The sequence below is a fragment of the Bos taurus genome, chromosome 15 (assembly GCF_002263795.3).
Source record: "Bos taurus isolate L1 Dominette 01449 registration number 42190680 breed Hereford chromosome 15, ARS-UCD2.0, whole genome shotgun sequence".
In the NCBI taxonomy this organism is placed as follows: Eukaryota; Metazoa; Chordata; class Mammalia; order Artiodactyla; family Bovidae; genus Bos; species Bos taurus.
The window spans coordinates 48998537-49070625 of NC_037342.1; the positions used below are offsets into that span (position 1 = coordinate 48998537).

General features: G+C 37.0%; 4 protein-coding genes and 1 pseudogene across 4 annotated transcripts in view; 2 read left to right on the forward strand and 3 right to left on the reverse strand.

The window, feature by feature from the left end:
* Positions 1-873, reverse strand: part of OR52S1C (olfactory receptor family 52 subfamily S member 1C) — a 977-nt gene extending 104 nt beyond the window's left edge. Inside the window, 2 exon segments of the mRNA XM_024975651.1 lie at positions 1-87; positions 90-873. The exon segment at positions 1-87 is cut by the window's left edge and continues 104 nt beyond it. Coding sequence (XP_024831419.1) covers positions 1-87; positions 90-873 — 871 coding nt within the window.
* A 10966-nt stretch (positions 874-11839) lies between these two features.
* Positions 11840-12778, forward strand: OR52E3 (olfactory receptor family 52 subfamily E member 3). Its single transcript, NM_001389892.1, has one exon. It carries the CDS (start codon positions 11840-11842, stop codon positions 12776-12778), a length of 939 nt encoding a protein of 312 aa, NP_001376821.1.
* A 16227-nt stretch (positions 12779-29005) lies between these two features.
* On the forward strand, positions 29006-30028 carry OR52E19 (olfactory receptor family 52 subfamily E member 19). The gene has a single exon (XM_002693324.2). The coding sequence runs from the start codon at positions 29069-29071 to the stop codon at positions 30026-30028; it is 960 nt and encodes a 319-aa protein (XP_002693370.1). The 5' UTR covers positions 29006-29068.
* A 14716-nt stretch (positions 30029-44744) lies between these two features.
* On the reverse strand, positions 44745-45731 carry OR52S2 (olfactory receptor family 52 subfamily S member 2). Its single transcript, XM_002693325.5, has one exon. It carries the CDS (start codon positions 45729-45731, stop codon positions 44745-44747), a length of 987 nt encoding a protein of 328 aa, XP_002693371.1.
* On the reverse strand, positions 55843-56789 carry OR52X4P (olfactory receptor family 52 subfamily X member 4, pseudogene; annotated as a pseudogene).

Sequence of the window (72089 nt, forward strand, 5' to 3'; positions counted from 1 at the left end):
GATAAATGTTGGCCACAAATATGTGGACATGGGGCGCCACATGGTGCCCAAACCTGTGAGTAAGGAAAGAGAAGAAGGCTGGAGTCTAGACACTAAGATCACACAGGCATGAGAGCCACAAGTTCCCAAGGTCTTGAGTCGGGCGTCCTTGGATGGGACATGGAAGACAGTGTAGAGTATGAGGACATAAGAACAAATGATCAATATGAAGTCCACTCCTCCTGTAAGAAAGGCAACAATGAGGCTATAGGCTCTGCGGATTCTGGTCTCAGCACAGGCAATCTTGATGAGGGCCATGAACTCACAATAGGTATGGGAAATGATATTTCTGCAGTAGGGAAGCCACCGTAGCAAGAAAGGGTGAGGAAAGAGAAGTACTGTGCCCCGGAATACAATTGCTAGACCGATGCACCCAATTGTAGAATGTGTCAGAATAGATGCATGTCTCAGTGGATTACAAATGGCTATATAACCGTCAAAAGCCATTGCCAGGAAGAAGCCAGACTCCATGGTGGAGCAAGAGTGAATCAGGAACACTTGGGTGAGGCAGGCTCCAAAGCGAATCTCTCCATCATGGAACCAGAAGAGGCTGAGAAGTTTGGGCACAGCTGTAGTGCACACAGTAAGGTCAGCCAGAGCTAGCATGCAAAGGAAGAGGTACATTGGCTCATGGAGGCTAGAATCTGTCTTGATAATGAAGAGAAGAGAGCAGTTTCCCAGTAGGGCCAAAAGATAGACCACACAAAAGGGGATGGAGATCCAGATGTGAGCAGTCTCTAATCCAGGAATGCCGATGAGAATGAAGGTTGATGGATAGATATCAGTCTTATTATCTGCTGATGTAATCATCAGATGTTTCAGTTTTCCCTTCATGGATTTTCATCTAATGCAAACAAATCAGAACATAAATTTTGAGGCCTCTGAGAAGTTAAGTTAGCCAAAATGCAGAGAATTATAGTCTATGGAATAAATACAATGTCTGTAAATATTTTGATAGAAATTATTTCATTATCTGTCTGAGTGTGAAATATTATTTCAGAGTTATAAATTTCAATGTGGCTGCTCTGTAAATGCTAAATGAGAAAAGATATCTAGATATCAAAAAACTGGAGTTACATATATGAAAGCAAAATCTTCCATCAAGAAGAAAGGGATATCAGTTGAAAGCTGAAGACTATGTAAGAGTCATGGGTTTGGATGATTTAGTAACAAACATGCAATTGTAAGATACACACCAGAATGAAACAGGATGGGTGATAGAGTATTTTGAATGGAAAATAAACTTTATTTTAGATTTTAGTTATAATAGTTTGGGCACATGCCAAATTATAGGAGGTGGGTAGCTTTGAGATTTAAATATTGCAGTCCTGGGGGACTGTTGTAGAATAAACAGAAGGGGGTTAATTCAAACTAACATGGGATTCATGCAGGATGATGGCAAGAGTGAGCCTGATGACGATGTGTCAGAAAATGATCAGTTCATTGCATTGCTCATGACCCACATCTGGCCCCAGAATTTGTGTTTGCTCTAGTAGATAAAAATTACAATATTGTTATAACCTGTATTCTGAGCTTCCTTTACTTTTTTGGGATTGTTGTTTAGTCATTAAGTTGTGCCCAACTCTTTTGTGACCCCAAGGACTGTAGCCACCAGGCTCCTCTGTCCATGGGATTTCCCAGCAAGAAACTAGAGTGGATTGCCATTTCCTTCTCCAGGGGATCTTCCCAACCCAGGGATGAATTCATGTCTCCTGCTTTGGCAGGTGGGTTCTTTATCACTGAGCCACCAGGGAAGCCCTACCCTTGCTTACCTTTAGGTTTATGTCTACATTCATTGAGCTAAAACGAGTTTTTACAAACTTTCCCTTTTTGATCCTCAAATGAAATTTTGTATCCTTTTATCTATAGTTGTGTTTCCATCAACATTCTCCTATTACTCATGTACTTTAAGTTTCATTCTTTCTATTTGTTCTACCTCTTTACACAAGTTAAATCTATTTCCCAGTAGAAAATAAGTGGATTAATTATGCAGAGAAAAATTCATACAGAAGTGAATGCAATTTTCCAATTATTTAAAACAGGTTTTATCCTTACTTGCAATCATGAAATTAAAAATGAAAATGAATATGATAGAAATCACAGTTTATATTTTTAACCAACAGAATATCATGATTTTTGATATCAAGCATTAGAGAGGTTTGAGCAAACGAGCAACTAGTATGCATAATTGGTAGAAGACAATTGACCTGTTAGAGAAAAAACTGCATAGTAACTATTCTTATGAAACAAAAGGTTTGGCTTATCAATTTAACTATTTGCCATCCTAGGGAATAATGCTCATATATACATATGGAGGGAAGATCCTCTGGAGGAGGGCATGACAACCCACTCCAGTATTCTTGCCTGGAGAATCCCATGGACAGAAAAGCCTGGCGGGCTACAGTCCATAGGGTCACCGAAAGTTGGACATGAGTGAGTTACTAAGCACATAGACATAGAAGTATATACAGCGATTCTCATTGTAAAAATGCCTATAATAGAAGAAAAAATCAAGCATCCAAAATGTCCATCAAAGTAATATCAAGTTAAAAAATCTGTAGCATATTATAGAGTACTCAGAAGCAATTAGAATGAAGTAATTTTTATATATTTACATATAAAATATCCAAATGAAAAATGAAACAGAAATTCGATTTTTCTGTTAACACAAAAGCACAAGCAAAAATGAAACATGTATGCTTGTGTGTGTGTGTGTATATATATATATATATATATATACACACAAAACACATTTATACTAAAGCTTTTACAAACACAGAAAACAATCAGAAAGGGTATACTTAGGAAGCATAGACTTAGAAAGAGCCTATATTTGGGACTGTGATAAGAATATAATTTAGCTGTATCACTGTGGTTACCTTTTTTTATCAGCACCAGTGTAGTCGATAAATTCATGTGCTATATATAGTTTACGGTAAGTAAATAAATAACGCAGAGTTGCAATGGTATTCATTATAAAAATATAAACCATGAAATTACAGAGGAGATGAGGCTTTCCTTCTCTTATAAAATATTGAAACATTTCTCTTTAAATATCTTTCCCACATCTCTCATAGAGAACTTGTCAGTTTGTGAAAGTGGTGACCCAGTGTCTTTGTTCTTCATGGTGGTATTTTTCCACATAAAATCCCTCAATAACTCAAGAATTTACTCACATATCACTCCTCTGAGATTACTTTTCTAGTTATTTTCAACCATTATTTGATACCCCTCTTCAGCGTCCCTATGATGTATACACTTACATGTCTCTATTTTGCCATACTGCATTTTTATTTCTGTACATCTTTCACATTTATTATGGTACAAATTCTTACTTGATAGAGTTCATCTCTTTTCATGTATTTGTTTGATGTTCCAATGAATGAATGAACAAAAGAAAAAAATAAGAACCTAAGGGAGTGTTATTTTTTCTGGTAAATAATTTTATTTAAACTTAAGACAAACAATGGAATCACTATAAACTGACTCTGGTTCATACTAATCCCCAAACACTATAGTACATTAACAGTTTATACTATTTTCATATTATTTATACTATTCATACTATTAAAACTTTTAATACTACTTTAATACTGTTTATACAATTTATTTTATCATATTAAATATTTAAGACATATCCAAGAAATTAAAAATACAACAAAAATAAATTATAAAAAAGAAATTCAACAAAATTAAATTATATCAATATTTTTTTCTTTGTCTGATTATAGGGGAAAAAAAGAGGGAATGGAGGAGAAGAAATATCTGATTTTAAGGAGGAATAAAATAAATGACCTATAACACCTTCTGGCAAAATTCTGCATCTCAGACTTTCTCCATGCTGTTAAATATTCTATATAATTTTTTATTCTTGTTGTTTTTTTAAACTTTTTATTTTGTATTGGAATATAGCCAATTAACAATGCTGTGATAGTTTCAAGTGTGATGCATTGATACATGAAAAAATGTCAAGTTACAAAATAAGAGCATAGTAGATCCTGATATTATAAATCAAAACCCAAAAGACCTTGTATGCATACTTAGAAGAGTCAAGAACATGGATGTACATATGAGTGAAAGATAGTGTATAAAATAAACACACCAAAAAGTAAAAAAGAAAAAAATAAGTTCTACATCTCTATCAAGCTTATAACAAAAATAAAATAAATCAACATGAACTGAGCTTCTATTAGATATTATATTTCTTTATACTGAGGGCATTGTCTTACTGAATCCTTAAAGGGACTTTCTAGATAGGTACTCAAACATATAACACAGATATGAATAAAGTAAATGATGTTCACATAGGTTCCTCAAACTCTTCTACAATGAATTCAAGGAGCTAGAATTGGAACCCAAGTGTAATTACAAGGTTTGCAATTTTGTAAAATGTTATATTAACCATTAAGAGGCAAGTGCTCCACAGGATTCAGTAAATATAAAATAACATAAGGCATGTTAGACAGTTTGGGGCAACATGAAGAGTTATTCAAATACCAGAGATCTCTAAGGTTTGTTCAGAATGTAGGGCTGATACATCTGCACTCCCATCCTTTCTTCATGGCCTTTTTCTGAAGGCCTGATCTAAGTAGAGAAGCCCATGCACAAATTTATTCTCAAGGAAAGCTGCACCCTGATTCAACTCACATCAGAGTAAAACAGAGGCCATCTGTTCAGGGGTCATAAATCCAAAGGGGCTCAGTTGCTCCAAGAAATCTTACACAAGCCTGTTTTTCACAGCCTATTTACCCTGATGAGAGTCCTGAAACCTTCCATCTGGCTATTTTCAACCTAGCCTGTGACACAAATGAGAGCAAACTGCATTGCCTTACCTCACCAGGGGTGCTCCTGGGATGAGGATGAGTACCCACCTCAACTGAAGAAAACTTCATAACTTACAGCTTTTCATAATGAGCTCAGTTATAGACATGCTTCCCATTTTCTGAGGGTCCCATGGGCATTGAGTGGGAATGGTCTCCCTAGAGTGTCAGGGAAAGATGACACTGGGAGTTAAAGATTTGAGTTCAGAAATCAGGTTGTAAGTCTTTAGAGCTGACATCTTCATAACAGGAAAATCCAAGAAAGGGGACGGGGAAAGATGAGTCTTCCTCAATTGCCTGGAATCTGCCTTTCAGCAGGATTGCTTGCATTTCAGAATTGCTTGTTTTTAAAAATAAATGCACAAATCTAAAAAGTAAAGATAATGTCTAGTCCCTTTGTTTTAAATAATGCCTTTTTTATTTTTAATATAAGAAAAGATAAAGAAAAACTAATATCAATCCTAAAGTCACCTTGATATTTAAATTATATATCATAATTTTCATATTTACATGATTTTAAATATTTAAATCATATTAGACTAAATTTTATAGCATAACCTATCTCAAGACATGATATATACTTTCTTACTTTCATATTAGTCAGAATAAATTCCACTGATTTTTTTTAAATGCACATCATGGTGATTTGATATATAAATATATTTTGGAAGGATTTCCCCTCCTCCCACATCTAGTTAATTAACATATCTGTAACCGCACATATTTATTTGTATGTGAGAACATTTGTGTGTGTGTGTGTGTGTATGTATAAGGGAGAGAGCACTTAAGTTCTACTCCCCAGCAAATGTTGATTATATAATACAGTATTATCAACTATAGTCCTTAAGGTAGGTGCTAAATCCTCAGACCTTATACATCTTATAGCTGAAAGTTTGTACCCATTTACCAATGTCTTCCCATTTTTTCCCCTAACATAGCCCTTGGCAACTACTTTTGTTTTGTATGTCTGTTTCTATCACAGAAAATTTATTACATGAAACAAATGAAAATGTGACTTTGTTGAAAACTGAATAGCATTTAAACATTATTGTGGAAACTTTGACATCTTTAAACAATCAAGCCACTGAGGTTTATTGCTTGATTTTACATGTATGTATTCCAGGCTAGCTTTTGACCTTTAACTAATGTTTGAATCTTTATTGTGTGTGACAATCTCACTAATTTCATTCATTGTACAACTTAGAATTTTATCATTTAACTTTAAATTTAGTTATATTCTTTATGTTATTATTAGTGTGTCTTATATACATTACATATACACAGTGAGAGGGGAACAGGCAGGAAGGCCAGGCGTCTCCAAACGGAGGAAATAGGCTATAAGTGCAGATATTTTTATCTCTCTCTTAAGCAGCAGGAGGAAACAAACTAATGTTATATTTTTTTTTCCCCTTCTCTATACAAATTTAAGAGACTTTCCTGGTGGCTAAGATGGTAAAGCATCTGCCTTCAATGTGGGAGGCCTGGGTTTGATCCCTGGGTTGGGAAGATCCTCTGGAGAAGAAAATGGCAACCCACTCCAGTACTCTTGCCTGGAAAATCCCATGGACAGAGAAGTGTGGTAGGCTACAGTCCATGGGGCTGTAAAGAGTCAGACATGATTGAGCGACTTCACTTTTACTTTATACAAATTTAAAAACAGGTTTCTCTTAAAATTCTGTGTTGCCATAATGACACCTGGTTGCACCTGAACTTTTCTCAAACCTTGAGCTAACCAATGCATTTTTGTTATGGAAATGTTTGCCTTAAGCTATGTTAATGTCCAGAAAAACATCTATTTCTGCTTTATTGACTATGTCAAAACCTTTGACTGTGTGGATCACAATAAACTGTGGAAAATTCTTCAAGAGATGGGAATACCAGACCACCTGATCTGCCTCTTGAGAAATTTGTATGCAGCTCAGGAAGCAACAGTTAGAGCTGGACATGGAACAATAGACTGGTTCTAAATAGGAAAAGGAGTACATCAAGGCTGTATATTGTCACCCTGTTTATTTAACTTATATGCAGAATACATCATGAGAAATGCTAGACTGGAAGAAACACAAGCTGGAATCCAGATTGCCGGAAGAAATATCAGTCACCTCAGATATGCAGATGACACCACCCTTATAGCAGAAAGTGAAGAGGAACTAAAAAGCCTCTTGATGAAAGTGAAAGTGGAGAGTGAAAAAGTTGGCTTAAAGCTCAACATTCAGAAAATGAAGATCATGGCATCCGGTCCCATCACTTCATGGGAAATAGATGAGGAAACAGTGGAAACAGTGTCAGACTTTATTTTTCTGGGCTCCAAAATCACTGCAGATGGTGACTGCAGCCATGAAATTAAAAGACACGTACTCCTTGGAAGGAAAGTTATGACCAACCTAGATAGCATATACAAAAGCAGAGACATTACTTTGCCAACAAGGGTTCGTCTAGTCAAGGCTATGGCTTTTCCTGTGGTCATGTATGGATGTGAGAGTTGGACTGTGAAGAAGGCTGAGCGCTGAAGAATTGATGCTTTTGAACTGTGGTGTTGGAGAAGACTCTTGAGAGTCCCTTGGACTACAAGGAGATCCAACCAGTCCATTCTGAAGGAGATCAGCTCTGGGATTTCTTTGGAAGGAATGATGCTAAAGCTGAAACTCCAATACTTTGGCCACCTCATGCGAAGAGTTGACTCATTGGAAAAGACTCTGATGCTGGGAGGGATTGGGGGCAGGAGGAGAAGGGGACAACAGAGGATGAGATGGCTGGATGGCATCACTGACTCGATGGACGTGAGTCTCAGTGAACTCCGGGAGTTGGTGATGGACAGGGAGGCCTGGCGTGCTGTGATTCATGGGGTCGCAAAGAGTTGGACACGACTGAGCGACTGATCTGATCTGATGTTAATGTACTATACACTTACCCTAAACTCTGTCTTCAAGTCAGTTCCACCTAAAGGCTCAGATCCTGTATGTTTTACTTGTACATTGTTCTCCTAATCTATGTTAATAAAACTATATATTTGCTTGGAAATCTGCCTTTCTTTAAGATTCATGTCAATCATTTTATGGCCCAGGATGACTCACCTAATGCCAATGTTATCTCAATGCATGTTGTGGGTGAGGGGCCTGGTGCCATTCTCTGAATTTTGAGACATTTACTTTCTCTAATTAGCAGACTGCTAGTAGCTATATAATATCTGGTTAAAGACTAGCAGGGGACACTCTTTTTGCCCTCTTCTGATGTCTATGTCAGAAACTTTCTCTATCTCTTTTATACTTTAATAAAACTTTATTACACAAAAGGTCTGAATGATCAAGCCTCATCACTAGCCCCAGATTGAATTCTTCTCCTCTGGAGGCCAAGAATCCCAGTGTCTTATGTGGTTCAGCAAAAACCTTTCAACAGTGCAACCCCATTACTTGGAAATTCTAAAGTTGCAAATTTGCCTACTCTCAAGAATTTATTTGTAACCTCAAATAAATATTTATGACATTTTCACAGTCATCTGTAGACATGTAAAGATCTGGGACAAATTAAATTGCCTGACATGTACATTCTCAGCTGAGGTGGACTTTTCATTTCCTCTTTCACGTTGTAAACAAGTATTATTTTTGCATTCTATTCAGTGCCACATTTTTCTTATTTCCATGTTTCTTGTTGATAATCTTGCTGTGTGTAATAGCTGTCAAGTGTAGTAAAATGCACTAAAATAAATAAATATTTAAAAAATTTACTTTTGAAGTGTACCAGAATAAAATAATATTTATCTGCATTGTCCTTCTGAGTGAGTTTGTTTCCTGGAACACATGGCTACAACAGTGACAAGAAGCTTGTAGGAACCTAGATCTGCATTTCCTGTAGGAATGATATTTTCCTACATTTTAATTCAGTGTCCATGGTGACTTTATGGAAAAGAACTAATGAGAATAATGAGAAAGGACTATGCCTGTGCATGAATACATATCATACTCCCACCGCACCCCCACCCCCCACCACCACCACACACACACATTTATCCAGAGCTGGGCTTACTCTCTCATTCCCCCATAAGAGAACTCAGGCTGAGGGAATTTCTTGGTGCAGAGCAGTGCCAGTCTGAGGAAAGGTGAGTGATGAGGGCAAAGTGAAACATTTCTTCTTACTCTTACTAATCTGTTTTGTCTTGTTCTTTGCTCCACCAGAGGCCTATAACCTCCCATCTAGATTTTGGAACTCTTATTTTCATCCATTACTGGTTGCTGAGCAGGTGTTTCTGTGAGGGAAGAGTACAAAGACCTCCTATTCAGTCACCTTCCTATACCTGTGGCGGATTCATGTTGATATATGGCAAAACCAATACAATATTGTAAAGTTAAAAAATAAAATTAAATTAAAAAAAAAAATAATGTAAACCTGACATCTTTGGTTTCTTTTCCTTAGAAACCAGGACTCCCTAATGGCTCTCTTTTTTTGGTTCAAAACCAGATTAGAATCTTGAATACTCAGAGGTCCTTTTTGTGCTTTATAAAACTGGCTGTGGGGAATTTCTACTGAAAGCTCCTCCAGGCAAAGAGCAGTGCTCTCCTAAAGACTAAGTGGTTTAAGACAAAACAGAGACAGGATTCCATCCTGGTGCTCTGTCTGGTAAGTCTTCTCTGTCTCCTAACTCACAGTGTATCCCGAGGCCACAGTGATGGACAAAAGGAAAGACGAGAGAAAGAAAGGAAGAGAAGAGACACAAGATAAGTTTGAGGGAAAGAAGACTGAGACAGAAGTTTAGAGAAATGGACAAGATCATAGTTAGGAAGGAGCATGTAATCATAATATACCCATTTGGATTTCAGCCTGAATCTATCCTGTGCATTTTAAAAAGTCACTCTCCTGACATCTAAAGAATGATGGATAGCATGGTATCTTTGAAGTAGGCTCAAGTGTTCAATATCTACCTAAAACTAAAAATATATTATATTTAAGGCTTTAAATTTATTCCTTCTTTTATAGATGAAAAATGCTTGTAACTTACTTTCTTTTGATTACACTGTAAATAAATCAAGAATCTGGGTTTAAAAAAAGTTAGTCTGACTGTAGACCTCATACTTTCAAGTACTGTAAACTACTGTGCTGTAATAAATCCAAGAAATGATAATGATTTAAACTAATTTCATTATGAATGAGTTAGATGCACTGATTTTTAAAATACTGAAGAGGTAAAATTAATTGTACTTTTTTATAATGTGTGAGAGAAGAGGATGCTACTCAGATATTTGTCTTTCTTTTTTAAACTTAGGTATAATTGACATATAATGTTATATTTGTTTCAAATGTACAACATAACCTACAACTTATGAAACAATCACACAATAATCTGATTAACATCCATCACCAAAGATAGTTACAACTTGATTTCTGGTCTAGGAATACAAAAAAAAAAAAAAAATTAAGACTGTCTTTAACTTATGTTAATGAATCACAGAAAATATTGCTTTCATAATTGAATTCTACTTTCAATTATCTATATCACACATTTTTAGAGTATTCACTCTTGCATTTCAAGGCCACAATATTATGGAACAAAGAGCTTATTCTTAAAGACATTTCACAGAATGCCTCCTACAAATAACACCTATTGGCTTTCAGCTTCCCTTGTTTTCATGTTTGCCATTTCCTCCTAGGAGTTCCCTGCTTTCTCACACATATCATCAGGTCTAGATGATACCTGATTGTCTTAGTGAAACTGTGATCATAATTTCCATTGCTCTTCTGGCATTTTCCAATAATACAAAATGATGAAAAGACACTTCTTACTACAAAACCACTATCAGTAATGAATGATCAAATTTTTAAAAATACTCATCTAACAATTGCCATAAATAAAGTACATGAAAATATGTAAGAACAGCTTTGGTAACTTTGAAAATGGTAGATCCAGTATGCTCAGAACAGGTGTCTATTTAGTTTTTTCTTCAACATATTTGCCATGAATCTTAAACTGTTACAACTATGACCTCCTTAGATTATAATGAAGATATGACATCTTGTATTCAGATGGATGTGTGTTTAAAAGAGATGATGTGTCTGTTTGAATGTGTGTAGAGGAGAGAGAGCTATGTACATATGATACGGGTTAGGCATGTATTAGCTTTTCCTTATTTCCATTCTCTTTTCATTTCAATTTACTGTTTTCTCCTCTATTTTCTTTCTATAGCTCTGTAACTATAAGCATTACAAGTTTTGACAAGTCTTTTAAACTATATGAGGTTTAGATCCATACTTAAAGATGGGATTAATGTTCTCCTATTTGTGTTTATAAAGATTAGAGATAATATTTGCACATGTTCCACAGCATTGGAATTAGTAGGCAAGTACCTTAATGGATGGTAGTTGATGCTGTCATTTTAACTGCACTTGAACTGCACACTTTAATATTAATGAATAAATATTAACAAATGGCTTACCTGAATCCTTTATATTTATTTTGAACCTTTTAGATTGCATCTTAATGAATATGTGTTCATTAGCAATTGTTAGAAAAAATGTTTTAATACTTGTGTGTTACCATCTAATCAAATGAAACTACAGACCACTTTAGAGGCTGGCAAAGTCCTGTGTATGTCAATATTGAAAATAAATTATGTTGATGATGATGAGAGAAGGCAATTAATGAATTATTAATATTAAGGCAACATTTTAGCATAATACTAGTAATAGAACCATTGCAAATTAGCAGAGAAGAACAGTGCTAACAAAGATGAATACATTATGTAGAATTTTTTATGACAATCCACTACAAAATTTCTAAAACCTTCTCAAGAATTTGCTTTTTCACATTGATGTTTATGTATTGATACTACATTTTTTACTGTGTGAATTAACTGAGGAAGAGAGTATACTCAATTGTATGGTATTCTTATTTTCCTTAGGTTTAAAACATTGCGGAGTTTTACTCAGTACTCTGAAGATCAGTAAACACGCATTTGTAAGGAACATGGACTTATGCAATACCAAGCAAGATGTCCCTTCCCAATGATACCCAGTTTCACCCCTCCTTCTTCTTGTTGCTAGGAGTCCCAGGACTGGAAACTCTCCATATCTGGATTGGCTTTCCCTTTTGTGCTGTGTACCTGACTGCACTGATAGGGAACTTCACTATCCTATTTGTGATCCAGGCTGAGAGCCGTCTACACCAGCCTATGTTCTACTTCTTGGCCATGTTGGCTACCATTGACTTGGGTCTCTCCACAGCTACCATCCCTAAGATGCTTGGCATCTTCTGGTTTAGTCTCAAAGAGATCCTCTTTGAAGCCTGCCTCACTCAGATGTTTTTCATCCACAACTTCACTGGTATGGAGTCAGCAGTCCTCTTGGCAATGGCTTATGACCGCTATGTGGCCATCTGCAACCCCCTCCGATATAGCACCATCCTCACCAACAGGGTCATTTCTATGATTGGTGTTGGTGTTTTAGTGAGGTCATTTATTTCTGTTATTCCATTTATATTTCTCATTTTATGGCTGCCCTTCTGTGAGAATCAAGTCATCCCTCATACCTACTGTGAACACATGGGGCTTGCTCGCCTATCTTGTGCCAGCATCAAGATCAATATCATCTATGGCTTAGGTGCTATGTCAATCCTAGTGTTTAATATCATAGCCATTGCCCTTTCTTATGTTCAGATACTCTGTGCTGAGTATTTTCGCCTTCCTTCTCGTGAAACACGACTCAAGTCTCTCAGCACATGTGGTTCCCATGTTTGCGTAATTCTTGCCTTCTATACACCAGCTCTATTTTCCTTTATGACACATCGCTTTGGCCAAAATGTCCCCCGTTACATTCACATACTTTTGGCCAATCTCTATGTTACAGTGCCGCCAATGCTCAACCCTGTCATATACGGAGTCAGAACCAAGCAGATCTATGGCCGTGTGAAAAAAATGTTATTACAAAAATAAAGAATTAAAATGGAATAGCATTTAATATGTATGATATGGAACTTTTGAGCAGGGAAACAATTTATTATATTAAATTATGTACATTTAAGTGTGATTGACAAAATATGTATTTGGCTCCCTTCTGTAACTATTTTAATGAGTTCAGAGACTGAAAAATCTAAGCTTTGTTATCCAATTCAAATAGTACGTGAAAGTCCATGACAGTCTTTATGTATGATATTTGGTCACTGGAATCAGTAGATTTGAAGTAGAAATATAGAATGTACCTTTTTTTTGGTATTATATTATTCATGTGGATTTTTTTTGATGATTCTCACTCCCTCTTTAGCTCCAAGTTGCCCTGTAAGTGTTTCTCCCTTCTTACTTTGCAATCCTCTCTTTTTTCTCCTTCTTTTTCTCATTTTCTCTACCTTCAGAACTCAATCATTTTTATTTTAAGGACTGAAAAGTGATATCCTATGATTTCATCATAAATATTATTAGTTCAGTTCAGTTCAGTAGCTCAGTCATGTCTGACTCTTTACAACCCCATGAATCGCAGCACGCCAGGCCTCCCAGTCCATCACCAACTCCCTGAGTTCACTCAGACTCACGTCCATCGAGTCAGTGATGCCATCCAGCCATCTCATCCTCTGTCGTCCCCTTCTCCTCTTGCCCCCAATCCCTCCCAGCATCAGAGGCTTTTCCAATGAGTCAACTCTTCACATGATGTGGCCAAAGGACTGGAGTTTCAGCTTTAGCATCATTCCTTCCAAAGAAATCCCAGGGCTGATCTCCTTCAGAATGGACTGGTTGGATCTCCTTGCAGTCCAAGGGACTCTCAAGAGTCTTCTCCAACACCACAGTTCAAAAGCATCAATTCTTCAGCACTCAGCCTTCTTCACAGCCCAACTCTCATATCCATACATGACCACAGGAAAAACCATAGCCTTGACTAGACGAACCTTTGTTGGCAAAGTAATGTCTCTGCTTTTGAATATGCTGTCTAGGTTGGTCATAACTTTCCTTCCATGAATGTATTCAAAAACTGTGGAACAAAAATGAGTATATAGGTTTTACATGTAAATAGGTGTAGACACAACTGGTAAGAAAAATTGATTCCTTATATAGAGTACAATGGGGAAAAGTACCCCCCAATTCCATATGACATAAGGATCATAAAAAATTAAGAAACAAGAGGTAATAAAACTAATAATAATGGAATCTAACATTCCTTGAACAATCACCATGTTATAGAAACTATATGTAGTTCTATAGGTAGTTCAAGTTTTAAACGTAAGTAGATATTTAGGAGTGAAGTGACTTACACACAGTCACACAATTATCATGTAACAGAACTTTAAATTTAGTTTCAGTACAGTTTCTTTATCTTCTCTCCTATGATTTAATATAGAAACCGATGATGACACAACAGACAAACAAAGGTTAAGTAAACATACAGCTGTCGAGAACAAGATGGCAGAGGAGTAGGTGGACGTGGAGTACATCTCTCCCCATGGATACATAAGAAATACACCTTCAGACACAGAAGTGAATGCAGAACACCAGCTGAGAGCAGACAGGAGTACCTGACCAGTGGAAAATAATATATAGAACCATGCAAAACTCAGTAGGATGAAGGAACTAGAGGGACAAAGAGTGTAAGTAGGACTGGACCTGCTCTCGGTGGATGGGGGAACTGAAGCAGGGGTCTGATCCCCACATTGGGGCAATTGTCTAAATCAGAGGAGAAACATTTAAGGCTGAGAGTGAAACAGCTGATCTGTGGCAGCCTAAATGGAATGAGAATCAGAGAGTTCTTGCCACAGCCATACATACCCCAGATAGGCATGCAGGTCATCTAGATGGTGCAGTGGCTGGAAGTTGGAGTTTAGGGATTGTGGAGCAATCCCAGGGTGAGGGTTGCTGTTATCTGTAAAAAGACAGATCGAGGGGATGTCAGGGAGGAGATTGTGGTGGGAAATGTCTCTGGAGGAAAGCCAGGCAGCCATGGGAGCAAGGCGATACTGCTGAGTCATGCGGAGGGGTGGTACCATCACCATAGCCTCCCTCTCCCCACACGCATCGGCAGCTGAACAATAGAGAGGCTGGCCCATCAAACACCTGACTGCACTGAACTTCAGAGTGGGACCCCACCCAGGGTGCCCCTTTATGTGCCTGAAGTGTAGATCTAAAGACTAGGACCTCAGTAAGGGGGGCCCCTCTATGTGCCTGATGTGCCAAACAACAGAGAAGGACCCCAGGCAAGGGAGACCTCTAAGTGCCTAAACAGGCAGAGCTATAGAGAAAGACTGGCCAAAGAGGCCTTCTGATCGCTAGATACAAGAGGTTCGGAAAAAAGACTCTGGTAGGACCATAACTCCTGCGGCAGAGGCAGTCCATGTCCCTGCGTACTTGGCACCGTCAGGGTCCCTGCAAGCCAAGCAACTACATCACCTTCATGGTCAACCCTCACTGGGGCAGAGCTGCCACAGGCAAAAAAAATATATCTTGCGTCAATGCACACAGTGTCACTTCTGTTGTGTCCAACCGCTTTGCAACTGCCTGAAGCCTGCCAGGCTTCTCTGTCAGAGGGGTTCTCCAGGCAAGAATACTGGAGTGTATTGGCCAATACTGGTTGCCATACCCTTCTAGAGCACTATGCTTCCTGCTGCTTTAGCTGCCAACTCCCCTGAGTACCTAGTGCTGTCACAACTCCTGCAACCCAAGCAGTTTCACCACCTCCACTCCTGACCCTCACCCAAGTCCTCCAGCTCAGCCTCAGGAGCAAACCCCAGCGGAAAACCCACATGCAGAGGTGGAAAGAAACCACAGTTGAAACCCAGAGGTAGTGTGGCTAAGGAAGAAAGCCCAAAACCTTCCCACCAGCTGAATAAGCTTCAGATTAAATCCACATGATCAACTAGACAGACTCTGTGTCCAAGGAATATATAAAAGGACATTGAGGGCTCCCACAAAACAAGACGCACTAGTTCTGATAGCTGTGGACATTGGAAGCAAGAACACACAAGAATAGGACCAGATTAGAATCTGAACTGCACCCACAGCAGGTCCAGAGATCAGCACAGTGTTGGAGGGCATCCTAGGGAGGTGAGGTGGACTGTGACTCCCAGTGAGGGAAAGGACTCTGACAGGAGTGACTCAAGAACATTTATTATCCTTATGTTTGACTTGTTCTGTAGATTACTTTGGATTTTCTTTTTCTTCCCCCTATATTGTAGCTGTTGATTTTATTGGCATTAAGAAATCTAATTAATTTTTGAGTTTTTTTTTTTTTAAGTTACATTTTTGTGTGTGTGTGTGTGGTTATCAATCTTTGCCTCTAAGGGCTTCCCTGGTGGCTCAGAAGTTAAAGCATCTGCCTCCAATGTGGGAGACCTGGGTTCGATCCCAGTCGGGAAGATATCCTGGAGAAGGAAATGGTAACTCACTACAGTATTCTTGCCTGGAGAATCCCCTAGATGGAGAAGCCTGGTAGGCTACAGTCCACAAAGAGTCAGACACAACTGAGTGACTTCACTTTCTGCCTCTAAGTTGGGCTTTTGCAGTTCTGTGGAACATTTTTTTTCTTTCTTTCTTATTTTTTTCTTTTTCTTTTTTAAATTTAACTTCTAATTTTTTAAAACCTAGCATTATTTTTTTCTACATTTATCCTTTGGTTTGCTTTCCTACAGTTCTTTTCCTCTTGTAGTTAATCTTTAAAGTATATAAATCTTCTTTACCTACTTCTATTTAACTTTGCATGTCTATTCTTTTATCTCTGTTTTCTTTCCTTTTCTCTCGACATATTTGTTAGTTTTGTGTTCATTGCTTTATTCTCTACATGTCATCTTTCTTTAGTTTTGTTTTCTAGTTTGCACTTTAGTTAGTTTTGTTCTTAACTGGTAGATATAATTTTTGGTTTCCTTTGTTCACCAGGCCAATCTATTATACTTTAGTTTTGTTGAACTGTTTTTATTTTGCTTATGTATATGAATATGTATATGTGTATATTCCATTATTTTAATTATTATTTGCCTGACTTTATAACTGCCATTTGTCTGGGGTTCCTCTTTGGTTTCTTATTTTTGGGTATTTGTTTTATTCTCACTTAATGCTGTAACAAACCATTTGTGGAATCTTTGTTCCTGACCAGAGATCAAGCTCTGAGTCTTTGGAGTGGGAGCACTGATTCCCAAACCCTAGATTACCAGAGAACTAACCCTAGGGAGTAATCAAATAGTGAGAACTCACACAAAGGAAACCACCTGATTACAAGATCCTGTCTCTCCCAACCATCAGTAGCACCCTTTACAGGACGCCTTATCTAAACAACAAGCAAAACAAAAATACAAACCCAATCACAGCAGACAGAATTACCACCTCACTCAGCCTTGCCCGTCAGAGGAAAAATAAAAACAAACAAAAAACTTAACACAAATCTCACCATATATGAAGCTTACACAAACAACTGGACCAACCTCAAGAGGGCAGAAACCAAAAGGAAGAAAGAATTCAACTTTAAAGACTGAGAAAAGTTTACCATAAACACAATACCTTACATAAAGAAAAGGCAAGCAATTCTACACAAATGAAGGAACAAACTAGTGACACAGAAGTTCAAATAAATGAAGAGGAAATAAGCAAACTACCTGAAAAAGAATTCAGAATAATGATAGTAAAGATGATAAAAAACCTTGAAAACAAAATGAAGGAAATGCAAGAATCAATTAACAAAGAACTAGAAGAATTAAAGAATAAACATACAGAAACAAACAACACAATTACTAAAATTAAAAATACTCTAGGAGGAATCAATAGCAGAATCTGAAGCAGAACAAATCCATAGGCTGGAAGATAAAATGGTAGAAATAAATTCTGAAGAGCAGAATAAAATAAAAAGAATGAAAAGAACTGAAGATAGTCTCAGAGACCTCAGGGTTTCTGATATTAAATGCACCAACATTTGAATTATAGGGGCCCCAGAAGAAGAAGAAGAAGAAGAAAGAATGAGTATGAGAAAACTTTTGAAAAGATTACAGTTCAAAATCTCTCCAACATGGAAAAGGAAATAGTCAATCAAGTCCAAGAGGCACAAAAGCCCCATATAGGATAAACCCAAGGAGAAACATACCAAGACACATACTAATCAACCTAACAGAGACTGAATACAAATAAAGAATATTAAAAACAGCAAGGGAAAAGCAACAAGTAACATACAAGTAAAACTGCACATCTGTAACAGCTGATCTTTCAGCAGAAACTCTGCATGCCAGAAGGGAATGTCAGGATACATTTAAAGTACTGAAAGGGAAAAATCTACAACCATGATTACTGTACCCAGCGAGGATCTCATTCAAAACTGATGGAGAAATAAAAAGCTTTTCAGACAAGCAAAAGTTAAGAGAATTAAGTACCACCAAACCATTTTTATAAAAATGTTAAATGGACTTATATACTTAAGAAATACAAGAGAAGAAAAAAATGTACAAAATCAACCCCAAATAATTAAGAAAATGGCCACAGGAACATATATACCAATAATTACTTTAAGTGTAATTTGTATTAAATGCTTCAACCAAAAGACACAGACTGGATGCTGCTGCTAAGTTGCTTCAGTCATGTCCAACTCTGTGCGACCCCATAGATGGCAGCCCTCCAGGCTCCTCTGTCCCTGGGATTCCTCAGGCAAGAATACTGGAGGGGTTTACCATTTCCTTCTCCAATGCATGCATACATGCTAAGTCACTATAGTCGTGTCCAACTCATTGCAACCCTATGGACAGCAGCCCACCAGGCTCCTCTGTCCATGGGATTCTCTAGGCAAGAATACTGGAGTGGGTTGCCATTTACTCTCACAGACTGGTTGAATGGATACAAAAACAAGACTCATATATATTCTGTTTACAAGAAACCCACTTCAGACCTAAAGACACATATATACTGAAAGTTAGAGAATGAAAAAATATATTCCATGCAAATGGGAAGCAAAAGAAAGCTGGAGTAGCAATCCTCATATCAGACAAAATAGATCTTAAAATTAAAAAAAAATATTACAAGAGATAAGGAAGCACACTACATAATGATCAAGGGATCAATCCAAGAGGAAGATATAACAAATGTAAATATCTATGCACCCATCATAGAAGAACCTCAATACATAAGATAAACACTAACAGACATAAAAGGAGACATTGACAGTAACTCAATAATAGTAGGAGACTTTAACACCCCCTCACATCAATGGATAGATCATCAAAACAGAAGATTAATAAGGAAATACAAGTTTTAAATGATACGTTAGATGAAATGGATCTCATTGATATCTTCAGGATATTCCATCCAAATGCAGAACACACCTTCTTTTCAAGTGCATATGTAACATTCTCCAGGATAGACCACATCTTGGGTCACAAATCAAGCCTCAGTGAATTTAAGAAAATGGAAATCATATCAAACATCTTCCCTGACCACAGTACTATGAGATTAGGTATCAATTACAAGAAAAAAACAAAAAACTTAAAAAAAAACACAAACACATGGAGATTAAACAATACATTTCTAAATAACCAACAAGTTACTAGATAAATCAGAAAAAATTTATAGAAACAAATGACAATGAAAACACAACTCAAAACCTATGGGATGCAGCTAAAGCAGTTATAAGAGGGAAGCTTATAGCAATACAATCCTACCATAAGAAAGAAAAATACTTGTAGCAATACTTGTAGCAATACACTCCTACCTTAAGAAAGAAAAATATTGAATAGACAAGCTAACTTTACACCTAAAACAACTGGAAACAACTGGAAAAAGAAGAACAACAACAACAACAAAAAAACAAAATTAGCAGAAGGAAAGAAATCATAAAGATCTGAGCAGAAATACCTGAAAAAGAAATGAGAGAAACAATAGTAAAGATTAATAAAACTAAAAAGCTGGTTCTTTGAAAAGATAAACAAAATTGACAAACCTTTAGCTGACTCATCAAGAAAAAAAAAAAAAAAGAATAATCAAATCAACAAAACTAGAAATGAAAAAGGAGAGGTTACAACAGACAATGCAGAAATACAAAGGAGAATAAGAGACTATCATGAACAACTATATGGCAATAAAATGGATAACCTGGAAAAAATGGACAGATTCTTAGAAAAGTTCAATCTTCCAAGACTGAACCAGAAAGATATAGAAATTATGAGCAACCCAATTACAAGCACTGAATTTGAAGTTGTGATCAAAAATCTCCCCATAACAAAAGCCCAGGAGCAGATGGCTTCACAGGAGAATTCTATTAAACATTTAGAGAAGAGCTAATGCCTATCCTCCTAAAACTCTTTCAATAAATTGCAGAGGGAAGAACACTTCCAAACTCATTCTATGAAACCACCATTACTATGATACGAAAACCAGCCAAGACAACACACAAAAAGAAAACTACAGGCCAATATCACTGCTGAACATAGATGCAAAAATCCTTAACAAAATTTTAGCCAGCAGAATTCAGCAACACATCAAAAAGCTCATATATCATGATCAAGATGAGTTTATTTCAGGTATGCAAGGATTCTCCAACATATGCAAATCAGTGTGATATACCATATTAAAAAATTGAATGATAAAAACCAGATGGTAATCTCAATAGATGCAGAAGAAGCCTTTGACAAAATTCAGCAACTGTTTATGATTAAAACTCTTTAAAAAATGGGCATAGAAGGAACCTACCTCTATGCAGTAAAGGCCATATATGATAAGCCTATAGCAAACATTATTCTCAATGGTGAAAAACTGAATCCATTTCCCTTAAGATCAGGAACAAGACAAGGGTGTCCACTTTCACCACTATTATTCAGCATAGTTTTGGAAGTCCTACCTACAGCAATCAGAGAAGAAAAAGAAATAAAAGGAATCCAGCTTAGAAAAGAAGTAAAGCTCTCACTGTTTGCAGATAACCTGATACTGTACATAGAAAACCCTAAAGATGGTGTCAGAAAATTTCTAGAGATAATCAGTGAATTTAGCAATGTCGCAGGGTAAAACACACAAAATCATTGCATTTCTATATACTAACAGAAATCACTTGCATTTATATATACTAACAATGAAAAGTCAGAAAGAGAAATTAAGGAATCAATCCCATTTACCACTTCAAAAAAAGAATATAACATCTGGGAATAAACTTACCTAAGGAGACAAAAGAACTATACATAGAAAATTATAAGACACTAATGAGAGAAATCAAAGATTACATAAACAGATTGAGAGATGATATTCCATGTTCCTGGGTAGGAAGAATCAGTATTGTGAAAATGACTATACTACCAAACACAATCTATAGATTCAATGCAATCCCTAGCAAATTATCAATGTCATTTCTCACAGAACTAGAACAAAAAAATTCAAAATCCATATAGAAACACAAAAGGCTCCAAATAGCCAAAGCAGTCTTGAGAAAGAAGAATGGAGCTGGAGGATTCAACCTTCCTGACTTCAGATTATACTACAAAGCTACAGTCATCAAGTCAGTATGGTACTGACACAAAAGCAGAAATATAGACCAACAGAACAAGATAGAAAGTTCAGAAATAAACCCATGCACCTATGAGTACCTTATTTTTGACAAAGGAGGTAAGAATTTGCAATGGAGCAAAAACAGCCTCTTCAATAAATGATGCGGGCAAAACTGGACAGCTACATGTAAAAGAATGAAAGTAGAACACTTCCTAAAACCATACACAAAGATAAACTCAAAATGGATTAAAGACCTAAATGACAGACCAGAAACTATAAAACTCTTAGAGCAAAACATAGGCAGAACACTTGATGGCATAAATCAAAGCAAGATCCTCCATGACCCACCTCCTAGAGTAATGGAAATAAAAACAAAAATAAACAAGTAAACAAAAATAAAAACAAGTAAAAGCTTTTGCACAGCAAGGGAAACTATAAGCAAAGTGAAAAGACAACCCTTGGAATGAGAGAAAATAATAGCAAATGAAACCATTGACAAAGGATTAATTTCCAAAATATACAATCAGCTCATAGAACTCAATACTAAGAAAACAAACAACCCAATCAAAAAGTGAGAAAAAGACCTAAACAGATATTTTTCCAAAGAAGACACATAGATGCCTAGCAAATACATGGAAAGATGCTCAACATTGCTCATTATTAGAGAAATGCAAATAAAAACTACAGTGAGATATCACCTCACACCGGTCAGAATGGCCCTCATCAAAAAGTTGACAAGTGATAAATGCTGGAGAGGGTGTGGAGAAAAGGAAATGCTCTTGCACTGTTGGTGGGAATGTAAATTGATACAGTCTTTATGGAAGATGGTATGGAGATTCCTTAAAAAACTTGGAATAAAAGCACCATATGACCCAGCAATCCCACTCCCAGGCATATACCCTGAGGAAGCCAAAATTGAAAAATACACCTGTACCCATTGTCCATTGTAGCACTATTTACAATAGCTAGAACATGGAAGCAACCTAGATGTCCATCAACAGATGAATGGATAAAGAAGTCGCGGTGCATATACACAATGAAATATTACTCAGCCATAAAAAGGAACACATTTGACTCAGTTCTAATGAGGTGGATGAACCTAGAGCCTATTATACAGAGTGAAGTAGGTCAGAAAGAGAAAGAGAAATATTGTATTCTAATGCATATATACGGAATCTAGAAAAATGGTAGTGAAGAATTTATTTACAGGGCAGCAATGGGGAAACAGACATAGAGAGCAGACTTATGGGCATGGGGAGAGGGGAGCAGAGGGTGATATGTATGGAAAGAGTAACATGAAAACTTATATTACCATATGTAAAATAACCAACGGGAATTTGCTGTATAACTCTGGAAACTCAAAAAGGGGCTCTGTATCAACCTGGCAAGGGGTGGGGGATGGAGAGAGAGATGGTAGGGAGGTTCAAAAGGGAGGGAATATATGTATACCCCTGGTTGATTCATGTTGAGGTTTGATAGAAAACAACAAACTTCTGTAAAGCAATTATTCTTCAATAAATAAATAAATAAAAATAACATTTAGCTGTCAACATGTTTTACAACTTGAAATTATATAAAATAATGAGCATGTGTGCATGTGTACTAAGTCATTTCAGTAGTTTATGACTCTTTGCAACCCCATGGACTTCCAGGCCCCTCTTTCCATGAGATTCTTTAGGCAAAAGTACTGGGGTGGATTGTTATGCCTTCTTCCAGGGGATCTTTGCAATATAGGGATCAAACTGGATCTCTTATGTCCCCTGTATTATCAAGCAGGTTCTTTACCACTAGTGCCACCTGTATAGCTGTCAATTCTGGAATGTAAGTGAAAGAAGGGAATATTATAAAAAACATATATATATATATATATATATATGTGTGTGTGTGTGTGTGTGCGTGTATTAAGATATATGCATTGAAGATAAACTGCATTCAAAAATATTCTGGCTAAGGTACAGAATACAAAATGAGTTAGTTCTTGACTGCCTAGATTGAGGTTTAAACCACAATGGTTCATAGTCAATGCTTGAGTCAACACTAGATGTTCTCAGTCCCTGAAGAGATGGACACAGAACGTCCCTCTCAGGGGAGATACAACCTTTGTATAAAGTGTTCCTCTTAGGGATCGTGGGCAAGAAGGCCAGCCTGACACACAGAAGGAGGCAGCACATTTCCTTGGGAAGGTAGCCCAGGTCATACTTTATACTTGTGTGTATGAGGGGTCTTCCACAAAAGGCTCATACTGGTGGGGTAGCTTAGCACTGTAGACATTGAGGAGAGTTTCTAGAGGTTACATCAGGGAGAATAAGTTGCAGATATACCACAGATGACATGCCAGGTCCCCTTTATTTCAGTTACTGCTACAGACAGGGAGCATCCAGACACTGTGTTCTGTACTTTCCCTGCAGATATGGGCCTGGGTAAGTGATTGGAGTCCAGAACCATGGAAATCAAAGTTATAGTCAGTAAAGTGACCTCTGAAATAGTTGCTGTATCATATGGGTTGTAAGGCCTTAGGGATGACCTTTGCACTCTGAGCTACAAAACAGGGATGTTAAATATTTGCTTTCTCTGTGTATTAACCTACATTCAAGAATCAGATTCTGTAAAGGTGACAGTGCTTTCCACAGTTTCTGTGATAAAACATGAGTTGACTGACAGCATCCAATTTTGTTCTGAGTTGAATCTAAGTCACATATTCTATATTTTAGAATGAAAAGCAAGTATTTTTAAATTTACCCCAGGTAGAAAGTCTTTCAAAAATGAGTATCAATAAAGGAGTATTAAAAGTTTTGTCATTTGTTCCCTAAGTGCAATGTGTATCTGGGATATTAAAAAGAGGCTTAAAAAATAAATAAATAAAAAGAGGCTTTAAAACACAGCTCCTCATCTAATTAGATGAAAAAATTAATTTTGAACTTAAAATGAATGGTGGGGCTCAGTTAACATATTCCCTCAGAAGGGGCCAGGTGTATACTGTTTGTAAGCTATTGTGTTTTATTAGAAAATCAAACACTAGCACTGAGTCATATTCATGGATAATAATGTCAGATTATTTAAACTAATGTTACTAAGGGACCAGTGTTAAGGCATGTTTATATTTCACATATACAACATCTTATTTTATTAACACAAGAACCATTTGAAGTTGATACATGATTATCTCAGACTAGACGGTTAAAATAAAGCTCAGGGAATGATTTTCCTAAGGTCATCAGAGTATAGGAGAGTGAAGACTTAAAACCATGTTTTGTTGGGTTAAAAAGGAGTGTTCCCAAAGACCAAACAACTGATTTTTAATCAACCACAATAAGCAGAATATTTAGACTTAATATAGGTTGTTTCTTTAGTTTATGTTCTTTGACCTTAATTTTTTATATTATTGTTAGATTTTAGGATTTTTAGCTCTCAGCAGTAACTGAGTGAGATAAATGATTCTATCTTTTAAATAAGCTCCAAAATTGAATGTTTTATTAAATCAAATTATACTATAGTTTGCATTACAAAATGACTGTTTATATTTATGCTTTTTAATCATAGACATTTTAAACATATACAATCAATAGACACATATAATACTCTTACCAGCAATTTCAAGAACTATATATTGAATTTTCCTTCAGATCTAAATTTGATTTTTTAAAGTAAAATTTACACACATTTACATGTACACACTATCTGTACATTTTTAACAAAGGTAATTGTATATCCATTTATATCCTGCTGCTGCTGCTGCTAAGTCCCTTCAGTCGTGTCCGACTCTGTGCAACCCCATAGACGGCAGCCCACCAGGCTCCCCCGTCCCTGGGATTCTCCAGGCAAGAACACTGGAGTGGGCTGCCATTTCCTTCTCCAGTGCATGAAACTGAAAAGTGAAAGTGAAGTCGCTCAGTCGTGTCCGACTCTTCACGACCCCATGGACTGCAGCCTATCAGGCTCCTCCGCCCATGGAATTTTCCAGGCAAGTGTACTGGAGTGGGTTGACTTATATCCTACATTCTCATAAATAATTTTTCTATCATGTCAAAAATCTTAGGTTTCTTCCATTCTGTCCCTGAAACCACTGAACAGATATCCTCACTTATTTTATCTATATAATCTAGAACTTCATAGAAATAAAATTATTTACTTAATGCTCTTTAGTAGTAATTGGTAACGCAGTATGATGACTTTAGATTCATCTATGCTGTTGCACACATAAGAAGCAAATCCAGCTTTGTTGCTGAATAGAGTTGCATTATGTAAACATCCCAAAACTGATTTGTCTATTCACTTGGTGATGAGTAGTTGTGATGTTTCCATTTTGGGGTAATTATGAATAAAGCTGCTATGAACATTCCTGCACAAGTCTTTGTGTAAACATATGTTTTAATTTGTCTTGAATAAACACCCAGGAGTTCAATTATTTCAGGTAATTTAAGAGAATATGTTACTCCACATTATTACCAAAATTCAATTTTGTCATGGTTTTTAATTTGATCATTCTAGTGCTTGTGTAGTAATATGTCATTATATATTAAATGTGTAATTCCTGACGCCTAATGATTTTGAGAATTTGAATGTCATTTGTACATTTTCTTTTGCCAAGTGTCAGTTTAGGTCCCTTTATTTTTCCATTGTTTGTTTTTCTTATTTATTAGTTGTGTTTTGTATGTTTTTGACATGAATTTCTTTTCAGAGAGTAGAGATTATGAATATTTTATTCAAGTCTTACTCTCTAAATTCACATTCTCTACAATAAGTTTTAAAATTTCCTGTAACATGTAATAGCTTATTTCTTATGGTTCTTGCTTTCTGTGTTCTGTCTTAGAAACCATTACATTCCATCGGGTTGCAAAGATATTCTCCTTTTTATAAATTTTACAGAATTTAAGTTCTTTTTTTTTTTTTTAACCTAGGTCTATTTTAGAAGTATAATTAAAATTTTGCATATGTTGTGAAGTTGGAGACAAAGTTCTTTTTTTGCCTCGTAAGTATATTCAATTGCACCAGATTACTGGAAGAAACAACTATCCTATTTTCACTGAATTACCACATTTTTCACTTGATAAAATACAACTGAGCTTGTAAAATGTGTTTATTTCTTTTCATTACCTTGTAGTTATCTATCATTGCACAAATGCTATAAGTTTTGATTACTATAGTTTTATAAGTTTGAAGTTCTATAGTATGTTTCACCAAGTTTTGTTATTCTTTTCCCAATGAAGGTATTCTTAAAATAAGTTAGATGAAGCTTAAATTTCTTGGAATTCAACAAAGCTGTTCTAAACTTACTGATGAATTTAGGAATAACTGACATCATAACAGACTGCAGTCTTTTAAACTATAGGTTAAACAAATTTTTAAGTCTTTTAAAATTTCTGTCATGTTTTATAATTTTAACTACTTTATTGCTAAGTTCTCCCTGTTTCTGATGTCATTGAAGGTGACAGTTTTATAAAACTGTAATTTAAAATTACAAAATTTAATTAATTTAATTTTAATTTTTAAAAATTTCAATTTCCATTGTTTTTTTAAAACAAATATAAAATATATTCTTATACTTGAGTAATTGATAAATTAAATTATTAGTTGTAAATTAACAATTTATGTACATTTTTCTTGACATATTGACCTTGTTACTTCCAGTAATATATTAAATATAATTGATGTTTGTTGATATTCTTGGCTTTTTCCAAATCCTAGGGGGAAAAATTTCAGTGTTCCACCATTCATTATGATATTTGCTGCAGAATTTTCATTGATTCCTTTTGCCTAATTGAACAAGATTTATGCCTTGCCTATTCTATTGAAAACTTTTCTTTTAATATAATACATAGATATGGGATTAAATGATTATTTTCCCCACCTCTATTAAGATGATTACATGTGTACATGTGTAGAATCACAGCTTTTTATTGTAAAAGTATAAAAATCCTAAAAATTCTGCAACCACACCATAAAAGGTAGTTTCACTAAAATACAGATTTAAACACAGTCTATTAAGCCAAATAAAAAAAAGTAACACCTAGAGAGAAGGGACTATGACAGGCAAATAAGCCTAAGAAGTGGATGTTTTATTGACTACAATGACCATTATGGGGCTTCCCTGATGACTCAGATGGCAGGAGCCTGGATTCAATCCCTGGGTCAGGAAGAAGGGAATGGCTACCCACTCCAGTATACCTGCCAGGAGAATTCCATGGACAGAGGAACCTGGCGCGCTATAGTCCATGAGTTCTCAAGAAGTCAGACACGACTGAGCAAATAACACTATTGACCATTATAAGGAAAGATTCCTAATCCAATACTTATGCTTTTTTAAAAATAACATTTTGGAGGCTTTTCTTTTTTGTACTGCTCAACTAGGTAACCAAGGTAACTGGAAAATATTATACAAGTTACGATTATTGAAAGGATTTTCACTTGATATTAGCAGATGTAGGTGAGCATTCCACGAAAGAATGACCTCAGAGATGATTCAGTTCAGTTCAGTTCAGTTTAATTCAGTTGCTCAGTTGTGTCCAACTCTTTGTGACGCCATGGACTGAAGTAGGACAGGCCTCCCTGTCCATCAGCAAATCCCGGACATTACCCAAACTCATGTCCATTGAGTTGGTGATGCCATCCAACCATCTCATCCTCTGTCATCCCCTTCTCTCACCTTCAATCTTTCCCAGCAACAGGGTCTTTTCAAATGAGTCAGTTCTTCACATCAGGTGACCAAAGTATTGGAGTTTCCACTTCTACATCAGTCCTTCCAATGAATATTCAGGACTGATCTCCTTTAGGATGGACTGGTTGGATCTCCTTGCAGTCCAAGGGACTCTCAAGAGTCTTCTCCAACACTACAGTTCAAATGCATCAATTCTTTGGCGCTCAGCTTTCTTTATAGTCCAACTCTCACATCCATACATGACTACTGGAAAAACCATAGACTTGACTAGATGGACCTTTGTTGGCAAAGTAATGTGTCTGCTTTTTAATATGCGTCTAGGTTGGTCATAACGTTCCTTCCAAGGAGAAAGAGTCTTTTAATTTCATGGCTGCAATAACCATCTGCAGTGATTTTGGAGCCCCCAAAAATAAAGTCTGCCACTGTTTCCACTATTTCCCCATCTATTTGCCATGAAGTGATGGGACCAGATGCCATGATCTTAGTTTTCTGAATGTTGAGCTTTAAGCCAACTTTTTCAGTCTCCTTTTTCATTTTCATCAAGAGGCTCTTTAGTTCTTCTTCACTTTCTGCCATAAGGGTGGTGTCATCTGCGTATCTGAGGTTATTGATATTTCTCACGGCAATCTTGATTCCAGCTTTTGCTTCCTCCAGCCCAGCATTTCTCATGATCTACTCTGATATAAGCTAAATAAGCAGGGTGACAATATACAGCCTTGACCTACTCCTTTCCCAATTTGGAACCAGTCTGTTATCCCATGACTAGTACTAACTGTTGCTTCCTGACCTGCATATAGGTTTCTCAAGAGGCAGGTCAGGTGGTCTGGTATTCCCATCTCTTTCAGAATTTTCCACAGTTTATTGTGATCCACACAGAGATGATTATGAATCATTATACCACACTAACATCAGAGAAGTGCAACTTATAACATCTATGTGGAATTTTAAACAGGACAAAAATAATTTGAATATCTTTGAGAGTTAAATTTAATAGGGCCCTAATTTCCTTCCATTATGTTCTCAATAATTTTATTATTCTACTATATAAATATATATAGTGACATCCAACCACCATATATATATTCCCTCATGTCTCCCCAGAAATACTGAAGAAGACAGCAGACCATCCTCCAAGAATTTTCAGCAGAATGTCCTTTGTTAATGACACCACCTCGCATCCTTCTGCCTTCCTTCTGCTGGGTGTACCTGGTCTGGAAGATTTCCATATATGGATTGCTTTCCCTTTCTTTGTTGTTTACCTGATAGCCCTTGTAGGGAATGTCACAATCCTGTTTGTAATCAAGACAGACCAGAGCCTTCATCAACCCATGTTCTACTTCCTGGCTCTTCTCTCCTTTATTGATCTAGGTCTGTCCACTTCTACCATACCCAAAATGCTGGCCATCTTCTGGTTCAACCATAGGAAGGTAAGCTTTGAAGCCTGCCTCATTCAAATGTTCTTTATCCACACCGACACGGGAATGGAATCTGGTGTACTCCTGGCCATGGCAATTGACCGCTTTGTCGCCATCTGTTATCCACTGAGGTATACCACTATCCTCACCAACAAAATGGTAGCCATCATGGCCTCTGTTGCAGTGGTGAGGCCAGTCCTCCTTGCCATCCCCTTTTGTCCACTTCTTAAAAGACTTCCCTTTTGTGGACGCTATATTGTTCCTCATACCTACTGTGAGCATATGGGAATTGCTCGTCTAGCCTGTGCTAACATAAGAGTCAACATCATCTATGGCTTATTTACCATTGCTACCCTGATCTTTGACTTGCTCCTCATTGCCCTCTCTTATGTTCAGATCCTACAAACTGTTTTCCACCTTCCTTCTAGGGATGCCAGACTCAAAGCACTCAGCACATGTGGTTCACATGTCTGTGTCATCTTAGCCTTTTACACACCAGCATTTTTCTCCTTTATGACACACCGGTTTGGTAGAAATGTTCCTCATTACATTCACATCCTCCTGGCCAATTTGTATGTAGTTGTTCCTCCTTGTTTAAATCCAGTCATTTATGGGGTCAGGACAAAGCAAATTTGGAACAGAGTTGTGAGAATATTTGTCAAGAAAGAGGGACCTAATATATTAGAGAGTTGAAAACTTCTAGGAGGCTAACTTTTATCTTGTACTTCTCTCAGGGTACCAACTGAAATTACGAAAAGGTTAGTAACGAATTACTTTGGCCTTTATTAGAGACTTCTAAGTGTATAACTCAGTGATTCCTTTTCATAATTTATATATTTTTAAATTTATTTTTTATTGAAGGATAATTGCTTTACAGAATTTTGTTGTTTTCTGTCAAACCTCAACATGAATCAGTCATAGGTATACATATATCCATTCCCTTTTGAACCTGCCTTCCATCTCCCTCCCCATCCCACCTTCTGGGTTGATACAGAGCCCCTGTTTGAGTTTTCTGAGTCATATAGAAAATTCCCATTGGCTATCTATTTTACATATGATAATGTAAGTTTCCATGTTACTCTTTTCATACATCTCACCCTCTCCTCCCCTCTCTCCATGTCCATAATTCTATTCTCTATGTCTGTTTCTCCATTGCTGCTCATTAATGAATTCTTCAGAACCATTTTTCTAGATTCTGTATATATATATACACTAGAATATAATATTTATCTTTTTCTGACTTACTTTACTCTGTATAATAGGCTCTAGGTTCATCTACCTCATTAGGACTGACTCAAATGTGTTCTTTTTATGGCTGAGTAATACCCCATGGGGTATATGCACCACAACTTCTTTATGCATTCATCTGTGGATGGGCATCTAGGTTGCTTCCATGCTCTGGCTGTTGTAAATAGTGAGGCAATGAACAATGGAATACAGGTGTATTTTTCAATTTTGGTTTCCTCAGGTTATATTCCTAGGAGTGGGATTGTTGGGTCATGTTGTGGTTTTATTCCTAGTTTTATAAGTAATCTCCATACCATCTTCCATAGTGGCTGTATCAATTTACATTCCCACCAACAGTGCAAGAGCATTCCCTTTTCTCCACACCCTCACCAGCACTTATTGTTTGTAGACTTTTTGATGATGGCCATTGTGACTGGTGTGAGGTTTTGATTTGCATTTCTCTAATAATGAGTGATGTTGAGCATCTTTTCATGTGTTTGCTAGGCATCTGTATGTCTTCTTTGGAGAAATGTCTGTGTAGGTCTTTTCCCCACTTTTTGATTGGGTTGTTTGTCTTTCTGGTATTGAGTTGTATGAGATGATTGTGTATTTTGGAAATTAATCCTTTGTCAGTTGTTTCATTTACTATTATTTTCCCCGATTCCAAGGTTTGTCTATTCACCTTGCTTATAGTTTCCTTGCAGTGAAAAAGCCTTTAAGTTTAATCAGGTCCCACTTGTTTACTTTGGTTTTTATTTCCATTACTCTAGGTGGTGGGTCACAGAGGGTCTTGCTTTGTTTTATGTCATCGAGTGTTCTGCCTATGTTTTCCTCTAAAAGCTTTATAGTTTCTGGTCTCTCATTTAGGTCTTTAGTCCATTTTGAGTTTATTTTTGTGTATGGTGTTAAGAAGTGTTCTAATTTCATTCTTTTACATGTAGCTGTGCAATTTTCCCAGCACTATTTATTGAAGAGGCTGTCTTTTCCCCACTGCATATTCTTGTTTCCTTTGTGAAAAATAAGGTATGCAGAGGTGCATGGGTTTATATCTGTGCTTTCTATCTTGTTCCATTGGTCTATATTTCTATTTTTGTGCCAGTACCATACTGATTTGATGACTGTAGCTTTGTAGTATAATCTGAAGTCAGGAAGGTTGATTCCTCCAGCTCCATTCTTCTTTCTCAAGACTCGTTTGGCTATTTGGGGTCTTTGTGTTTCCATATGAATTGTGACATTTTTGTTTTAGTTCTGTGAAAAATGCTATTGGTAAGTTGATAGGGATCACATTGAAAATCTGTAGATTGCATTTAGTAGTATAGTCATTTTCAAAATATTGATTCTTCCTACCCAGGAACATGGAATATCTCTCTATCTGTTTATGTCATCTTTGGCTTCTCTCATTAGTGTCTTATAATTTTCTGTGTACAGTTCTTTTGTCTCCTAAGGTGAGTTTATTCCTGGATATTTAATTATTTTTGTTGCAATGTTGAATGGAATTGATTCCTTAATTTCATTTCTGATATTTCATTGTTAGTATACAGAAATGTAAGTGATTTCTTTGTATTTATTTTGTATCCTGCAACTTTGCTAAATTCATTGATCATCTCTAGTAATTTTCTGATACTATCTTTAAGGTTTCCTATGTACAGTATCATGTCATCTTCAAACAGTGAGAGCCTTAGTTCTTTCCGATCTGGATTCCTTTTATTTCTTTTTCTCTTCTGATGGCTGTGGGTAGGACTTCCAAAACTATGCTGAGTAATAGTGGTGAAAGTGGACACCCTTGTCTTTTTCTTATCTTAGGTGGAATGCTTTCAGTTTTTCACCATTGAGAATAATGCTTGCTGTAGGCTTATCATAATTAGCATCTACTATGTAGAGGTAGGTTCCTTTTATGCCCATTTTTTGAAGAGTTTTAATCATAAATGGGTACTGAATTTTGTCAAGGGCTTTTTCCGCATCTATTGAGATTACCATACGGATTTTATCTTTCAATTTTTTCATATGGCTTATCACATTGATTGATTTGTGTATATTGAAGAACCCTTGCATCCCTAGAATAAACCCAACTGGTGTATGAGTTTTTTGATGTGTTGCTGAATTCTGCTTGCTAAAATTTTGTTGAGGATTTTTGCACCTATGTTCTTCAGTGATATTGGCCTGTAGTTTTCTTTTTGTGTGTTGTCTCATCTGGTTTTGGTATCAGGGTGATGGTGGCCTCGGAGAATGAGTTTGGAAGTGTTCCTTCCTCTGCAATTCTTTGAAAGAGTTTTAGAAAGATAGGCATTCACTCTTCTCTAAAAGCTATATGGATTTTGATAGAATTGTCCTGTGAAGCCATTTGATCCTGGGCTTTTTTTTTTTTTCCAGAGATTTTTTTATCACAGCTTCAATTTCAGTGCTTGTAATTGGGTTGTTCATGATTTATATTTCTTCCTGGTTCAGTATTGGAAGGTTGATTTTTGTAAAAATCTGTCCATTTCTTCCATGTTATCCATTTTATTGCCATATGGTTGTTCATAATAGTCTCTTATAATCCTTTGTATTTCTGCATTGTCTGTTGTAACCTCTCCTGTTTCATTTCTAATTTTGTTGATTTGATTGTTCTCTCTCTCTTTCTTGATGAGTCTGGCTAAAGGCTTTTCAATGTTCTTTATCTTCTCAAAGATCCAGTTTTTACTTTTATTCATGTTTAATGCTGTTTCATTTTTTTTTCATTTATTGCTGCTCGGATCTTTATGCTTTCTTTTCTTCTACTATTTTGTTGTTGTTGTTGTTGTTGTTGTTCTTTTTCCAGTTTTTTAGATGTAAAGTTAGGTTGTCTATTTGATGTTTTTCATATTTCTTGAGGTAGGATTGTATTGCTATAAACTTCCCTCTTAGAAATGCTTTTGCTGCATCCCACAGTTTTTGAGTTGTCGTATTTTCATTGTCATTTGTTTCCAGAAATGTTTTGATTTCCCTCTTGATTTCTCAGTAACTTGTTGGTTATTTAGAAATGTGATGCTTAATCTCCATGTGTTTGCATTTCTTATAGTTTTTTTCTTGTAAGTAATATCTAGTCTCATACCATTGTGGTCAAAGAAGATGTTTGATATGATTTCAATTTTTTTTAATTTAGTGAGGTTTGATTTGTGACCCAAGATGTGGTCTACCCTGGAGAATGTTCCATATGTACTTGTGAAGAGGAGTGTTCTTCTGCATTTGGGTGGAATGTCCTGAAGATATCAATGAGATTCATTTCATCTAATGCATCAATTAAGACTTGTGTTTCCTTATTAATTTTCTGTTTTTATGATCTGTCCATTGGTATAAGTGGGGTGTTAAAGTCTCCTACTATTATTGTGTTACTGTCAATGTCTCCTTTTATATCTGTTAGTATTGATCTTATGTATCAAGATGCTCCTATATTGGGTGCATAGATATTTACAATTGTTATGTCTTCCTCTTGGATTGATCCCTTAATCATTCTGCAATGTCCTTCCTTATCTCTTGTAATATTCTCTATTTTAAGGTCTATTTTGTCTGATATGTCGATTGCTAGTCCAGCTTTCTTTTGCTTCCCATTTGCATGGAATATGTTTTTCCATCCTTTCACTTTCAGTCTATATGTGTCTTTAGGTCTGAAGTGGCTTCAGCATATATAGATAGCATATATATGGGTCTTGTTTTTGTATCCATTCATCCAGTCTGTGTTTTTTGGCTGGAGCATTTAGTCCATTTACATTCAAAGTAATTATTGATATGTGTGTTCCTATAGCCATTTTCTCAATTATTTTAGGTTGATTTTGTACATATTTTTTATTCTCTTGTATTTCTTGATTAAATAAGTCTCTTTAACATTTGTTGTAAAGCTGGTTTGGTGGTAATGAGTTCTCTTAACTTTTGTTTGTCTGAAAAGCTTTTTATTTCTTCATTAATTTTGAATGAAATCTTTGCCAGATACAGTAATCTTGGTTGTAGATTTTTCCCTTTCAGTACTTTAAATATATTCTGACATTCCCTTCTGGTCTGCAGAGTTTCTGCCAAAAGATCAGCTGTTGAGTGTATGGGATTGCCCTTGTATGTTACTTGTTGCTTCTCCCTTGCTGCTTTTAATATTCTTTCTTTCTGTTTAGTCTTTGTTAGTTTGATTAGTATGTGTCTTGGCATGTTTCTCCTTGGGTTTATCCTGTATGGGACTCTTTGTGACTCTTGGACTTGATTGACTATTTCCTTTCCCATGTTGAGGAAATTTTCAACTATAATCTCTTCAAAATTTTTATCATGCCCTTTCTTTTTCTCTTCTTCTTCTGGGACCCCTATAGTTCAAATATTGGTGCATCTGATATTGTCCCAGAGGTCTCTGAAACTGTTCTCAGTTCTTTTCATTCTTTTTACTGTATTCTGCTCTTCAGAAGTTATTTCCATCATTTTATCTTCCAGCTTATGGATTGGTTCTTCTGCTTCAGATATTCTGCTATTGAATCCTTCTAGAGTATTTTTAATTTCAGTAATTGTGTTGTTTGTCTTTGTATGTTTATTTTTTAATTTCAGTAATTTTGTTGTTTGTCTTTGTATGTTTATTTTTAAATTTCTTTGTATGTTAATGGATTCTTGCATTTCCTCCATTCTGTTTTAAAGGTTTTGGATCATCTTTACTATCATCATTCTGAATTCATTTTCAGGTAGTTTGCCTATTTCCTCTTCATTTATTTGGACTTCTGTATTTCTAGTTTGTTCCTTCATTTGTGTAGCATTTCTCTGCCTTATTATTATTTTTTTTTATCTTATTGTGTTTGAGATCAACTTTTCCCAGGCTTTAAGGTTTAATTCATTCTTCCTTTTGGTTTCTGCCCTCCTAAGGTTGATCCCCCACGTTCAAGGTAAGAGAAACCCAAGTAAGACGGTGGATGTTGCAAGAGGGCATCGGGGGCAGACACGCTGAAACCATAATCACAGAAAACTAGTCAATCTAATCACACTAGGACCACAGCCTTGTCTAACTCAATGAAACTAAGCCATGCCATGTGGGGCCACCCAAGATGGGCAGGTCATGGTGGAGAGGTCTGACAAAATGTGGTCCACTGGAGAAGGGAATGGCAAACTGCTTCAGTATTCTTGCCTTGAGAACCCCATGAACAGTACAAAAAGGCAAAATGATAGGATACTGAAAGAGGAACTCCCGAGGTTGGTAGGTGCCCAATATGCTACTGGAGATCAGTGGAGAAATAACTCTAGAAAGAATGAAGGGATGGAGCCAAAGCAAAAACAATACCCAGTTGTGGATGTGACTAGTGATAGAAGCAAGGTCTGATGCTGTAAAGAGCAATATTGCATAGGAACCTGGAATGTCAGGTCCATGAATCAAGGCAAATTGGAAGTGGTCAAACAGGAGATGGCAAGAGTGAATGTCAACATTCTAGGAATCAGCGAACTAAAATGGACTGGAATGGGTGAATTTAACTCAGATGACCATTGTATCTACTACTGTGGGCAGGAATCCCTCAGAAGAAATGGAGTAGCCATCATGGTCAACAAAAGAGTCTGAAATGCAGTACTTGGATGCAATCTCAAAAATGAAAAAATGATCTCTGTTTGTTTCCAAGGCAAACCATTCCGTATCACGGTAATCCAAGTCTGTGCCCCAACCAGTAACGCTGAAGAAGCTGAAGTTGAACAGTTCTATGAAGACCTACAAGACTTTTTAGAACTAACACCCAAAAAAGATGTCCTTTTCATTATAGGGGACTGGAATGCGAAAGTAGGAAGTCAAGAAAAACCTGGAGTAACAGGTAAATTTAGCCTTGGAATATAGAATGAAGCAGGACAAAGGCTAATAGAGTTTTGCCAAGAGAATGCACTGGTAATAGCAAACGCCCTCTTCTAACAACACAAGAGAAGACTGTACACATGGACAGCACCAGATGGTCAGCACCAAAATCATACTGATTATATTCTTTGCAACCAAAGATGGAGAAGATATCTACAGTCAGCAAAAACAAGACTGGGAGCTGACTGTGGCTCAGATCATGAGCTTTTTATTGCCAAATTCAGACTTGAATTGAAAAAAGTAGGGAAAACCACTAGACCATTCAAGTATGACCTAAATCAAATCCCTTATGATTAAACAGTGGAAGTGAGAAATAGATTTAAGGGATTAGATCTGACAGATAGAGTGACTGATGAACTATGGATGGAGGTTCGTGACATTGTACAGGAGACAGGGATCAAGATCATCCCCATGAAAGGAAATGCAAAAAAGCAAAATGGCTGTCTGGGGAGGCCTTACAAATAGCTATGAAAAGAAGAGAAGTGAAAAGCAAAGGAGAAAAGAAAAGATATAAGCATCTGAATGCAGAGTTCCAAAGAACAGCAAGAAGAGATAAGAAAGCCTTCCACAGCAATGAATGCAAAGAAATAGAGGAAAACAACAGAATGGGAAAGACGAGAGATCTCTTCAAGAAAATTAGAGATACAAAGGGAACATTTCATGCAAAGATGGGCTCAATAAAGGACAGAAATGGTACGGACATAACAGAAGCAGAAGACATTAAGAAAAGGTGGCAAGAATACACAGAAGAACTGTACAAAAAAAGATCTTCACGACCCAGATAATCACGATGGTGTGATCACTGAACTAGAGCCAGACATCCTGGAATGTGAAGTCAAGTGGGCCTTAGAAAGCATCACTACGAACAAAGCTAGTGGAGGTGATGGAATTCTAGTTGAGCTATTCCAAATCCTGAAAGATGATGCTGTGAAAGTGGTGCACTCAATATGCCAGTAAAATTGGAAAACTCAGCAGTGGCCACAGGACTGGAAAAAGTCAGTTTTCATTCCAATCCCAAAGAAAGGTAATGCCGAAGAATGCTCAAACTATCACACAATTGCACTCATTTCACATGCTAGTAAAGTAATGCTCAAAATTCTCCAAGCCAGGCTTCAGCAATATGTGAACTGTGAACTTCCTGATGTTCAAGCTGGTTTTAGAAAAGGCAGAGGAACCAGAGATCAAATTGTCAACATCCGCTGGATCATAGAAAAAGCAAGAAAGTTCCAGAAAAACATCTATTTCTGCTTTATTGACTATGCCAAAGCCTTTGACTGTGTGGATCACAATAAACTGTGGAAAATTCTTCAAGAGATAGGAATACCAGACTACCTGATCTGCCTCTTGAGAAATTTGTATGCAGGTCAGGAAGCAACAGTTAGAACTGGACATGGAACAACAGACTTGTTCCAAATAGGAAAAGGAGTTCGTCAAGGCTGTATGTTGTCACCCTGTTTATTTAACTTCTATGCAGAGTACATAATGAGAAACGCTGGACTGGAAGAAACGCTGGACTGGAAGAAACACAAACTGGAATCAAGACTGCCAGGAGAAATATCAATAACCTCAGATATGCAGAAGACACCACCCTTATGGCATAAAGTGAAGAGGAACTCAAAAGCCTCTTGATGAAAGTGAAAGCGGAGAGTGAAAAAGTTGGCTTAAAGCTCAACATTCAAAAAACTAAGATCATGGCATCCGGTCCCACCACTTCATGGGAAATAGATGGGGAAACAGTGGAAACAGTGTCAGACTTTATTTTTCTGGGCTCCAAAATCACTACAGATGGTGACTGCAGCCATGAAATTAAAAGACGCTTACTCCTTGGAAGGAAAGTTATGACCATCCTAGATAGCATATTCAAAAGCAGAGACATTATTTTGCCAACAAAGGTTCGTCTAGTCAAGGCTATGGTTTTTCCTGTGGTCATGTATGGATGTGAGAGTTGGACTGTGAAGAAGTTGAGCACTGAAGAATTGATGCTTTTGAACTGTGGTGTTGGAGAAGACTCTTGAGAGTCCCTTGGACTTCAAGGAGATCCAACCAGTCCGTTCTGAAGGAGATCAGGCCTGGGATTTCTTTGGAAGGAATGATGCTAAAGCTGAAACTCCAGTACTTTGGCCACCTCATGCGAAGTGTTGACTCATTGGAAAAGACTCTGATGCTGGGAGGGATTGGGGGCAGGAGGAGAAGGGGATGACAGAGGATGTGATGGCTGGATGGCATCACTGACTCAATGGATGTGAGTCTGAGTGAACTCCGGGAGTGTGTGATGGACAGGGAGGCCTGGCGTGCTGCGATTCATGGGGTCGCAAAGAGTCGGATACGACTGAGCAAGTGATCTGATCTGACCTGAGGGTTAGTTCTCTGGTAGTATAGGGTCTTGGAGTCAGTGCTCCCACTCCAAAGCCCCAGCGCTTGATCTCTGGTCAGGAACGAAGATTCCACAAGTGGTTTGTCATGGCATTAAGTGACATAAAACCAATATCCAAAAATGAGAAGCCAAAGATTAACCCCAGACAAATGGTAGTTACAAAATCAGGAATAATTAAAATAATGGACTATATACATTTACATCCACAAGTGAAATCAAAACAGTCCAACAAAAATAAAGTATAGTAGACTTATCCAGGAATCAAAGGAAATAAAAAAGTATATTTATCAGTTAAGAAGAAAACTAAGTAAAGCATAAATTGGAAAACAAAACTAAAGCAAATTGCCAAGTGGGGGAAAAAAAGCAATGAATATGAAAACAAAACTAACAAATATGTTGAGAGGAAAGAAAGGAAAGAAACCATAGATATGCAAAGTTAAATGAAGAAGATTTATATACATTAAAGATTAACGGCAAAGGGAAAAGCAGTGTAGGAAAGACAAACAAAGGAATAAATGTAGAAAAAAATATAATAGGTTTGTTTAAAAAATTAAAAGATAAAACCATAAAAAGAGAAAAGGAAAACAAAATGGAAGAAGGTAATAGAAAAAAAAAAAAGAAAACTACACAGAACTGCAAAAGTCTAAGTCGAGCTAGAGGTTTATAACAACAATAAAAAATGTGACTGAATGTACACATATATATATCCATACAGTCCAAGAAAAATAAAGTACAATAGATTGACCCAGAGTACAAAGGAAACCAAAAATTAGGTCTATCAGAACAAAATTAACTAAAGCACAAACTGTAAAACAAAACTAAAGTAAGGTGCCAATTGGGAATAAAGCAATGAAAATAAAACTGACAAATATGTTGAGAGGAAAGGAAAGAAAGAAAAGAAAGAAAAAATAGATATGCAAAGTTAAATAGAGTTAGATAAGGAAGATTTATATACATTAAAGATTAACTGCAAGGGAAAAAGAACTGTAGGAAAAGAAAACAAAGGAATGAATTTAGAAAAAAAAATAATAGATTTTAAATATTAATATTAAAAAAGGAGAAAAAAAAAGAAGGAAAACTCCTCAAAACTGCAAAAAGCCCAATATAGAGGCAGAGGTTTATAGCAACTATAAAAATTGTGACTGATAAAAATAAATCTGAAAGCTTAATTAGATTTCATAGTGCCAATAAAATTGACAACTACATTGGTGGGGGGGCAGGGAGAAAGAAAGAAAAAAAAAATTCCAAAAGACTCTATAGAACAAGTCAAAACCTAAGAATAATAAATGCTTTTCTTGAGTCAGTGCTGGCACTGCTGGGAGTCACAGTCCATCTTACCTCCCTAGGATGCCCTCCAACACTGTGTTGATCTCTGGACCTGCTATGGGGGCAGCTCAGATTCTAATTCGGTCCTGCTCCAGTGTGTTCTTGCCTCCAATGTCTACAGCTATCTGAATTAGTGTGCTTTCTTTTGTGGGAGCTCTCAATGTCCTTTTATATATTCCATAGATACAGAGTCTGCCTAGTCTATCATGTGGATTTAATCTTCAGCTTGTACAGCTGGTGGGAAGGTTTTGGGTCTTCTTCCTTAGACACACTGCCTCTGGGTTTCAATTGTGGTTTATTTCCACTTCTGCATGTGGGTTGTCCACTGGGGTTTTGCTCATGAGGCTGCCCTGGAGGACTTGGGTCTGCCCCTGTGAGAGCCAGGGATGGACATGGTGCAGCTGCTTGGCTTGCAGGGGTTCTGGAGGCATGTCTAGGACAGCAGGAAATACAGTGTTCTAGAAGGATATGGCAACCAGCACTGGCCAATACACTCCAGTATTCTTGTCTGGAAAACCCCCTCCCTGCATGGATATACTTAAGACTTTTATTGCCTGTGGCAGTTCTGCCCCAGTGAGAGTTGAGAATGAAGGTGGCGCAGCTGCTTGGTTTGCGGGGACCCTGGCAGTGCCAAATTTGCAGGGACATGGACTACTGTAATGCAGGAGTTATGGCCCTATCAGAATCTTTCTTCAAGCCTCTTTTCGCTGGCGATTACAAGGCCTCTTTGTCCAGTCTTTCTCCGTAGTTCTGCCCATTCAGTCACTTAGAGGGCTCCCTTGCCTGGGGTCCTTCTCTGTTGTTCAGCACGTCAGGCACTTAAAGGGGCACCCTGGGTGGGGTCCTACTCTGTAGTTCAGTGCATATCGTGTTTGATGGACCAGGCTCTCTAATGTTCAGCTGCTGATGATGGTGTGCAGAGAAAGAGGCTATGGTGATGGCTCCACCCACTCTGTGTGACTCAGCATTATTGCCTTGCTCCCATGGCTGCCCAGCTTTCTTCAACAGGCATTTCCCACCACAATCTCCACCCTCACATCCCTTTGATCCATCTCTCTGCAGTCAATAGCAGCCCTCACCCTAGGATGGCTCCACAATCCCTAAACTCCAGCTCCCAGCCACTGTGCTTTCTGGGGACCTGCATCCCGGTCCCTGTCCAAGGGACTATGTGTGGCTGCAGCAAGGACTGTCTGATTTTCATTTCATTTAAGCTGCCACATGTGAGCTGTTTCTGTCTTAAATGCTTCTCCTCTGACTCAGACAATTGCCCTGATGTGAGGATCAGACCCCTGCTTCAGTTCCCCCACCCACTGAGGGCAGGTCCAATCCTACTAACAGTCCCGTTTCTCCCTCTATTTCCTTTGTCCTACCAAGTTTTGTATGGTTCTATATATTATTTTCCACTGGTCAGGTACTCCTGTCCACTCTCAGCTGGTGTTCAGTATGCACTTCTGTGTCTGAAGGTGTATTTCTGATGTATCCGTGGAGAGATAGGTACTTCACATCCACCTACTCTGCCATCTTGTTCCTGTAATTTGTGATTTGACTTGCAATTGATTATTCTGCTTTTTGTCACTGAAGGTGAGTGAAGAAGAGTGGGACTAAGTAAAAAATGTAATGGAATTCCTGGATAGGTGATGACAATGTTGTTCTCTATGTCAACAGTAACATCTATGTACAGGTTTGTTAAATAGTAAGATTCTGGTTGCATGAAATTCATCATGTTTTGGCTCATGCATCAATATTTTGGAATTTGTCCTTCAACTACCTATTTTTTTGCCAATACTATTTTCATCTAGATGACAGTTGTCAATTTCACTCAAAGGGTTATTGCAGTCTCATGTCATTTAAAATAGCTTAAGTATAAAGTATTCATCAAGACATACAAAATACATAGAGAGATAAGACTTACACAGAGAAAACTAATAATCATTTTTGAGAGCAATTTTAAAAGATATACATGTGTAGATATATACAATCATCATATATCCAAAGTCTTTTTATTGTGAATTTCTATTCTAAGTACCTATTTATATATATACACCTATTTTTCCTTGGAAGAAAAGCTATGACAAACCTAGACAACATATTAAAAAGAAGAGATGTTACTTTGCTGACAAAAGTCCATATAGTCAAAGCTATGGTTTTTCCAGTAGTCATGTATGGATGTGAGAGTTGGACTGTGAATAAAGCTGAGCACTGAAGAACTGATGATTTTGAACTGTGGTTTTGGAGAAGACTCTTGAGAGTCCCTTGGACTGCAAGGAGATCCAACCAGTCCATCCTAAAGGATATCAGTCCTGGCTGTTCATTGGAAGGACGGATGTTGAAGCTGAAACTCCAATACTTTGGCCACCTGATGTGAAGAGCTGACTCATTTGAAAAGACCCTGATGTTGGGAAAGACTGAGGGCAGTCCATATAGTCAAAGCTATGGTTTTTCCAGTAGTCATGTATGGATGTGAGAGTTGGCCCATAAAGAAAGCTGAGTGCCAAAAAACTAATACTTTTGAAGATAGGAGGAGAAGGGGACAACAGAGAATGAGATGGTTGGATGGCATCACTGACCCGAGGGGCATGAGTTTGAGCAAGCTCCGGGAGTTGGTGATGGACAGGGAAGTCTGGCATGCAGCAATCCATTGGGGTGCAAAGAGTCAGACATGACTGAGAAGCTGAACTGAACTGGACTGATGCTTGTTATGTCATAAAGCAACTCTATTTTCAACATGAAATATAGTTTATAATGACAGCAACAACATTATCATTTACATATGACAGTTATTCCTTAATTGCATCTTGAATTTCATTGTCTATAAAGGGAGAAAATGAAATCAAAACAAGAGTTTGTCTTGTGCTTAGAAGATATGTTGTGTACATTTTTGTAAACCATACCAGACTTAGACTAAATGGGATCTTACACATCATACACACCTCTTTGTATAGGTGAGAGTTAAATTTCTTAACTATATCATTCTAAGTACAATCAAAAACCTCTGAGACTTGGGCACAAAGGTCAGAACTACTTCTAGTACTGCTTTTCTCATGCCCAGAAGCTATCCACTGCAGTGTTAAAACAAGTACAGCGACATACAGAAGTTAAATTTATGGTGGCCCAGAGAATATGGCATTTTAACTACTTCAGCTAATTCTATGGGTTTATTTTTTCCTTTGGTACTGAATTACTCAGGTTCAAATTTGGAATGTCATCAGTTGAGTTTTCCACTGTATCTTAAACTTACTACTTGAGTAGAACTGGTTAGAGAAAGTAGATTTTCTCCCTATTATTTAAAAAGAAAATATGTTTTATTTCAGGCCTCATAATAAATAAGATAACAAAAATGTTTGTCACTGGGGATTCTCTTATTATACATTACCCACTCTATTTTCAATAACTATACAAGCAACAAGAGTAGCCAATATTTGTGATGTGCTTACTATGACTCAGATACTATAACTAGCACTACAATTCTATCAGTGATTGATACCTAACAGAGGTGATAGCAATCTTTAGGGACTATCTTGGAAATTTCTCTTTGTGTTTTGTTATTGTCATCAAAGTATTTAAGAGACATTACTGGATTTAGTGACTATAAACCAGAAAGAAACCTCCAATACATAGAATAATTCCTCCCAACCTCCTACCCTCCACAAAATGTCCTGTATATGAGAGAAATTTCAGATATGCAACTGGATATTGTGTAGTTAAAAAAAAAAAAGCCTATATAATATTCTGAATACAGAATTTCACCTTGCTTGTATTTGCTGTTATGAATGTAGATTTTTTTCACTTTGCTTTACTAATAATCAGAAATTACTTTTGTATGGTTTTAACAAGCAAATATGTACTTGATATTATAGAAATATAACTATTCAAAAGAATGGTATATATTGTTTGTTAAGACTATTATCAGAAGTTATTAAATATTTTTGAAAATTACACCACCAACAGCAACAATAACATTTCTCATGGTGTCTGAGTAATCAATGAAATACACCAAGATTCACCAATATTTATAACTTTCATATTTATAGTTATTCTATGCAGAGGTAAAAGGGCTAATTATTATATCACCTAGTGCTGTCATATACAAGTATATATGTTGCTAGTTTTACACTTATATTACTACTTGGGTATTATGTATTCTTTTAAATGTAACTATATTTGATTAAGGAGGATAGAGTAGACATTAGAAAACTTTTGTTACATAAAGGGGAATTTAGACTGAGGTTTATTCCTCTAGCACAGATAAACCTCACTCTAATTCTCACACCTCAGACAACATAAGGTTTTTGAAAAAAATTTAGGAGAAAATCTTTACAACCCAAAGTTAGCCAATAAATTTCTTAGATATGACACCAAAATCCTGATACATACAAGAAAAGAAGATATATTGGACCTGATTAAAATTAAAATTATTTTGATATAAACTGGCATGGCTTAACAAGTCCCAAAGACTATACCAAATACTAGCTTGGAAAGAAAAATAATAAAAATTAAACACTTTGCTCTAGTTTTTTTACTTTCTATGTATCTTTGATATTTGCTAATCTCACTGAAATCAATATACTTACCAAGCTTTCTAGCTTGTATGAATCCAAGATTTAGCTGAAAAGTTTTTCACTTCAAGGTAATGCTGATTCATTTTCAACATTTCCTGTTTAATAAAACCCTTATCTCTGTTGATGATCTGGGGACTCACAAACTTTGCAAAGTTGAACACATTTGATTGTTAAGAATTTAAGGAATCCATCCCTAATTCTTTTGGTTTTAACACCATAAATAATAGGATTCATCATGGGTGGAATGAGAAGGTATATATTGGCTATAAAAATGTGGACAGGTGGAGCAATGTGGTGACCAAACCTATGAGTGAGAAAAGAGAAAAAAGCTGGTGTATAAAACACCAAAATGACCCATACATGGGAGACACAGGTACTCAAGGTCTTGAGGCGGGCAGCTTTGGATGGGAGATTGAAGACTGTGAAAAGAATAAGGACATAAGAACAGATGATCAGTATGAAATCCAATCCTCCTGTCAGGAATGCCACAATTAGGCTGTAGGCTCTACGAATCTTGGTCTCAGAGCAAACCAGTTTTATCAGGGCCATAAACTCACAGTAAGTATGGGAGATGACATTAGTTTTGCAGTAGGAAAGCCATCTTAGTAGAAAGGGGTGTGGACTGAGAAGTACAGCTCCTCTGAAGACAATAAGCAAACCCAAGCCTACAATCACTGCGGGTGTTAAGATAGTGGAATGTCTTAGGGGGTGGCAGATAGCTACAAATCGGTCAAAAGCCATGGCCAAGATAAACCCAGATTCCATAGTAGATAGAGAATGGATAAAATACATTTGAGTAAGGCAGGCTTCAAAGTAGATCTCTCTGTCATTGAACCAGAAGAGACTGAGTATCTTGGGAAGTGTAGAAGAAGTAAGCATCAAATCAGCAACTGAGAGCATGCATAGAAAGAGGTACATAGGTTCGTGCAGTTTGCGATCTGTCTTTATAATTAATAAAAGAGCAACATTTCCCATCAGTGACAGTAGGTAGACCAGACAGAAGGGGATGGAGATCCATAGGTGGGCATCCTCCAATCCTGGAATGCCAAGTAGCAGGAAGGTGTTAAGTTTAAGGTTGCTCCTGTTGTAGTCTAGCATTATCCAAAAAATGAGTATGCCACGGTCCTATCCAAATTAAAAAAAACAAAGATTACAAAAACACGAAGACCAATTATTTTCATTGTTATGTGTTGGAAAAGACACTGACATCCAGTGACATACAACTGGCTATTGAAGGATTTCTTCAGTAATACAATATTTCAATTCATCAAATGCATGGAACTATGCTTTGGGACAGACAAAAAAATTGTACAAAGGTATTCTCTTTCCTTTTTTCGATCTCCCTTGACTTTTTTTTCAGAAGTGTCCAGTTAGCTAGATACATTTTAATCATAGTATAGCACTATAAAGTTAATAACTGATATATTGGTAAAAATGGAGATATAACTTTCTACCATTTTAAACACTCAAAAAAAGTAAAAGTCCAGCCATCATGGATGAGATCAGACATTTGTATATTTAACTTCTCTTACCACATTCCCAATGATAGGGCTTATAGATAAAAGGAAACGGAGACTTGAGAAATACTAAAGGACAACTGGAGGCAATGAAGTGGTGTGAATAAAAATGATCTTATATTGAAAAACAAGTCAATGAGTTGATAAATTTCATAAAATCATCCAACTTGAATGGTTAGAAAAAATTAATTTACAAAGATAAGCCAATAGAGAAAATGACTATGTCTAGAAAACATGGGTGTTCAGGTTACTAGATATTTGTGCTCTATTATAAATGACCAAGTCAAATTCTTCCAGAAGATGTATAATATATTCTTCGGTCATACAATACACATGAAGTTGATTTTTTGCTTTCCAAGGAAAATTGTTACTTCTTTAACTTTTAATTAAAAAAATATATTGGAGTATAGTTGATTTACAATGTTGTGTTAGTTTCTGCTGTATAGTAAAGGGAATTTTATACACACACGCACACATACACACACACACACACACATTGGAGAAGGAAATGGCAACCCAATCCAGTACTCTTGCCTGGGAAATCCCATGGACGGAGGAGCCTGGTAGGCTGCAGTCCATGGGGTCGCAAAGAGTCGGACACGACTAAGCGACTTCACTTTCACTTTTCACTTTCACTTTCATGCATTGGAGAAGGAAATGGCAACTCACTCCAATGTTCTTGCCTGGAGAATCCCAGGGATGGAGAGCCTGGTGGGCTGCCATATATGGGGTCGCACAGAGTCGGACATGGCTGAAGTGATTTAGCAGCAGCAGCAGCATACACACACACACACACACACACACACTCCTTTTTAAATTATTTTCCCATATAGGCTATTACAGAGTATGGAGTAGAGTTCTCTGTGCTATACAGTGGGTCCTTTTAGTCACTTATTTTATATACAGTAGTGGGTATACATCAATCCCAATCTCCCAATTTATCCCTCTCCACTCACTGACTCCCTGGTAATTTATATATATATATATATATGTAACTTTATTTTTTATTTTGTAGGTAAGTTCATTTGTACCCTTCTTTTAGATTCCACATATACCAAGTAAAATTGTAAATACACCTTTTGGCTCCCAGATATTATCTGACCAGAAAGCATGCATCTTGAAAGCTTGAATGATTATTTTGGAAAGTTATTCTAACAATACTAAATTTTAAATTGGTAAGTCATTATTTTGGTTCCAGTATTAGTGTTATCATGAGCTCATATAATATGAGGCATCTGAATAAAAAAGTTTAGTTATTAGTCTGAATAAAAAAGTTTCATTAAAACAATGAGGTTTTGACCAAATATAGTTCAGGATTAAATACTAGGGCTAGGTTAACAAAAATTATCACAGGTTAAATATTTAACTTAATTTTCTTCTACATTACTTTTGTTAATAAGAAGTTGAGCCATCTTTCAGAGAAGCACACTGGTTCTAGGACTTAGGACTTAACCTAGAACGTTTAACCTAGGTTCCAGCATTCCCTTCTGGTAGAAGCACTGAACTTGTTCTTTCCACCTCAGTCACAACTCTCCTGCCCATAACCAGATTATCCTACCTCTAACCAGATGATCTCACTTCTCAGACTGAGTCCCAGCATATTTACTATATCTACAGCAGGTGCCATTAAACTTCCTATCCTGGGGGACCTGAGGCCTACAGGGATATCCTATAAAGAGCCTCTCCTGAGAATGCTGTCTGGTTGTAGGCAGTTTCACTAATCTCTCCAAGTGTCTCCAAGCACAATTTGGTCTCTTGGAGGGACTCAGTTTTGTGGTCTCCTTGTTACCTGAGCTCTGAGCTTAAAAATCAATAGAATATGGCCTCTACTACAGGACTAATAGGATAATTTATTGTGCCTAAAGTACACGCAAGTGCAGTGAACTAAATGCTTTCTTACAACCTATGTGATGAGAGCTAGAAGAAGTTGAAGATATAGAGGAACACGTTTATGAATTAATCAGGGTAAGCACTGTAATATCCCCACATGCCTCCGGGTATTCTTAAGTAATTCACCTGAATCAGATTTACCTCTGAAAAACAATTAGAACTCCATGACATCACTTAGCCATGTTCCTATATCTGCATCCCCCTAGACTTATCTATTTGATCAAATAAAAGATATGCATTATTTTCATGTACAGGAGCATCCCTATTTCAGTTTTGGTTGGAATGTTATGCAAAGATTTGATATGCTTTCCTACAGATGTTCCTCTGCATCCTTTTCTTCTGTTCTATAAATATCAGGAGCAGTGTGTTACTGAGTCCAAGCTAGCTCTGCTCTCTGTACGATAGGCCAATGAATCCGAGAGACAAGGTGCTGAGACAAGGAGGAGCCAGCTGACTGAAAAAATGGTAGGCTAGTGCCTCAAAATAACCATCTCATCAGGGTCTGGATGCCAGGTTCTTTTGTAGAGTCAGAGAGAAAGCAACACGGAAATAAAGTCAAAAGACAGAATGGAGAGGCAGAGGCTGCTGGGAAGTAAAGGGTCTTTAGTCTTGCAAAATATCTCTAAGGGAATGGCCAACCTTTGGATGGGGTGTGCTCATCTCTTATATTCACAGGGCGGGGACAGATTAGCTCTCTATGAACTGAACAAAGGCACTTTAGTTTACAGTCAGGCATTGGGGCAGGGTCATCTGAGGCAAGCTATTAGGCATGATTAAAGCAAGGAAAAGCAAGTCCAAGAAACAGTCTCTAACATGGAGTTAGAATTGGCTTCCTCCTTGCAACAGGTGAACTTTACCAGCTATGTGTTCCAGGATCACAGATAATTTATATTTACTCTAAGTTTGTTCAAAGAGTTGATGGGCAGGAAGATATTCGGGAAAGGAGGGAAAAGCCAAAAAACTTCTCCCTATTTCTCACTTTCCTCAGCTGCATCTACTCTATGGTTCCAGATTCTGTCAGACTTCCATGGCCTTAGCTTCCACTGGGAGACTCTATATCTCTAGATTTGACAATAATTTTTGGATATGACACTAAAACAAAAGTAACAAAAGTAAAACTAGAGAAACTGATCTTCACCAAAATTGAAAACTTTTCTATATCAAAGGACACTATCACCAGAGTTAATAGGCAACCAGAAAATTAGAGAAACCGTAGTAAACCATATATCTGATAAGCAATTAATTTCCCAAATACAGAAAGAACTCTAAAAATTCAACAAAAATAACTGTATTAAAAAATGGGCAAAGGACTTGCACAGACATTTGTCTAAAGAATATTTTCAAATGGCCAATAAGCACATGAAAAGATCCTCAGCCATATTAACTATTGTGTGTTGCTAAGTTGCTTCAGTTGTGTCCGACCTCTGCAATACTCTCTTGGTCTATGGCCACTATAGTCTCCTACAGGTGCCTCTGTCCATGGGATTCTCCAGGCAACAATAATGGACTGGGTTGCCATGCCTTCCTCCAGGGATTCTTCCAGACTCCAGGATTAAGCCTGCATTTCTTGTGCCTCCTGCATTGGCAGGAAGGATCTTTACTACTAGTGTCAGCTGGGAAGCCCAAGAAGCGATGCAAAAAAAATGCAGCTGCTGTGTGAACCATGATTGCAATAGAATTAACATAAGTGCCATTGATTTCACAATTCCACTTTTTGGTGTATATTGCAAAGAACTGAAAACAAAGATTGGAACAGACATTTGTACACACATGTTCATAACAGCATTATAATATTAAAAAGGAAGGAAATTCAAACATATGATAGAATTTAGGTGAACCTCAAGACAGTGAAATGAAAAGATTTTTGCTCAGTGCTCTACCAGTAAACAGTCAGTTCATCAATTCAGTCACCCAATCATGTCCAATTCTTTGTGACCCCATGGACTGCAGCACTCCAGGCTTCCCTGTCTATCACCAACTGCCAGAGCTTGCTCAAACTTATGTCCACTGAGTTGGTGATGCCCTCCAACCATCTCATCCTCTGTCGTCCCCTTCTCTTCCCACCTTCAATCTTTCCCAGCATCAGGGTCTTTTCCAATGAGTTAGTTCTTGGCATCAGGTGGCAAAAGTATTGGAGCTTCAGCTTCAGCACCAGTATTTCCAATGAATACTCAGGACTGATTCCCTTTAGGATGGACTGGTTGGATCTCTTTGCAGTCCATAGGACTTTCAAGAGTTTTCTCCAACACTACAGTTCAAAAGAATCAGTTCTTTGGTGCTCAGCTTTATGGTCCAACTCTCACATCCATACATGACTACTGAAAAACCATAGCTTTGACTAGATGGACCTTTGTCAGCAAAGAAATGTCTCTGTTTTTTAATATGCAGTCTAGGTTGGTCATAGCTTTTCTTCCAAGGAGCAAATGTCTTTTAATTTCATGGCTAAAGTCACCATCTGCAGTGATTTTGGAGCCCAAGAAAACAAAGTCTTTCATTGTTTCCATTGTTTCCCCATCTATCTGCCATGAAGTGATGGGATTGGATACAATGATCTTCATTTTTTGAGTGTTGAGTTTTAAGCCAGCTTTTTCACTCTCTTCTTTCACTTTCATCAGGAGGCTCTTTAGTTCCTCTTGGTTTTCTGCCATAAGGGTGGTGTCATCTGCATATCTGAGGTTATTGATATTTCCCCTGGAATCTTGATTCGAGCCTGTGGTTCATCCAGCCCACCCAGAATTTCACATGATGTACTCTGAATGTAAGTTAAATAAGCAAGGTGACAATAAACAGCCTTGATGTACTCCTTTCCCAGTTTTGAACCAGTCTGTTCTTCCATGTCTGGTTCTAACTATCAATTCCTGACCTGCATACAGATTTCTCAGGAGGCAGGTAAGGTGGTCTTGTATTTTCATCTCTTGAAGAATTTTCCACAGTTTGTTGTGATCCACACAGACAAAGGTGTTAGTGTAGTCAATGAAGCAGATGTTTTTCTGGAATTCTCTTGATTTTTCCATGATCGAATGAATGTTGGCAATCTAATACCTGGTTGCTTTGCTTTTTCTTGGGCTTCTCTGGTGGCTCAGAGGTTAAAGCATCTGCCTGTAATGTGGGAGACCAGGGTTCGATCCCTGGGTCGGGAAGATGCCCTGGAGAAGGAAATGGCAACCCACTCCAGTATTCTTGCCTGGACAATCCCATGGATGGAGGAGCCTGGTGGGATACAGTCCATGGGGTCGCAAAGAGTCGGACACAACTGAGCGACTTCACTTCACTTCTGCTTTTTCTAAATCCAACTTGAACATCTGTAAGTTCTCAATTCATGTACTGTTGAAACCTAGCTTGGAGAATTTTGAGCATTACTTTGCTAGCACAATTGTGTGATAGATTGAACATTCTTGGCATTGACTTTCTTTGGGATTGGAATGAAAACTGACCTTTTCCAGTCCTGTGGCCACTGCTGAGTTTTCCAAATTTGCTGGCATATTGAGTGCAACACTTTCAAAGCATCATCTTTCAGGATTTGAAATAGCTCAACTGGAATTCCATCACCTCCACTAGCTTTGTTCATTGTGATGCTTTCTAAGGACCACTTGACTTCACATTCCAGGATGTCTGGCTCTAGGTGAGTGATCACACCATCGTGATTATCTTGGTCGTGAAGGTATTTTTTTGTACAGTTCTTCTGTGTATTCTTGCCATCTCTTCTTAATATCTTCTTCTTTTGTTAGGTCTATACCATTTCTGTCCTTTATTGAGCCCATCTTTACATGAAATGTTCCTTTGGTATCTCTCATTTTCTTGAAGAGATCTCTAGTCTTTCCCATTCTGTAGTTTTCCTCTATTTGTTTGTATTGATCTTTGAGGAAGTCGTTATCTCTCCTTGCTATTCTTTGTAACTCTGCATTCAGATGCTTTTATCTTTCCTTTTCTCCTTTGCTTTTTGCTTCTCTTCTTTTCACAGCTATTTGTAAGGCCTCCTTAGCAACCATTTTGACTTTTTGCATTTCTTCTTCTTGGGGATGGGTTTGATCACCACCTCCTATACAATGTTATGAACGTCCATCCATAGTTCTTCAGGTACTCTATCAGATGTAATCCCTTGAGTCTATTTGTCACTTCCACTGTATAATCATAAGGGATTTTATTTAGGTCATACCTGAATGGTCTAGAGGTTTTCCCTACTTTGTTAAATTTAAGTCTGAATTTTGCAAAAAGAAGTTCATGATCTGAGCTTCTCTGGAGGAGGAAATGGCAACCCACTCCAGTATTTTCATCTGTGAAATCCCTATTGTCCATTAGGTTGGAAGAGTTGGGCATGACTGAGCAACTAACACACAAAAGAGAAAGCCAAATTTATCATGTGAAGAGTTTTAGTGATCTTCTTTGTATGGGAAGATGCAAGTGTATGGGCTTGCTGAAATAGTTTCTTTCATATGCATCCAATTATCTGGGGGTCAATCTTGCTTTCTTTATTGTTCACATACTAATTACTTGTTTACCAGAAGATAAGGGCAAATGTGGTAGATGCCTGTTTTTCACATCCCTCCTTGTTGCAGTAACAAGTCTTTTCCAAATGCAAATTTCTGAGCCCAGGTGAAATAAAGCCACTTATTTGGAAGTCATCAGCTACTTTCTCCCCTGAGGATCTGGAGGGATGTGAAAGGTGGCCATCCACCACATTTGCCATCTCTTCTGGTAAACAAGTTATTAGTATGTGAACAATAAATAAAGCAGAATTGGGCCCAGATAAGCTAGATGCATATGAAAGAAATTATTTCAGTAAGCCCATACACTTGCATCCTTCTATACATAGACGATCACTATATCTCTTCATATGAGAAATTTGGTTTTCTCTTGTGTGTGTTACTTGCTCAGTCACGTCCAACTCTTTCCAACCCTATGGACTATAGGGATTCCCAGGCAAACATACCAAAGTGGGTTGCCATTTCCTCCTCCAGGGGATCTTCCCAACCCAAGAATTAAACCCAGGTCTCCTGCATTGCTGGAGAAGGCAATGGCACCCCACTCCAGTACTCTTGCCTGGAAAATCCCATGGACGGAGGAGCCTGGTAGGCTGCAGTCCATGGGGTCGCTAAGAGTCGGACACGACTGAGCAACTTCACTTTCACTTTCATGCATTGGAGAAGGAAATGGAAACCCACTCCAGTGTTCTTGCCTGGAGAATCCCAGGGACGGGGGAGCCTGGTGGGCTGCCGTCTACGGGGTCGCACACAGTCGGACATGACTGAAGTGACTTAGCAGTTTCTGCATTGCAGACTAAGTCTTTATCATCTGAGCTACCAGGGGTTTTCTCTTAATTAACAATAGTCTTTTAGTATTAAGATTACCTGCCCCATGATACAAACTTATATATAGCCTGATTCCTCCCCTGCTTCCTCAGAGTTAGCTCTCTCAGAGCCACCTGAGATCCTGTCTACCGGGCTCAAGTCCTAACATCCCTGCCAAATAAAATGTAACTCTCAACTTTTAGGTGGCACATATTCCTTTAGAAGGCAGTATGCTGAGTGAAATAGCCAGTCACAAAAGGACAAATATTGACTTGTTCCTTGCATGACGTACATAGAGTAGCCAAATTCATAGAGACAGTAGTAGAATGATAATAGTCAGAGAATGTGAGGAAGAGGGAATGGGAGCTAGTGTTTTCCTATATGTGCAGTTTGAACTGGGGAAAGGTAAAAAGCTCTGAAGCTGAATGCACAGCAAAATGAATTATCAACTACAAATTGGCACTTGCCAAGAGCATTGGCCAACAAACTGAACAACAATAACAACAAGGGCATTTGTCTCCTGCCTCTATAGAGATTGAACCTTGTGCTGCTGCAGCTGTTGACCTTCAACACCCGCTGAGTTCAGGGGGGAGTGAGGCACTCTGTTCTCCAGGGAATCTGGTGGGACAGGTCTTTAGATACTTGGATGTTTTTAGAAACAGATTTTATGATCTCAATCCTTGCATCTCCTCATGTCTAAAAAAGCAGTAAATCCTTTCATGGTGACATCAGATCCTTGTGACTAGAAGAAAGACTTCTGTAAAAAAAAAAAAAAAAGTGCCTAATGGTATAACACTCCCCTTCACCAAAACCTTATATACTGACCTTCCCCCACTGCCTCTTTGGAGCAGTCTCTCAGAGCTATCTGAGATGCTGCCTCCCAGGGCTGCAGTCCTCATTTTGCCCCAAATAAAACTTAACTCACAACTCTCAAGTTGTACATCTTTTTTTACTCAACAGAATGTACTAATGCCATTGAACTCTACAGTTTAAAATAGTTAAAATGATAAATTTTATTTTCTGGAAATTTTAACACACAAGCTACCAGTGAGTTGTCCTTTAGTTACATCCCATAATAACTCTAAAAACATGAGTGTTGATATTGATAGATCAATCTTTATGTACTTTTCCTTAGTATTAACATAAAAATAAACATTAACAAAGAGAAACATAAGGCTTCTTTCAGTTGTACAATGAGCTGTTCTATAAACAGGAGTGGGAAGGTTATAACAATGATATTTCAAAGAAAAGGTATTGGAGAAAAAATAGCATATATGAGAACATGTAAGTGCTATAAAACAAAATAGAGACTGCTGTTGTCATTACAATTTAGTTGATCGCACCCTAATTTGATCCTATCTCCTTAATTCATTTGATAAAACAAGAAGAGAAAGGATGCCCTGAGCAATCAGAGAAAACTGTAGAAACCCTGTATTCACAGATAAGTGAGGTAGTTTACAATGTTGCCAAATGTATTTGGTATCAAAAGATTCTAAATAACTTAATTATGTATTATTAATTATGGATTCTTCATGCAAATTTCTTCAAGAAAAAGAGAAAAAAGAGCATTACTTATTAATGATGGAAGAATAAGTCTCAGTGTTGGAAAAAATAGCCCATTTAAATCTAATCCAATTAAAAAGGCATTTACTGAACACATTTTACAAATGAATGAATGAATGACTAAATGATTGTATCAAAAGAAGAAATGAAAAACAACTGCTATATTCTCATAACTATTCTATTGCACTCCAATAACATTGTATTATTCTTCAGGACTTTAGTAAGGTCTTCAACATATGATATAATATTAAGCAACATACATCACAGAAAATTAAAAAATATATATTTTTTCTCAAGATATTTTCTATATTTAGCAAAAATTTGGCTAACAGGGAATAGAATCAAACATATTCATTATATAAACACAAAAAATACAATAAATTTGCAGACATATTAAATAAGATATAAAGGGAATTCCCTAAAACATTTTAAACAAACAAAAAGTGGAGAACATAAGAAATTATAATTACTGGGGAAGGATAAAAATAACATACAGAGTGTTTTCTGTGTGCCACTTCACTGACCTTCTTTACATGTCTCATTTGATCATCACACAATCATATGAAGTAGGTTCTATTATTTTTCATTTTTAAATATCAGGAAACTGAGATGAAGAATTAAATAGCAGTAAAATTAGCCAGGCACATGATATTGGACTTGAACGCTGGCAGCCTAACTAGTTTACTTATCTTTTTACCCTTTCTTTATTGTTAAGTCTCTGTAGTTATCCTCCAAAAGACACAGGAAGACATCAATCTCTTCTCCAATTTTAATAATGAAAAAGCTAAAATGACCTGTTGAATTAGAAATTTTAGAATTTATAGACATCTATTAAATAAAAGATTTCAGGTGGCAAACGTATTTCAGTTTGTGGGAGTAGGAGCAATTCTTACATAATCTCTTGTACTTTCATTTATTCTTGAACCATTTCTTTTATTGATCCAACTACAATCAGACAACTTTGCCCACTAGTGTCTTAAGAACATGTTCTCGTATTTTCTTGGTCCTTACTCCATACACAATGGGGTTGAGAAAAGGGGGTATACCAAAAGATACATATTTGCAATAAAAATGTGGATATGTGCAGGTATATTTTTCCCAAAACGGTGAGTGAAAATGGAAAAACCAGTGGTGGAGTAGAAGACAAGTATAACACAGACATGGGACCCACATGTGCCTAAAGCCTTAAAGCTAGCTTCTCGGGATGGTAGGCAGAATACAGAGTGGAGGATGAAGACGCCGGATATAGCAATGAAAATCGCATCACATAAGCCAATGATAGTAGCCATACTGAGGCTATAACACTTAGTGGCCCCTGTGTCCATAGACGCCAGCTTCACAATGGCCATGAACTCACAGTAGGTGTGGGTAATGATTCATGTTCTGCAGTAAGGCAGCTGTTTGAGTAGAATGGGGTGTGGAGAAAAGAAGGCAACTCCTTGAATCACCACAATAATACCCATTATAGTGATGCGAGTATGGGTGAGAATGGTGGTGTGGCGCAGTGGATGGCAAATGGCCACATAACGGTCAATGGCCATGGACAAAAAGAAGCCTGATTCCAAAGCAGTAAAACTATGAATGAAGAACATTTGGGTCAGGCAGGCATCAACGGCAATGTCATGGGGCTCCAAGCCAGAAGAGACAGAGCATGCGAGGCAGTGTAGACATGGAGAGGACTAGGTCAGTGACTGACAGCATGCACAAAAAGAGAAACATAGGCTTATGGAAGCTTCTCTCTGCCCTAACCACAGCTAGAATGGTCACATTCCCACCACTGCCACCACATACATAGAGTAGAAGGGAATCCCTATCCAGGCATGCAGGTGTTCCAGTCCTGGGATGCCCATCAGCAAGAAGGTGACAGAAGAGGGATGAGAAGTGTTGAGAGGAGGCATGATGGTTTTTTTCTTTGATTTTTATCAGGTCTTCTGAAGATAAAGTTGCCATGCCAAGATGACCACAATCAGATGTTGAAAACAGAGATTTATTAATATTTCAGGAAGATCCTTAATGACTATTGTTAAAAAACAGTTCAAATTCACTCAGGCTTATTTAAATGCCTGAGATTCAGATTAATAAAATGAGTGCCAAATTACTGTGAACATGCCAAAGTATTGTGGTTTCTGAAGTACACAAAGATAATACTTATATCATTTCATATTATCTCAAGGACCTATGTATTGCTTTGCCCCCTTGTTTCCAGTAAAAGGTTTCATCTGTTGTCACAGTTGTACTTAATTGAACAAATATTTCAATTTTGTGCAGTTTTGTGCTTCTCCATTGAGCTTTCATTCAGTATTCCTCCCATGTCACTGAATTTTTCATAAGTGAAAGTGACCAAGCAGAGTCCATATGGAAATTTCAGGAAATTATTTAAAGGAGGCTTAATGGAGGAATAGAATGAATGGTCTCTGTGTCTTTCCATATGATACTGAATTCTTTGGCATAACTTTTATTTATTTATTTATTTTTTAATTTAATTTTATTTTTAAAACTTTACATAATTGTATTAGTTTTGCCAAATTAGAATCAGACTTCACCCTTTCCTTTGCCACTCTGTGTGACTAATCTTACGAATAAAATACTCTGAAATTTTATATTTTTTTTATATTTCTGGGCTTTATTACAGTGAAAAATGATTGATAATGCAAATATGGCTTTTTTTTCATTATTTAGCTTTAAATGTGTAAATTACTCTTTAGCTTTATGCAAGTAACTTATAAGACAAAAAATTAAACCAGAGGGGAGGGAAGGACAAGTTACATAGAAATGATAGCAAGGAATAAAGTTAAGTGTAGTAAGTCAAGAAAAGTCTTCTTGAGTAGATGACACTTAGACTAGAATGTGAATAATATATGACTTCATCCTATCGGAACTGAATATATAGGTACAGACAGATAATTCATATCTACCTATTGTTTGACCTATCTCCACACACATGCACATAAACACAAACAAAGACAAAGTAAAGGGGCATAACCAAAGTTCTGTTAGGAAGGATAATCATGATGTAATGAATTAAAATAGGTGTAGGTGGAATTAAATAGTGTAGGTGGAATCAAAGACTACAAAAGACATTCAAGTGAGATGATATTCTATGATTAAACAATCACATAACAAACAGGACATTTTACAACCCAATCTCTAGAACAGGTTGGCTATCACTCAATAGCATATGTTGTGGTATAGATACAATACAAAGCAGTGCAAGAACAGAACTGGAAAATATATGCACTCACAGATACATACACTTGTTTGAAAAACACTTTTTTTATACACACAATACTATCTCTACGATATCATTTCCCTAAAAATGCCAACCTGTAGTAGAGTCAAAAGATCATGAGATATCCATATTGTTGTTCCTTCAACAGATTCATGCAGTATGAAATATGGACAAAATGAGAGCTAACACTCACTACTATAATATCCTTAAAAGAAGATCTTTGCTCCCTAGAAAAGCTATATTTTTTAAATTCATTTCATCCATGGAGGTTGAAAAATGTGGATTCCCTTTGTTTTAAAGAATTATATCTTCTCCCTTGAATCTAGGTCATTTGGAAAATAATAAGATGTCATTTAAGGGCATTCAGTGTTATTCAAAATTTCCTTGATCACTGAGACCAGACTGTCTCTTTCACTATATCATCCTCAAGGTCAAGAAGCAATCTAGACATGTACCTTCTATATGTAGCAGCTTAAGTATGGCAATCTCAGCAGATAAGCAGGAATGACCTCTGACAAAAAACAGTTACTTAAGGAATCACTGAAAGAAGGGGATGTGTTTGTATTGTTGATGAGGATTACAACTTCCTAATTTCAGGGACAGCAATTAACCTGTGAACTTACTTAGGATTACAACTACAGATATAGCCATCCGTCCGTATTTTAATATAATTTATCAACCATTTAACAGGACCAGCCCTGAAGGAAACTGAAAAGACACAGAACACGTTCTATACTCATTGAATACATCAACTTTGTTCCAAAGTCAACTTGAAACATAAACCTTGCAGGCCAGAAGAGTGTGAAAGGATGTATTTAAAGTTGAAAAAAATATATAGAGAATTAAATATCTTACAAACCCACCTTCTAAAAATGAGGAAAAACTTCATATATTTTTAGATAAACAGAAGCTGAGGTAGTTCATGACCACTAGATGGTCTGTATAAGAAACACTAAAGGGAGTCCTTTGTGTTCAAATTCAGTTCAGTTCAGTTCAGTCTTTCAGTCTTGTCTGACTCTTTGCGACCCCATGAATCACAGCATGTCAGGCCTTCCTGTCCATCACCAACTCCCAGAGTTCACTCAGACTCACATCCTTCGAGTCAGTGATGCCATCCAACCATCTCATCCTCTGGCGTCCCCTTCTCCTCCTGCCCCAAATCCCTCCCAGCATCAGAGTCTTTTCCAATGAGTCAACTCTTCACATGAGGTGGCCAAAGTACTGGAGTTTCAGCTTTAGCATCATTCCTTCCAAAGAAATCCCAGGGCTGATCTCCTTCAGAATGGACTGGTTGGATCTCCTTGCAGTCCAAGGGACTCTCAAGAGTCTTCTCCAATACCACAGTTCAAAAGCATCAATTCTTCAGCACTCAGCTTTCTTCACAGTCCAACTCTCACATCCATACATGACCACAGGAAAAACCATAGCCTTGACTTAGAGGGACCTTTGTTGGCAAAGTAATGTCTCTGCTTTTGAATATGCTATCTAGGTTGGTCATAACTTTCCTTCCATGGAGTAAGTGTCTTTTAATTTCATGGGTTCAAATTAAAGGAAGCTAAAAACGAACTGAAACCTATATAAAAATATAAAGTTCTTTAGTAAACACAAGTGTCCAACTCTTTGCAACACTATGAGCTTTGCAACCCTAGGAGCCTTCCAGGCTCCTCTGTCCATATGATTTTCTAGACAAGAATACTGCTGTGGATAGCCATTCCCTTCTACAGGGGTTATTTCTGACCCAGGGATTCAACCTGGATCTCCTGAATTGCAGGCAGATCCTTTACCATCTGAACACCAAAAATCCCTTCAATAAGGATAAAATATACGTATACAAATATTAAAAATCAGTATTATCACAATTCTAGTTTGTGATTAAATTTTTATTATTCTTTTACTTTTATTTTTTTATTGAAGGATAATTGTGTTACAAAATTTTGTTGCTTTCTCTCAAACTTCAACATGAATGAGCCTTAGGTATACATATATCCCCTCCCATTTGAACCTCCCACCCAACTTCCTCTCTATCCCACCCCTCTGGGTTGATGCATAGCCCGTTTGAGTTTCCTGAGCCATACCTACAGCAAATTCCCATTGGCTATCTATTTTACACATGGGGATTTAAGTTTCCTCTTACTCTTTCCATACATATCACCCTCTCCTCCCCTCTCCCCATGCCCATTAGTCTATTCTCTATGTCTGTTTCTCCATTGCTGCTCTGTAAATAAATTCTTCAGAACCATTTTCTAGGTTCCACATATGTGCGTTAGAATACGATATTTATCTTTCTCTTTCTGACTCACTTCACTCTGTGTAATAGATTCTAGGTTCATCCACCTTATCAGAACTGACTCAAATGTGTTCCTGTTTATGGCTGAGTAATCCATCGTGTATATGCACCATGACTTCTTTATCCATTCATCCATTGATGGGCATCTAGGTAGCTTCCATGTTCTTGCTATCATAAATAGTGCTGCAATAAACAATGGGATACTTGTGTCTTTTTCAACCCTGGTTTCCTTAGGGTATATGCCTAGGAGTGGGATTACTGGGTCATATGATGCTTTTATTCCTAGTTTTTTAAGGAATCTCCATACCGTCTTCCATAGTGGCTGTATCAATTTACATTCCCACCAACATTGCAAGCGTGTTCCCAATTTCTCCACACCCTCTGCAGCATTTATCACTTGTCAACTCTTTAATGATGGCCAATCTGACCTAAGTGAGGTGATATCTCATTGTAGTTTTGATTTGCATTTCTCTAATAATGAGTGATGTTGAGCATCTTTTCATGTATTTGTTAGGCATCTGTATGTCTTCTCTGGAGAAATGTCTGTTTAGGTCTTTTTCCCACTTTTTGATTGGGTTGTTTGTTTTCCTGGTATTGAGTTGTATGAGTTGATTGTATATTTTGGAAATTAATCCTTTGTCAGTTGTTTCATTTGCTATTATTTTCTCCCATTCTGAGGGTTGCCTTTTCACTTTGCTTATAGTTTCTTTTGCTGTGCAAAAGTTTTTAAGTTTAATCAGATACCACTTGTTTACTTTTGTTTTTATTTCCGTTACTTTAGAAGGTGGGTCATAGAGGATCTTGCTTTGATTTATGTCATTGAGTGTTCTGCCTATGTTTTCCTCGAAGAGTTTTATAGTGTCTGGTCTCACATTTAGGTCTTTAATCCATTTTGAGTTTATTTTTGTGTATGGTGTTAGGAAGTGTTCTAATTTCATTCTTTTCCATGTAGCTGTCCAGTTTTCCCAGCACCATTTACTGAAAAGGCTGTCTTTGCATCACTGCACATAGTTGCCTCCATTGTCAAAAATAAGGTACTCATAGGTGCGCAGGTTTATTTCTGGGCTTTCTATCTTTCTCCATTAGTCTAAGTTTTTGTTTTTCTGCCAGCACCATACTGCCTTGATGACTTTAGCTTTGTAGTATAATCTGAAGTAAGGAAGGTTGAATCCTCCAGCTCCATTCTTCTTTCTCAAGACTGCTTTGGCTATTTGGGGTCTTTTGTGTTTCCATATGAATTTTGAATTTTTTTGTTCTAGTTTTGTGAGAAATGCCATTGATAATTTGATAGGGATTGCATTGAATCTGTAGATTGCATTTGGTAGCATAGTCATTTTCACAATATTGATTCTTCCTACCCAGGAACGTGGAATATCTCTCCATCTGTTTATGTCAACCTTGATTTCTTTCATCAGTGTCTTACAATTTTGTGTACAGTTCTTTTGTCACCTTAGATAAGTTTATACCTAGATATTTAATTCTTTTTGTTGCAATGGTGAATGGAATTGATTCCTTAATTTTTCTTTCTGATTTTTCATTGTAAGTATATAGAAATTCATGTGATTTCTGTGTATTGATTTTGTGTCCTGCAACTTTGCTAAATTCACTGATTAGCTCTAGTAATTTTTCTGATAGTATCTTTAGGGATTTCCATGTACAGTATCATGTCATCTGCAAACAGTGAGTGCTTTACTTCTTTTTCAATCTGGATTCCTTTTATTTATTTATTTTCTTCTCCGATTGCTGTAGCTAGGGCTTCCAGAACTATGTTGAATAATAGTGGTGAAAGTGGACCCCATTGTCTTGTTGCTAATCTTAGGGGGATTGCTTTCAGTTTCTCACCATTGAGAATAATGTTTGCTGTAGGCTTATCATATGTGGCCTTTACTATGCTGAGATAGGTTCCTTCTATTCCCATGTTTTGAAGAGTTTTAACTATAAATCGGTGCTGAATTTTGTCAAGGGCGTTTTCTGCATCTATTGATATTACCGTATGACTTTTATCTTTCAGTTTGTTAATATGGTATATCACATTGATTTGCGTATATTGAAGAACCCTTGCATCCCTGGAATAAACCCAATTTGATTATGGTGTATGAACTTTTTGATGTGTTGCTGAGTTATGTTTGCTTAAATTTTGTTGAGGATTTTTGCATCTATGTTCATCCGTGATACTGGCCTGTGTTTTCTTTTTTTGTGTTGTCTTTGGTTTTGGTTTCAGGGTGATGGTGGTGTCAGAGAAAGACTTTGGAAGTGTTCCTTCCCCTGCAATTCTTTGAAAGAATTTTAGAAGGATAGGCATTAGCTCTCTAAATGTTTGATAGAATTCACCTGTGAAGCCATCTGGTCCTGGGCTTTTGTTTTTTGGGATATTTTTGATCACAGCTTTAATTTCAGTGCTTGTAATTGGGTTGTTCATAATTTCTATTTCTCCCTGGTTCAGTCATGGCAGGTTGAACTTCTCTAAGAATCTGTTCACTTCTTCCAGGTTATCCATTTTATTGCTATATGGTTGTTCATAATAGTCTCTTATGTTCCTTTGTATTTTGCACTGTCCACTTGAACCTCTCCTTTTTCATTTCTAATTTTGTTGATTTGACTCTTCTTTCTTTTTTTCTTGATGAGTCTGGCCAAAGTTTGTAAATTTTGTTTATCTTCTCAAAGAACAAGCTTTTAATTGTATTAATCTTTACTCTTGTTTTTTTTTTTTTTTTTCATTTCTTTTTCATTTATTTCTGTTGGGATATTTATGATTTCTTCTCTTAATTTTGCTGTTGTTATTGTTCTTCTTCTTCTTTTTCAATTTTTTTAAAGGATTTAATAGCCAAAAAATGCAAACATTATAAATACATGTTACTGGATACATAATATATAAAGATGTAATTTGTGGTTGCTAAGCTCTAACAAAGAAAAGCTTTTATATGTCTTTGAAGATATACAGATCACATTATGAGAAGTGTTGGGCTGGATGAAGGACAAGCTTAAATCAAGATTGCTGGGAGAAATATCAATAACCTCAGATATGGAGATGACACCACTCTTATGGCAGAAAGTGAGTAACTAAAGTGCCTCTTGATGAAATTGAAAGAGGAGAGTGAAAAGTTTGTTTAAAACTCAACATTCAGAAAACTAAGATCATGGCATCTGTTCCCATCACTTCATGGCAGATAGATGGGAAAACACTAGAAACAGTGACCCACTTTATTTTGGCAGGCTCCAAAATAACAGTAGATACAGTGGCTGACTTTATTTTTCTAGGCTCCAAAATCACTGCAGATGGTGACTACAGCCATGAAATTAAAAGATGCTTGCTCCTTGGAAGAAAAGTTATGACCAAGCTAAATAGCATATTAAAAAGCAGAGACATTACTTTGCCAACAAAGGTCTGTCTAGTCAACGTTATGGTTTTTCCAGTAAGGATATGCATGGATGTGAGCACTGGACTACAAAGAAAGCTGAGTGCCAAAGAATTGATGCTTTTGAACTGTGGTGTTGGAGAAGACTCTTGAGAGTCCCTTGGACTGCAAGGAGATCCAACCAGTCCATCCTAAAGGGAATCAGTCCTGAATATTCATTGGAAGGACTGATGCTGAAGCTGAAACTCCAAAACTTTGGTCACCTGATGCCAAGAACTGACTCACTGGAAAAGACCCTGATGCTTGAAAAGACTGAAGGCAGGAAGAGAAGGGGATGACAGAGGATGAGATGATTGGATGGCATCACCGACTCGATGGACATAAGTTTGAGTAAACATTGGGAGTTGGTGATAGACAAGGAAGCCTGGCATGCTGCAGTCCATGGAGTCACAAAGAGTCGGACATGACTGAGCCACTGAACTGAAGATATATTATTATTAATTATGAGTATCCTGCTATAACTTTAAAAGGCTATATGTAATCCTTTTACAAATATAAGGACATGTATATCCCCTTTATATATAGAAATAAGGAACCATAAAGAAAATGTTTATAAAATGTACATGAAATGAAAAGGAATCAAAAGGTGTCACTACAAATATCAACTGAATACAAAGACTGTGAGGGAGAAACAAGGAACAAAAAAGAGTAAAATACATACAAACGCAATGAAAATGGCAAGAATATGTCCTTCTTACGAACAGTTAAATGTTAATGGTTTAAACTCCCCAGTCAAAACACAGAGTGAAAGAGAGAATTTAAATAACAGAATTTAGATATGGATCAAGATGGTAGAGTAAGAGAATATAGAGTTCACCTCCCTCAACAAACACATCAAAAATACATCTTTATGTGGAACAATTCTCACTGAAAACAAACTGGAAACTGGCTAGACTCCTTCACAATCAAGGTTGTATCAAAGATTCATGTAATCACATAGGAAGGGAAGAAAAGTGATGGGGCTGGGACCGTGTTCCTGGGAAAGAACACAGAGTATTAGGGAGAATATATGGATAAGACACCTACCATGGGAGTTAGGCAGTAAATGCCACAGATTGGGTAGCCCAGTCCTGGGGTCCTGTGAAAGGGAGAAGAGCCCTGTTGGCTGGTTGGAGAATAACTGGCACTAATGGGAGTGTGTAGGAAGCATGTGTGAGGAGCGTGTGTGCACTTAGCTTGCCTGGAAGGCAAGATGGAGGGAAGTCTGCTCTATGGGTTGCCATGTTTCTCAAGGCCACCTTGGCATGTGCTCCAGATCAAGGTGAGTGAACGCTCTGGCCCTAATCACTCCACGTCACAGAGCAGCACTGGATGTGGGTAACTATGACCCATAACCAGGTGGAGGCAGTTGTGGTAGAGGCTGGGGGCAGTAATTGGCTGTGAGGGCCAAAGGGGCTTGCACCTGAGGCTGAGACTGATCAAAGTGAGGAAAACAATTATCGGAAACTGCACAGAAAGCATTATCCTCCCCAGCATCTCAGCAATAAAAAATCAGCCTGCAATGCAGGAGATGCAGGAAATATGGGTTCAATCCCTGGGTTGGGAACATCCCCTGGAGGAGGGCATAGCAACACAGTCCAGGATTCTTGCCTGGAGAATCCCATGGACAGAGGAACCTGGTGGTCTACAGTCCATAGAGTTGCACTGAGTTGGACACAAATGAAGAGACTTAGCATACATGCACGCATGCATAAAGAGTACAGTTTGGATCTTTGTGTATAGCCAACATGAGTCAAAAGACAGCATGGGCCCCAATAGCTTCACCACTCCCCCATCTCTGGGTTAAGTGTCTGAGTGCAAAGAGAGGGAAAAACAAACATTAAAAGGAAATAGGAACAGCTTGGGTGTAAACAACTTGGAATTAACCTCCAACCCTGATAAGGTGGTAACAGTCACTGAGCAGAAAGAACATCCCACATCACAACTAGCTCCAGCTGTAGCTTATACATTTCCAGTTTCAATGCCTAAACGACAAATGGATCACTGAAGAAAAAAAATGAAAGAAAAATTTTAAAAAGCCTAATGAAGAAAAAAATCACACACACACAAAATGAATCAAAAACTATGGGACACAGGAAAAGCAGTTTTAAGAGGGAAGTTGGCGGTGATAAAAGCTTACCTCAGGAAACTAGAAAATTTTCAAATAAGCAACCTAACCCTACAGCTAAAGAAACAAGAAAATGAGGAACAACAAAAGTCAAAACCAAACAAAAAACACACATTAAAAAAAAAAAAAAAACTCCAAAAAATGTTAGTAGAAAGAAAGAAATCATAAAGACCAGAGAAGAAATGAATGGAGGCAAATGAAAGAAAGAATTAGTGAAACTATGAGCTGGTTCTAATAAACAAAATTGATAAATCTATAACCAGACTTATCAAGAAAAAATGAAAGAGGGCTCAAATGCATAAGTCAGAAATAAAGAAGGAAAATTAAAGAGTACAACAGAAATACAAAGTATTATAAGATATTACTACTAACAACTGTAAGTTAATAAAAAGGACAATCTAGATGAAATGGACAAATTCCTAGAAATGTATAATTTCTGAAATAGAAAATGTGAACAGACCAATTATCAATACTGAAACTGAATCAATATTTACAAATTCTCAACAAACATTAGTTCAGGACCAAATGACTTCACAATTGAATTCTACCAAACATATAAAGAAAAGTTACTACCTGTCCTAAAACTAGTCCACAAAATTGAGGAGAAAGGAACACTTCATAGCTCATTCTGTGTGGTCTGCTGCTGCTGCTGCTAAGTCGCTTCAGTCGTGTCCGACTCTGTGTGACCCCATAGACAGTAGCCCACAAGGCTCTCCCGTCCCTGGGATTCTCCAGGCAAGAACACTGGAGTGTGGTCAGCACTCCCTTAATACCAAATCCAAACACCTTATTAAAAAAAAAAAAAAAACACACACACACAAACTACAGATCAACATCTGCTATATACAGATATAAAAAAAATCTAAAGAAAATATTAGCAAATCAAATCCAACAATGTATAAAAAGAATTATAGACCATAAACAATACAAATTGTTCCAAGACAAATAAAAAGGATAAAGAAAAGTATCACATGATCAAATCAAGAATATATGCAGACAAAGCATTTCACAATACCCAAAATTCATTAATGATACAAAATTCTCAGAAAACCAGAAACAGAGGAAAACTAACTCAATTTGATGAAGAATATCTAAAAAAAAAAAGAAAAAAACTATAGTTAACAGTACAATTTACAGTGTGAAATTCAAAACATATTCACTAGGATCAGGAACAAGGTTGTTCCCTCTCTCTACTGCTTTTCAACTTAATATTGAAAGTCTTAGCAAATGCAATAATGAAAGAAAAGAAAAGGAATAGAGTTTGGGAAAGAAGAAACAAAATTATCTTTGATCACAGATATTTCAATGGTCTATGTAGAAAAATCCAAAAGAATTGACAAAAATTTCTGTAATTAAGCAGTTATAGCAAGGTTTCATGATACAAGGTTAATATACAAAAGTCTATCTCATTCCTACATACAGCAATAAAAAATTTGTAATTTAAATTAAAATACATTACCATATATAATAGTACTTAAATAAAATACCTAGGTAAAATTTTATATGTATGAGTTCTGTATGAGGGGAAAGTACAATATATATATTGTATATTTATATATATTTTACTGTATGTATGTATATTTATGGTATTGTATGTATGCATACAATATGTATTTTGTAAATTTATATATATATGTATAAAACAAAATACATTAGTTGGAAGATTTTTCAAGTCTATAAGTAGTAAGTTTCAATATTGTCAAGCTGTCAATTTTTCTAACTTGATGTATGCTGCTGCTGCTGCTGTGTCTCTTCAGTCGTGTCCAACTCTGTGTGATTCTATGGACAGCAGCCCACCAGGCTCCGCCATCCTTGGGATTCTCCAGGCAAGAACACTGGAGTGGGTTGCCATTTCCTTCTCCAATGCATGAAAGTGAAAAGTGAAAGTGAAGTCACTCAGTCATGTCTGACTCTTAGTGACCGCATGGACTACAGCCTATCAGGCTCCTCTGTCCATGGGATTTTCCAGGCAAGAACACTGGAGTGGGTTGCCATTGCCTTCTCCAAACCTGATGTATAGATGCAATGCAATCCCAATCAGTATCCCAGAAAGTTATTTTGTGGGTATAGAAAAAACTAAGTTTACAGTTTATATGTAGAGGGAAAAGACCTAGTAAAAGCAACACAATAATTAAGGAGAAAAAACTGAAGGGCCAACACCACTCAACTTCAAGACTCACTACAAAGCTACAATAATTAAAAAAGTGTGTGGAAGTAGCGTACACACAGCAAGTAGACGAATAAAACAAAAGATCAAGGTCAGAAATAAACTCCCATAAATACAATCAACTGATCTTTGATAAGTAAAATAAAATGGAGCACATATAGTATTTTTTCAAATTCTTATAAGAATATGTTTAATATATTTACAAAAGTGGGACAGCTCAACTCTTTCACGCAGATCTAAATATAGACATTACAATTTTCACACACACACAAAATCTAGCTGAAAATGAATTAGGGGCTTAAAGGTAAAATGCAAAATTATAAAATTTTTGAAGAATAGAAGAAAAAATCTAGGGGACATTGGTATGTTGATGATTTTTAGATATGATATCAAACATGTGCATGAAAGACATCACTGATGAATTGGACTTCACTTAAAATAAAAATTTCTGGTCTATGAAAGACACTGTCAAGAATGAAAAACAAACCACAGATTGGAAGAAAATATTTTCAAAAATACTACATAAAAATGCTATTAAAATATACAAAGAAATCTAATAATTTATTAACTATGAAAACACAAACAACTCAATTAAAAATGTACAAAGATTTTAACAGACCTACATGGAAGAAGATATATTGATGGCAAATACACATATAAAAATATGCTCTACTTTCTGTCACATATACCATATATAGATTGAAAGATAAAAATGGGGAGAAGAGAGATTTCCCTGCCAATCCAGTGGTTAAGACTGTACTTCCAATTCAGGGGTGTGGGTTCAAACCCTGGTCAGGAAACTAAGGTCCCACATACCATGTGGCATGGCAAAATAATAATAATAATAATAAAATATTTTCCACTCAAATTTAAACAAAAGAAAGTAAAGACAGTATATTAATATCAGACAAAATACTTTGTCAAAAAGTTTTATAGAAGACATTGATTATCTAGTGAAAAGAGCTCATTTCACCAAAAAGATAAAACAATTATAAACATATATGCACCACAGATCAGAGCTCCTACAGAAATAAAACAAAAATTTACTGAATTGAAGAGACAAAAGCTCTACAATAATCATAAGAAACTTCAATATCCCAGTTTCAAAGATTATTTAAACAACCAGACATAAGATCACTAAGGAAAAATAGGATTTGTACAACACTATGGATTAATTTGACCTAAGAGACATATTCAGACCATTCCAATCAACAACAGCAGAATATACATCTCCCTCAAGTGCACATGGAACATTTTCTAGTACAGATCATACACAAAATAATTCTTACTAAAAAAAAAAATAATAATTCTTACTAAATGTAAAAAGATTGAAATCATATTAAACATATTTTCAATCAAAATAAAGCTAGAAATCAATAGCAAAAGAAAAACTAGAAATTCCACAGACATATGAAAATGAAACAACATACTCAAACAATAAGTGAGTTAAGGGATAAAACAAGAACAACTAGCAAATATTGAGAAGAACAAAATGAAAACACAATAGTGCAAATATATAGGATGCAGCAAAAACAATGCTAATAGAAAAATGTATATCTATAAACTCATTAAAAGAACCAAAGTTTTTATTATAACAACTTAGAAAAAGATGGACATGAGTTTGAACAAGCTCCAAGAGAAGGTGATGGACAGGGAAGCCTGGCATGCTGCAGTCCACGGGGCTGCAAAGAGTCAGACACAGTTGAGTTTCTGAAATGAATTGAGAAAAAGAAGAACACACTAAGCCTGAAGTTATTAGAAGGTAGAAATAATAAATTTAGAGGAGATGTGGGAAAAAAGAGAGAGTAGAAAAACAATAAATAAAAATCAATGGAAACCATGTTTTAGGTTTTTTGAGAATATGAACAAAACTGATGAACATAGTTGCACTGATAAAGGAAAAAAGGGGGAAAAAACAGATAATTAGAATAACTAAAATGAGAAATGAAAGAGGGTATATAACATGTAATTTTATAGGAATAAAAAATTTAAAAATAGATAATCTATATTAAATAGAAATAATTTTATAAATTGAAAATCAGAAGACTTGAATCATGAGTAAATAGACTGTATAAATTGACCTATAGAATGGCACCCCACTCCAGTACTCTTGCTTGGAAAGTCCCAAGGATGGAGGAGCCTGGAAGGCTGCAGTCCATGGGGTCGCTGAGGGTCAAACATGACTGAGCGACTTCACTTTCACTTTTCATTTTCATGCATTGGAGAAGGAAATGGCAATCCACTCCAGTGTTTTTGCCTGGAGAATCTCAGGGAAGGGGGAGCCTGGTGGGCTGCTGTCTATGGGGTCACAGAGAGTCCGACACTATTGAAGCGACTCAGCAGCATAGCTAGTAAGGAAATTCAATCTGTGATCAAAATCCTCCCTACCCAAAATGCCTAGGACAAGATGGCTTCACTGATGACTTTTACTAAATATTTAACGAGAATTAACAGCAGTCTTCCTCAATATTTTTAAAAATTCAAGATGAAGGAATACATCCAAACTCATTTCTTGAGACCAGCATTATTCTGATAAGAAAAGCAGAATCAGTTCAGTTGATCAGTCGTGTCCGACTCTTTGCGATCCCATGAAGCGCAGCACGCCAGGCCTCCCAGTCCATCACCAACTCCCAGAGTTCACTCAGACTCACGTTCATCCAGTCAGTGATGCCATCCAGCCATCTCATCCTCTGTCGTCCCCTTCTCCTCCTGCCCCTAATCCCTCCCAGTATCAGAGTCTTTTCCAATGAGTCAACTCTTCACATGAGATGGCCAAAGTACTGGAGTTTCAGCTTTAGCATCATTCCTTCCAAAGAAATCCCAGGGCTGATCTCCTTCAGAATGGACTGGTTGGATCTCCTTGCAGTCCAAGAACTCTCAAGAGTCTTCTCCAACACCACAGTTCAAAAGCATCAATTCTTTGGCGCTCAGCCTTCTTCACAGTCCAACTCTCACATCCATACATGATCACAGGAAAAACCATAGCTTTGACTAGATGGACCTTTGTTGGCAAAGTAATGTCTCTGCTTTTGAATATGCTATCTAGGTTGGTCATAACTTTCCTTTCAAGGAGTAAGTGTCTTTTAATTTCATGGCTGCAGTCACCATCTGCAGTGATTTTGGAGCCCAGAAAAATAAAGTCTGACGCTGTTTCCACTGTTTCCCCATTGATTTCCCATGAAGTGATGGGACCAGATGCCATGATCTTTGTTTTCTGAATGTTGAGCTTTAAGCAAACTTTTTCACTCTCCACTTTCACTTTCATCAAGAGGCTTTTTAGTTCCTCTTCACTTTCTGCCATAAGGGTGGTATCATCTGCGTATCTGAGGTTATTGATATTTCTCCTGGCAATCTTGATTCCAGCTTGTGTTTCTTCCAGTCCAGGGTTTCTCATGATGTACTTTGCATATAAGTTAAATAAGCAGGGTGACAATATACAGCCTTGATGTACTCCTTTTCCTATTTGGAACCAGTCTGTTTTTCCATGTCCAGTTCGAACTGTTGCTTCCTGACCTGCATACAGATTTCTCAAGAGGAGATCAGTGAAGAAATAACTCCAGCAAGAATGAAGGGATGGAGCAAAAGCAAAAACAGTACCCAGCTGTGGAAGTGACTGGTGATAGAAGCAAGGTCCGATGCTTTAAAGAGCAATATTGCATAGGAACCTGGAATGTCAGGTCCATGAATCAAGGCAAATTGGAAGTGGTCAAACAGGAGATGGCAAGAGTGAATGTCCACATTCTAGGAATCATTGAACTAAAATGGACTGGAGTGGGTGAATTTAACTCAGATGACCATTATATCTACTACTGTGGGCAGGAATCCCTCAGAAGAAATGGAGTAGCCATCATGGCCAACAAAAGAGTCCAAAATGCAGTACTTGGATGCAATCTCAAAAACGACAGAATGATCTCTGTCCGTTTCCAAGGCAAACCATTCAATATCACAGTAAGCCAAGTCTATGCCCCAACCACTAACACTGAAGAAGCTGA

Coding starts and splice junctions, on each gene's coding strand:
- OR52S2 (XM_002693325.5), bottom strand. CDS start 45,731: ATGCTAGACTACAACAGGAGCAACCTTAAACTTAACACCTTCCTGCTA.
- OR52E19 (XM_002693324.2), top strand. CDS start 29,069: ATGTCCTTTGTTAATGACACCACCTCGCATCCTTCTGCCTTCCTTCTG.
- OR52E3 (NM_001389892.1), top strand. CDS start 11,840: ATGTCCCTTCCCAATGATACCCAGTTTCACCCCTCCTTCTTCTTGTTG.